The 68,673-nt window shown below is 44.6% G+C and overlaps 7 protein-coding genes across 11 annotated transcripts in view; 4 read left to right on the top strand and 3 right to left on the bottom strand.

The window, feature by feature from the left end:
- hic1 (hypermethylated in cancer 1) overlaps positions 1-4,365 on the bottom strand; it is a 15,078-nt gene extending 10,713 nt beyond the window's left edge. Inside the window, exon 1 of one of the 2 annotated variants that reach the window (XM_076036370.1) lies at positions 4,110-4,365. Coding sequence is in view for 1 of the 2 variants with exons in the window: in XM_076036369.1 (XP_075892484.1) it covers positions 2,361-2,412 (52 nt within the window). In the remaining variant the exon portion in view is untranslated. Of the gene's footprint in view, positions 1-2,360; positions 2,571-4,109 lie in introns of those variants that run through there. The other variant, XM_076036369.1, reaches the window with a different exon arrangement.
- A 9,560-nt stretch (positions 4,366-13,925) lies between these two features.
- Positions 13,926-20,707, bottom strand: tsr1 (TSR1 ribosome maturation factor). Its single transcript, XM_076036367.1, has 15 exons — positions 20,548-20,707; positions 19,856-19,959; positions 19,540-19,768; positions 19,136-19,270; positions 18,570-19,021; positions 18,264-18,408; positions 17,301-17,488; positions 16,154-16,377; positions 15,858-16,017; positions 15,660-15,770; positions 15,435-15,567; positions 14,839-14,955; positions 14,512-14,652; positions 14,341-14,415; positions 13,926-14,246 (listed from the first exon to the last, which is right to left on the bottom strand). The coding sequence occupies exons 1-15, from the start codon at positions 20,663-20,665 to the stop codon at positions 14,068-14,070; spliced, it is 2,511 nt and encodes an 836-aa protein (XP_075892482.1). The 5' UTR covers positions 20,666-20,707; the 3' UTR covers positions 13,926-14,067.
- A 273-nt stretch (positions 20,708-20,980) lies between these two features.
- On the top strand, positions 20,981-35,619 carry taok1a (TAO kinase 1a). 3 transcript variants are annotated; one of them, XM_076036364.1, is made up of 20 exons: positions 20,981-21,937; positions 24,909-25,158; positions 26,142-26,213; positions 26,314-26,415; positions 26,504-26,549; positions 26,654-26,750; positions 26,844-26,957; positions 27,076-27,167; positions 27,328-27,421; positions 27,519-27,600; positions 27,715-27,882; positions 27,988-28,188; positions 28,297-28,425; positions 28,727-28,963; positions 29,053-29,181; positions 29,291-29,494; positions 29,589-29,828; positions 29,985-30,197; positions 30,323-30,505; positions 31,529-35,619. In XM_076036364.1, the coding sequence occupies exons 2-20, from the start codon at positions 25,027-25,029 to the stop codon at positions 32,078-32,080; spliced, it is 3,087 nt and encodes a 1,028-aa protein (XP_075892479.1). In that variant the 5' UTR covers positions 20,981-21,937; positions 24,909-25,026; the 3' UTR covers positions 32,081-35,619. The 3 variants fall into 3 exon arrangements, with proteins under 3 accessions (XP_075892479.1, XP_075892480.1, XP_075892481.1); XM_076036365.1 differs by having other exon boundaries at positions 20,981-21,743; XM_076036366.1 differs by lacking the exon at positions 20,981-21,937 and adding an exon at positions 24,215-24,339.
- A 532-nt stretch (positions 35,620-36,151) lies between these two features.
- On the top strand, positions 36,152-41,062 carry paf1 (PAF1 homolog, Paf1/RNA polymerase II complex component). Its single transcript, XM_076036377.1, has 14 exons — positions 36,152-36,401; positions 37,169-37,201; positions 37,317-37,409; positions 37,496-37,617; positions 37,962-38,028; positions 38,102-38,203; positions 38,309-38,414; positions 38,501-38,569; positions 38,715-38,818; positions 38,917-39,033; positions 39,137-39,265; positions 39,785-39,890; positions 40,038-40,116; positions 40,250-41,062. Exons 1-14 carry the CDS (start codon positions 36,355-36,357, stop codon positions 40,699-40,701), a joined length of 1,626 nt encoding a protein of 541 aa, XP_075892492.1. The 5' UTR covers positions 36,152-36,354; the 3' UTR covers positions 40,702-41,062.
- Positions 41,063-41,310: 248 nt separating this feature from the next.
- gmfg (glia maturation factor, gamma) lies at positions 41,311-43,399 on the bottom strand. The gene is made up of 7 exons (XM_076036386.1): positions 43,238-43,399; positions 42,779-42,872; positions 42,636-42,685; positions 42,472-42,523; positions 42,304-42,384; positions 41,658-41,731; positions 41,311-41,514 (listed from the first exon to the last, which is right to left on the bottom strand). The coding sequence occupies exons 1-7, from the start codon at positions 43,238-43,240 to the stop codon at positions 41,443-41,445; spliced, it is 426 nt and encodes a 141-aa protein (XP_075892501.1). The 5' UTR covers positions 43,241-43,399; the 3' UTR covers positions 41,311-41,442.
- A 2,777-nt stretch (positions 43,400-46,176) lies between these two features.
- On the top strand, positions 46,177-55,276 carry samd4b (sterile alpha motif domain containing 4B). The gene is made up of 12 exons (XM_076036371.1): positions 46,177-46,684; positions 46,880-47,344; positions 47,981-48,223; positions 48,324-48,433; positions 48,718-48,804; positions 49,735-50,008; positions 50,117-50,202; positions 50,436-50,551; positions 50,750-50,948; positions 51,191-51,317; positions 52,165-52,248; positions 52,606-55,276. Exons 1-12 carry the CDS (start codon positions 46,489-46,491, stop codon positions 52,632-52,634), a joined length of 2,016 nt encoding a protein of 671 aa, XP_075892486.1. The 5' UTR covers positions 46,177-46,488; the 3' UTR covers positions 52,635-55,276.
- A 378-nt stretch (positions 55,277-55,654) lies between these two features.
- socs9 (suppressor of cytokine signaling 9) lies at positions 55,655-59,087 on the top strand. Of its 2 annotated transcripts, none has more exons than XM_076036375.1 (2): positions 55,655-55,809; positions 56,941-59,087. In XM_076036375.1, the coding sequence occupies exon 2, from the start codon at positions 57,097-57,099 to the stop codon at positions 58,840-58,842; it is 1,746 nt and encodes a 581-aa protein (XP_075892490.1). In that variant the 5' UTR covers positions 55,655-55,809; positions 56,941-57,096; the 3' UTR covers positions 58,843-59,087. The 2 variants fall into 2 exon arrangements, with proteins under 2 accessions (XP_075892490.1, XP_075892491.1); XM_076036376.1 differs by lacking the exon at positions 55,655-55,809 and adding an exon at positions 56,508-56,615.
- Positions 59,088-68,673: the final 9,586 nt, after the last annotated feature.

Raw genomic sequence — 68,673 nt, forward strand, 5'->3', positions numbered from 1 at the left:
AACATTCAATCTAAAGAGCAGCATTAGAATAACATATAACAAATGCCAACTTCAACTGTGGTGTGATTTTAGACAATTTGTCTGCTATTTAAAAAATTAAAAAGGAAAAAAAATGATTACACTGTGCACCTGCAAGGTTCTGTGCACGTAGCAACTCCAGCTGTTTTGTTTTGTGATAACAACACCCAACACGATAAAGGTCCCCCCCCCCCTCCCCCCCCTCCCGCTGCCATCTCAAACTTGTGATGGGTTACTGGATTAAATATATCTGAGCCCAAAGTTTGTCAGAGCATTTGGTCACCAAACATGAAGTGTGTGCGTGCATGTGCGTGCGTGCGTGCATGTGCGTGCGTGTGCGTCTGTGTGTGTGTGTAAAAGTCTTGCTTGGAGGACAGGGGCGCTTACTGCACCCTGTTAAAACGCCATTTATTTTGAAGACATTTTCAGAGGAGCTGCTGACAGCTGCGCCCCTATTTTATATAGCACATTTTCTCTGTATAATCTTTGAAGGAAGATGTTGCTTTTATCATTTCAAACATGTTTTACATATGCAGGCGACGGTGGTGCATGTTGCGGTTGTCTTTTTTTTTTTTTCTTACTGTTTTGCCAATGTTTTGTCACTTTTTGGGGCCTGTGGCAGAAGACTGAACTTCCTACCTGAACATGAAGCCAAGGTCACGTAAACACAGACATCTGCTTTAAACCTCGGGTTGACACGTTACTTTCTTTGCCCCTAATTTTTGCTTTCCATGCTCATGTCACCCTGTTTATTTTACAACCCATTTGACCATGCTTGCATGAAGGCCACGTCCAATTTACGACCAAACGCCGCAATGTGTTTGGTTTAAATTTACAAGAAGGTATTTTGCGGCAGTGTTGTATTCCTTTCATCCAAGTTTTGATTTACCATTTGCAATATCTTCAAGAGAAGAAAAAAAAACCTACTTTGGTTCAGCCCGTGGGAGACGTGCAAGACGGAGTTTATAAATACGTATCACTTAGAAAAACTACTTCCTGCAGCGCAAATCGAGAAGTTGCACCCAAAGTTGAAGGGGTTTGTCAGAATCGCGCAGAATTTCCTGTGAGGCTGCTGCGATCACGCCTCTAAAAAAAAGGGGGGGAAAGAATTCACCAACTCAAATAAAATAGAATAAAATGATTCGAGGCAACATTTATTGTTACTTTAACGTGACGACAAAGTGCACATCCATATAAGACATATCAGTGTCTTTATAAAATAATCATATTTAATCTGTGCCTATTTTAAAGTAGGAAATAAATGTTTTCTCGGGCTCATTTTAGTTCTATGTCTTCTGAGGATCGATAGATTTTTATTTTTATTTTTAAATTTACTTTATTAAATTGTATTTTATTTTTTTTCAAAACAGAGAATGCACGGTGCTTATAAAGTTCGGGACCGCTGCTGTTCATTTCACAGCAAACCGAACCGTGCGCGAACGGCTTCGTGCGAGCAGCAGCAGCAGCAGCAGCAGCAGTAGAAGCAGCAGAGGCTCATCCTCATCGCTACAACTCCAGTGCGTAATCGCTCCCAGAAGCGGATCTCTGCAGCGCGGCAGCGCGAAAGGTGCATCACACACACACACACACACACACACACACACACACACACACACACACACACACACAGCTGTTTCTTCTTCAGACCTGTCAGCAGCCCTTAGAAACCACGTCTCTTCCTCTCGTGGATTAGAAATCTGTGCACTAAAAATATCCCTCCAGAACTGTGTATATAGCAGGATGCGCTTTCTTTCCCTTTAAGCAACGCCGCACTCACATGACTCCATAAAGAATTTATAGAACCTGTTTCGCTTTAATTTATTACAGGGTAACTGAAGAAGCTGAACTTCCTTTTTTTTTATTTAAAAAAAAAAAAAAAAAGTTCGGTGTTTCCTTTTGCTTTGAGGTTATTTGAAAGTTCAAAATCGCACGTGGAGAAGAACTCGAAAACTTCAAAAGACTCTGAAGACTTTAAATCTGACGAGGAGGAAACGGAAAAGTGTGTCAGACTATCAAACTATTTTTTTTGTTTACGCGTGACATTCGGTCCAAGTGAGCCGTTTCTAACTCACTTTAAAGGGTTTTGCAGTCTGGCAAAACTGATAATTTCAAAATAAACATTTCGTTCCTGTATTTGAAAGTAGGCCTTAATGCTAAAAAAAATAAAATAAAATAAAAAATGTCCAACCTGTACTTTTACGGTCGTATCCCGGATTAAAAAAATAAAATAAAATCAGGCAAATTACAAGCTACTTAAAAATGATCAGAAACAGCGATTAAATAGAAAGCAGCCTTGGTAAGACACAGTTTAAAGCTGCGCGTCCCAGCCTGTTGGCTCTTACCTGCATGCCCGATGTCTTCTGCCATCCGATCTAAGTCTCCCTTAATGATCATCTCAGCAGTCTCCGGGAGTCATATCTGACGTTTCAGCTCTCAACTGCCAGCCTCCAAAAAAACATGCCAGTTTTCCGTGCTCGTCTGCCAGCTCTCTTTTTTTCCTCCCCCTGCTCTATGATTATTAATTGATATGAATTTCTTGTCGCTCCTCCGGTCCGTCCTCCCACCTACTCCCCTCCCCTCTCCCTCTCTTCTCTGTCTCGCTGCCCCTCCTCTGCCCTTCTGTCTCATCCCCTTCTATTTGAAAAAAAAAAAAAAAAAGAAGAGGAAGAAAAAAAAATACGTGCTCAGACCGGCATCAGTTTCCTCCTATTTTTTTTTCTTTTCTCCCTCCTACTAATTTCCTTAGCTATTTTTGAGTCGGACCAATAACGCGCACCGGGATGATAATGGAGCCTCTGTGCGCCTTAAGTGTTTTAGCGCCCCGTGTGATGTCAGTCTATAATAAAACTAAAAGGTAAAACAGAGGGCAAGAACTTCAAGTGACCCCGACTTGAACTTCTCAACACATCGTCTTAAAGGGACATGCAGGCTGGTGGTGCGCGTCGGCGTTTACTGTAAGTGGCACATTAATCGACGAAAATAAAAGAGGGCTCAAATGAGTTTGACTCACGAGGAGAAACAGGAGATACCACTCCTGTGGGGGGAAATGATTTATTTCCTTAAAGAAAGAAAGAAAGAAAGAAAGAAAGAAAGAAAGAAAGAAAGAAAGAAAGAAACATGTCACCCCTGGATAGCAAACTTTTCAATCTGGTGGAGCATCTTTACAGTTCAGTGAAGGTGTATTTTACCTCCCCCTGGGATGTTTGGAGCTATTAAAGGCTGAGTGAGGCAGAAGGGAGGCGGGATAAGCTTCTGTTAGACTTCCAAAACAAAACAAAACAAAACAAACAAAAAAACAACACCTGAGCCGTGAAGCACCTGAGCATGCAGCAGCAGCACTAGTGAGAGTGCTTCAGGGCCTGCTCTTCAGGGTGTTTAAACAACGTGTCAGTCCAGCTCCGGCTTGTCACAGTGACTTCATTTGCGCAATTAAAATGCAAACTGTCTGCCAAATGTGGAGCAGCAACCTGACTTTGACACAAACTTATTTTTAGTTGTTGTTGTTGTTGTTATTCCACAGGTGTCTTTCTTTCTTTTTTTTTTCTTTTTTTTCCACTTACATTTGCAGCCATCTCAATAGCAGTCAGGTATCTTTTTGTTAAAATATTTAGATATGTGTGGTGCAGCTGTCAGCTGTAGTCTGTTGTTGTTGCTGTTGTTGTTGTTGTTGTGGTTGTCAAGCTGTCAAGCTTGTTGTATTCTATGCGTAAACTTAAAAGTTCACGTTTCCTTCCAGAACTTTATTAATCAGCATATTTTAAAAGCGAAGCATACAAAATAACAATAGACAGCTAATTGTGACAATAATAACCTCAAGTATTTTACCTCCAAAGTGTATGTGTCATCTATAAACCATGCCGGTGAGTTCACGATCCGGATCTTTTGAGTTTCCGCAGCCGCGTTCACACACACACACACACACACACACACACACACACACACACACACACACACACACACACACACACACACACACACACCAGGACGCTCGAACGCGCAACCAAAACCTCACTTTAAAAGTCCCACACTCGCCGTGTGACGCGCGCGCGCCCTGATGCCACCCGTACGCGAGCGTCGCCCCTCGGTCTTACCTCGGACTCATGTCTGTTGCCCTGGCCGTGTGTCTGCTCCCCTCCTCGGAGTTCCCTCATCAGGACCTTCACAGGTTTTCACCACCCGCCCCCGGACCCGAAACTCCAGCTTTTCTCTGTCACAACTTCTCCTTCCGCGTAACTTCTCTGCCCCTCTCGTCTCCCCCCCTCCCCGCCACCTCGTCGTTCGCCCTCTGCGTCCGCGCTGAAACCTCTCACGTGTTCAACAAGACAGGCTGACACTTCAAACTGCGCCGAGGTCCGGTCGGACCGAAAACCCGCCACCGCCGGTGGAGACTTTACGCGCACAGCGACACCCAACGGCGAGTCCCGCTGCTTTTTTACCAGGGAGGGCACACGGAGGTTCCGGATGATGTCTGACACACAGCAGCAGTAGTGTTCAGTTGCACGTTGGCGTTAGACAGAAAACACGTTGAACTGGCTCGCCTTTTGCTAAAAGAAAAACAAAAACAAAAACAAAACACAGATACATAAAAAAAAAAAAACAACAACAACAACAACTATATGTATTGTAATTAAATTGTTATGACGATTAATAAAACATCCAGGTTGGAAGAATGTGTTTTAACCGCCAAGGAACACCACGCAATAGAAAAGTTAAAATGTTAATAATTCAAGTGAGCTGTTTATTTATACCATACTGTAATAAACAAGTTTAAAAATGTAAATTAAAAAAAGGAACATTTTTATTTCACCTGCATTAAGTAATTACTGTAATGGAACAACATATTCATGTTTAAGTAGCAATAAGTCAGTTGGAATTCTTAAATTAAAGCTACCTTTTGAAACACAAAAGGACTTCACTCGTTTTACAGTTGTTCACAAGATATTCATGCTGTAATTTTCATTGGTTACATGAAATCGTTTTTATCCTAAGTACCCAATATGAATACGTTTTGCTTTTAATGACTTCCTGGGCTATAGGAAGAGGCCACAGCGCCTGCTATGTAAAACAAACCTTTCACAGTTTGTTTTTTTCTGCTGATACAGAACGCTTTTTTATTCAGAACATACACCGTGACTGGGAAACCCCTTAGAAAAGCTCACAACTGGTTGCCAATAGTTGTCTAAGAAACACATATTTGAACTGTTTTTGGGGCTTCGCAGAGGTCCTTTCAAAAACCATAAGCTGTAATAAAGGCCTATCTGTTTATTTTTTCACTTCTTTCCATAGCCAACTGTTTGAAAGAGTGCAGACTATAATCCACGGGGATAATTATTTTCCCATCTTTGAGGTCATTAATAGACAGCGGATGTGCTCTCTCTCTCTCTCTCTCCCTCTCTCTCTCTCACACACACACACACACACCCCAGTCTGCGGTCAGCCAGTGTTTGTTTTGATCACAACAGCAGCTGACAATCGCATGGAGCATGCAAGGTCTTTTCCTCTTTAAATCACCAGAGTCAAAGTTTTTATTGAACCCGTCCGCACCACCCCGAGTGCCTGGTGCAGTGGAGAAAGGTATTGTCTCTCACTTCCATGTTCCCTCGATGAACTGCTGATAACCTCGGTGACGGAGCTACGGCAGAACGGATAGGTTTGCATCAAGGATGTGGCGTAGGTTTCGATTCATGATCAAAAATAGTTTTTTTCCCCATCCAGCTTTCAACAAATAGTGGCATAACAAGCTGTTTGCCATGTGAGTTCACATGCAGCGCCTGCTCTGCTTTTCTCATATAATTTTATCACACCTTTAGAGAGATCGACGCAGACCTGAAGACAACAACATGTGTGTGTCTCTCGGCCAACGCTCTTGCCTTGTCGGACCCTCCGACCGCAGAGGGTTCAACCGGTGAGCTTGTTTTGTTCAAACGATACGCGAAACGCCCGAAACAGCAGCAGCACCTACTGCCGCAGTACCCAAGGCCTCGGTTTTTCTTTGTATGTCAGCGTGCGGTTGCGCGGAGACGGTATCTCGCGAATCAATCTGCCTACAGGGGCCTGCGCTGGACAATCAACCAGAGCCCTGTCAAAATATAATTTAATCAGCCATAATCTGAAACAGAGAAAACCTGAAATGCTGAACTTTTAATGAACTGTAAAGGCCTCAAAATTGCTGCTTGTAAGCAATGATTCAATTAAAGCTGCGGGAGGACGAGGAACCAATCACAGGCCAGACCAGCCCATCCCAGAGAGCGTGCATGTGTGCTTCCCCTCTAAAAAACCAAGGCCCATTGAGACAAGGACGCAGAGCGAGAGATAAGGCAGCCCGGACAGTAAAATCCCTGAGCAGTCTGCTGTTACCCTCTAAATCACACCGCTTTCCCACCACACCAACACGTGTGAGCGCGCAAGATTTTATATGCAACATATATCTTGCCGGAGCATTTAAGTGCTGGAAATGGAAACACAATGGGGTTGGGAATAGAGTGAGTGGCTGCAGCCAATTCTTTTGGACATCTGCGCGCGGATACGTTGCGGGGTCACCGTGTCTCCGAGGTCTCAAACACCTCGTTTCAATTTAGGTACGCAATCACCTTGTTAGCGCTGCATTTCTCTCTGCCAGCAAAGCGTAATGGAGCACAACCTAAAGGAACCATGCTGCACCCGGTGACACATTTTTTTTTGTCCAGAACTTTAGCGGAGCAGCATTGCAAGCATGCTCATCCCAAAAAATAAATAAATCTCCAAACAGATCATATTTAGCTATTTAGCCCTCTGTTTACAACCTCCTGCATAAATTGTTGGTTTTTATCTTGATCTTGATCTCGATATCAGAGAAAAGAGAGGCATACATGAGGTGCTGCCAACACCTGGCTGTGGGTGTTTCCTTAAGTGAGGCATCTTAGCACTTTGTGACATCACAAAGGCATAATTTCCCTGAATGAGTGTCTTCAGCTAGCATTTTATGAAAGGTGAAGCAAGCAAAAGAGGTAAATGATGAACATTTTTCTAGTTTTCTAGAGACGCCCATTATTGTTAGAAAACACTGGTCCAGTGAGTTTCTCATGCAGGCCGCTTTCACTCTGAATGGAACGGCCGACACCTCGAAACAAGCCGCCTGACTGCCCCACTTTTATTAATGAGTCAAACTTGAGTCACTTTCTTGCTGTCTGTCTTTTTGGGACGCAGCCACACATACTTCCAGATGCTCTTTGGGACAGCCCCAGACACCAACCCCCCAACCCCAACCCCCACACCACCACCACCACCACCACCACCACCACCACCGCCTCCAGATTCCCTTCGCCACCTAAAATTGAATGGTAGGTTCAACATTTACGCACAGACCACTCCTAATTCAATCTAACAAGCAGTTTTGCGACAGTTTCAGAGCCCAGGCGTGGAAGGCTTGTCATTTGAAAGAGCGGAGATGCTGCGAACGTCTCGCTGGCTTCATGCAAGTTTACCCAACTGCTGATGATGTTGGACGATCACCATGATTAAAACCAGATTCAAATACTTTTTTTGCACAAAGGGAAATATTTATGAATGCAAAACACTTTATGGTTTTGGGAACACTCGTAACAATTTTTTTTTTCTTTTTTCTTTCCCAAATATTTTTGGCTGCTTTCGTCATGGCGGTATGAGGTTGTTTTTTCTTTAAGTGCAGGCTGTACTTCAAGCAAGCCACCCAAAGGCCACTAAATAGGCAATTGTAGAGGTGCAAACCCATGGATTTCAAACTATGTTCACATTTTACAGATTGCATGAATGAAGAAAGACTGTGTGGTGTTGCAGGGAGCTCAACAACTAAATCTGATCTTGAGTTGAGATTGTTCCTATTGCAATTATGGTTGTATTTACTGCTTTGGCACAGAAGGCACTATCCAAATTTTTAATCATATCAACTAGTAATAGCTTGAAATTATGAAGCGCTTTTCTAGGTACTTAAGATGTTTAAGCACTGTCAAGTGGGCGGCAGCAGTCGTGTTTCTAACCAAATGACAAACTGTGGCTTTACTGTTCTTCTCTTTGCTCTCGATTTAATCATCAGGATCATTAACATTTGCATAATCATGTTACTAAAAATGATAATTCATGTCCGAAAACATCACTAAAAAGCAAGACAGCACCCAAGAAGGATCGTAACATTGATAAAAATGTGAAAACTAGGGCCTCTGCAGAGCAAAGAGAACATTCTCTGTTGCTATGTTAGCACCAAAATGCCTTGTAACTAATAATTAGGCCTTTTAAAACTGGAGGATTGCATGAAACTGGACCGAAAGGAAAACCTCCTAATCGTATAAAGCGTTTTATTAACAATGAGGCAGAATAATCCAATCATAACCTAGCGTACCAGCCCGCAGTCCGCTTTGTTCTGCCCACTCTTGGGCAAACGCAGCAGTTAAATGGCTTTGTTTGAAAGTGTGTATCCCTGCAAATATGTGTTTGTGTGCAGGACCAGTCCGATCACGGTCTGCGCAGCACATGGCTATCTGATGCTCGGCCCCTTGCTCCCTGCGCTCTCTCCTCATTTGCCTCACACATTGCAGCCGTTACCCTTTTGCCCCCTTGCCGCCGCACCTCCCCCCCCCCCCCCCCCCGACACCCCCTCCTCTCCTCTCTGTCCAACTTCCACCCGCACAAGCGAGGGGAAGAGCGAACCTTTTGTTTTCTGCGTCCGACCTGCCCACCCCGCTTCGGCCTCCACCTCCTCCTCCTCCTCCTCCTCCTCCTCCTACTCCTCTCTCCTTCTCCTCTTCTCCTCCTCTTCACTGACTAAATCTCTTTTCCGGCTCGACTCTGCTGAAAACCATATGGAGTGTGACATCACCGGGGCAGGAAGCAGGGAGAGGGGAATGGCAGAGCACGGGGAGAGATTGGCTTGCCAGGTCTCTGCACGGTGATGTCAGCAGAAAAGCACTCTGGGAGGCCCGTCGGGGCGCCGGGGGGGAGTAGTGGGGCAGGCGGGGGGTGACAGCAGAGCAGGTTGGAAACCATATCCTTTCTTTTTTTGGATTTCACTCCCACCTGGATAATCAGGGGGAGGGTGGAAAGGCAGCTTGCGCCTCGAAGGCAACCTTGATGTGATTTGTTGACGTTTTGGGACGCGGACGGCCTTCCAAGTGTTACACTTGTGCGCAGGTGTAGGCAACACCTTCCTCCGAGGGGAGGGGAGCACGGCGCCAGGCCCCCGCCCCCTCCGCCAAGTCGGAGGGGTTTCGTATTGTCCCCGCGATGCTCCGAGCTCCTACGGATCATCCAGCAGATTCGTCCTTCCAGTCGCTGGCAGTCCCAATCTGCTCGCCAGGCTTTATGTCTGTCAACCTCCCTGCAACCCCCCGCCACCACCTCCCTCCCTCCCTCCCTCCCTTTTGTTCTCTGGGTGAACTCTCCAGCTTTGTTGTGAGATTCTGGGCTCCATACCATCGCTGGCGACCCGTCCAGCTCTCTATCAGCACACAGAGATACACATAAACACACAGTCAGCATCTCTCTCTCCCTCTCTCTCGCTCTCCCTCTGTCCCGCACACAAGCGCACACATGCATGAAAAAATACCCCTTCCCCTCTGATTAATGGCAGAGCTGGGGTGGCTGCCAGGCGAGGAGGGGAAGGGAGGGCAGGAGAGGAGAGCAGAGGAGGAAAGGAGAGAAGAGATGAGGAGAGGGCTGCAGCTGTGGGTTTGGAGTGGATCCCTGCAGCCCCTTTGCTGCCCCCTCTCTCCATCTCCTCTCTGGACTCCTCAAGGGACACACGCCTTGGCCAGGCCCCAGGAAGCGGAGAGTCAGGACCAGGCTAAGGGGGAGAAAAAAGGGGAGGAAGGAAGGATAGCACAAAAGAAAGAGAAAAGCAGACCTAGGCTAATGCAGAAGTATTGTCAACGAGTGCATGAGATGCAAATTTTTGCTCGACTGTTTCCAACTTTTTCTTTTTTTTTTCAAACAGTCCATCAACATTCGATAAAGCTCTTTGGTTTTGCATCATTAAATTTCAGAGTCCCACACACGTGCGGAGAATTAAGCTGCTCTTTGTTTCGCAAAGCCCACGACCTTTCCTTGCAATCGTCTGGTTATCCGGGGGGAAAGTGCAGCCTCAGCCGCAGAGGTCTTCTCTCTCCTGGACTGAGCAGACAACCATTGTAAGTCTGCAGGTGGCACCAGACGCAAAGTGAAGGAAACATCTGTCCAGGAACTGCACCTGTTGGCACAACAGTTTTGCATGACTTGACTTTCAAGACCCTTCACGCCCTAAATCTTTGTGCTCAGAAGTCGTTGCATCTAAAATCAGTCTTTTTTTTTAATTCCAGATAATCTTGAACTCTCACTTTGAATTACTTCTATTTCCTCTGCTTGAATTTCGCAGCGTGTGAGCAGCTTCCCTTATGTCCTCTCAGTTTTACTTTCACAAAAGTACAGTCAACAGTGTACAGTCAACGGTGTTTGTTTCAGTACCTGAGAATTTAGACAAAAATATCTACAATAATACAAGTATAGGTCTATTTAGATTAATATTACTGTGGATATTTTACATTAAAGGCAGATTTCTCTACAAAGATGACCCGAACAACACTCCTCCCTCTGTCAGCAATTAAAACTCTCACTGTCCTTCTAAGCAGCTGATTGCAAGAGGTTCATTCGCCAGGAACAGGAAACTCTGATCACTGAATCACACTGAAAGGGGGGGCTGGGGGGGTGGGGGGGGGCAGTGATTTCATGAGAAGGTCGTTCTTTTCATCTGTGAGTTTACTTTGGGGCTGGCTCTGGTTGCTTCCTGGGGAAGATGATGAATGATGAGAGCAGTAGGAGAAATCACAGAATGTATTGGCACAGACGGACTCGAGAGAACCGTCTCTGGCTGAATGCTTTTTTTCGCTTCACACATGGTTTACTTGCGTCCCTCCGTAATCTTGTCAAAAGCCTTTGCAACAAATCTGAAAGAAATTAACCAGACGAGGAAAATGCTCCTCTTAACTATCAACTGATGATTTTTGGCTGTTTTTGTTTTGTTTTTTTAAGTTTCACTCTGTGCAAAACAAAAAAGATGTTCCAATTGTCTCTTGCTGGTCAATGTACTTCGAAGAAGAATTGTGGATGCCAGCCCTTCATGATGTCACAGAGGGTCCCGATACGTAAATGATTCTGAGCCTGGTGTTGCTTCCACACTTGGTTTTGTCTCCTTCCTATTACGTGAGAAACACAACAAATCATCAGCTAACTATAAACTGAGGGTCAAGCATACTGTCATATTTAGTTCCACTGAGGTTTGTTTTTGGTGACTCGGTGGCGCAGTGGTAAGCGCTGCCGCCTCACAGCAAGAAGGCCTGGGACCTTTCTGTGTGGAGTTTGCATGTTCTCCCTGTGTCTGCGTGGGTTCTCTCCGGGTTCTCCGGCTTCCTCGCACACTTCAAAAACATGCATGTGAGGTCAATTGAACACTCTAAATTGTCTGTAGGTGTGAGTGTGAATGATTGTTTCTCTCTATGTTGCCCTGCGAGGAATTGACGACATGTCCAGGGTGTCACCCTGCCTTTGGGTTTTGTTTTTTTTTCAATATGGTTATAAAATGCAGCCTTCACACCTGACACTTTGAGACACTGCACCTCCTCATTAGATGCAAGATAAACTTATCTGGTCTGAAATTGGGGACTTTTTTTCTGGTTGACTGCCTCAAAGCATACAAGATGTTTGGGTATTCGTGTACGTGCTCAAACCAAACGTGTGACTGGCTGCGCCTGCGATTCGGGGGTGGTGGGGGGGGGGGGCGCGCGGATATTTGGGGGCCTATTATCTCGCTCCTCACCCTCACGACTCTCAGTGTTTTATGGGCTGTGTGTTGCGGCGCGCTGACCTCCTCCTCACCCCGGTGCCACCCAGCCAGTGAAGGATTCAGGCGCACACGGCCCCTGCCAAAACCCCATAGCGCCACATCTGCAATCCATAAACGCCAGCCACTCTCTCTCTCTTTCTCTCTCTCTCTCCCTCTCTCCTTTCTCGTCCCTCGCCCACACTGCCTCAGATTCTCACACTCCTTCGTTTCACTCTCTCTTTATCTCTCCCTCACCCACTTGCTTTTTTTTTTTCATTTTAATTTCGACCCCCTTTTTTTGTACATTCCTTCAGCCCTATCCTCCCCTTTTCTTCACTTCTGGTTTTATTCAGCCCGCAACAGGAGCTTCCCTTATCTGTCACTCCCCTCCTCTGGCTCTTTTTTGCTCCTCTTTCTCTCTCTCTCCAAATCCTAATCCACGTCCAGTGGAAAAAAAAACACCTCAGCCTGCTATGCGTTTGGGGGGCGGGGGGAAGAGCCAACTCAGTGTGGTGGCAGCGTGCTGAGAACCACAGGATTTCAGCCGATCCCAAACAACAGCAAGTGGCCGGCGTCAGCGGCCTCCTCGGCCCCTGCCAGACGCAGCTCTTCTTGTGGGACTCAGCCGCACCACGTCGCACTTGGTCCCTGAGCAGCTCGGCAGCTTATCTGTTTCTAATTGATAGTGTGAGTGGAAAAGTACAGTGCACTGCTATCATATAAAGCCAGCACCACGTTTGTACATCTGTTGCTTAAGAGCACTCCCCATCAAGCGGGTATTGAATTCTCTCTCTTTCTCCCAAGCCCCCTACGACGCCCCCGCCAGTCGTGTTCAACACATCACCGTTTCTGTGCCCTCGCCTTGGAAAAGAAAAGGGAAAAAAATAGCAAAGTGAGAAAAATAAAGTGAGTGTTACCAACTGAACTGTCCAGAGCGCCCAGCCGACACCACTGTGGGCAACAAACTTTTGGACAGTCTTTTTTTGTCTGTCGTGTTACCGTATTCGCATAAAAATGCACAAGTTGAACTTTTGCCCCACTTTGCTTCGTGGATCGTGCACTCCTTCCCGTCTCAAAAGTCTTCACCCCTCTGATTTCCCAGACATATTGGTATGCCTGTGCGGCGCAGTCTCCCTGCACAGCCCACGCATGAATCACATTGCAGCAAAGCGCGCAAAAAGCTGTTCAATGATAGATATTGTAACTCATAATAAACAAGAGTTTTTGAGCAACAGGGCAGCAGCGGGGTCAAGGGACGACGTGATGTGAAGTGCAGAGCACATTGAGGGAGGGGTGAGGAGGAGGTTGGTGGTAGGTCAGGTCAAGTGCACAGTGGAGAAGTGAAGTGGTGAGGTGTGTCAGGCTGTTGCTGACTGAGCCTAGCAAAGCCACAACAAAAAATACCTTGAATTTCTTGTTTATTAATTGCTTTCAAATTCTTGATCTTTGTAGCTAATATTCTTGAAATTCCAAAAATATTTTACAAATAAATTTATGACAGCAGATTATTGCATTTTCTTTTATGTACGGAGGTCATGTATTCTGCTCTGTTCACATCGGTTATCTGATGATCTTTACATGTTCTCTTTGTGGCATCACAATGGCCTAATTTCCTGAACTGCACTTGTTGGCACATTTACTGAAAAATGATGCAAGCTTAAGAAGTGTGTTGATAGACTACATACTGATATGTTGGAACTCATTAGGAACGTGAATTTAACGTAATGTCAGACCATTAAGCCGGTTAGCTGCTTATAGTTAGGTACGTTAGCTCTTTATACACAGCTAGGTTTCAAGCGGGAGAAAACAGCAGGCTCTCTTGTCACGTCTGCCTAAATGCTGAGTGTTGCTAAGGAAATGGGCTGAACAATGTCTGACTAATGCTAAAGACGATTATTCAGCTGCTAGTTTCTGTGGCAACAACCATCGTTAAGTTTAATCATACAGGCAGCCACGGGCGTACGAGCTATTTATTCGTTTGGATGTTTGACCCATTTAAACAAAGTTGAGTTGCTTTTTAAAAGCGGCGGGGAAGTCGCTCAATGATACATTGCTGCCATCTAGTGGCAGAAGGGGACCCGGCAGTAACTTGGACAGCAGAAAAGCAGAGGACACACTTTAATCATTATTAAACAGGAGATCCTTTGGATCTAATCACTTTAATTGAATACACACTAGAACTTGAACGCCGACAGGCTGCTGTAATTGATCTGTCAATACATGATATGTGTCGTCCTTGCACCGAATTATTCCATGTCCAAGTCTTCCATCTCCACCGTGCCTTCTCTCTTGACCCACTGTAAAGGCAGCGGCACATAGGGGTCATACGTCCAGCGAGGATACGCTCTCTTGTACAAATTCATCAGCACTGTGTCTTGAGATGGCAGCTGGTTATCAAATACACATTTCATGTGACCGTGTGTTCCTGGAAAGATATATATATTAGAACACATTAGAAATCAACAGTCGAGGACAGAAACAGGAAAAGGTTTTCTTGCTCTTTTTGTTAATACTCTCACCTAACGCTTCCTTAATGTGGCCTCTGCGACCCCACTTTGTTCGCAACTCTACAGGCTTGAACCACATGATGTCATCTAACATGCAGAGGAAAAAACGGCGTAAAGGTTAAACTTGAAGCCCAGGGAAGGCAGAAAAACAGTCCGAACAAGAGACTTTCTTTCCCCTCTCACCTCTGTTGAAGAACATGTAACGCACAACAGCGGAGCGGCGGTTAATTTTGAAGGGGTGTCCGCTGAGGACAATCCTCTTCAGCACGACACGCCGAGGATCACAGCTGAGCAGGCTGCCTGTGGCCACCAGGTCCTGGATGCCTTGAGTGGCGAGACAACACAGAGTCTTAAATGATGAGAAGGAATTGACATAAGATTGAGAGAGGATTGAAATAATCAAGTAGTTTCCAAGAGAATACATGCACCCTCTAGTTTGAAATCAAAAAGTGGCCAAGCAGCAAGAAATCCACGTTTTAGGAACATGCAGGACTTTTTTTCCCCCCTCACCATCACTCCTTTGCTTGAAGAGCAGGACTCCTGCTGGGGAGAAGGTGATGGGAGCGTACACCGACACCACAGTGGGGGCATCTGGCCTGAGGAAGCGCTCCATTTTATGCTTGTCAGCTAGAGAAAAAAAAAAAGACATAACACGGTCAAAATATATTTCATGGCTATGTCCAGTATTTCAGTCTGGGGATTTGGTTCTGTAGAAATAAACATTTAGCATTTGCATATTTAGCATATTTTGCTTTTGATCAGTAAAATAAATAAATAAATGGCAAAGTCTCTGCAATTAGCAGCTGATAGCATTTAGGTGTTTTCAAGCTACAATTAGGTGCTTAAGAATTTCAAATAAGAGGTGGTGAATGGAAACTAAATGCATCCTGTGATGCTGCTGCATGAAGTGTAGACGGGAAAAGTGATTTCGATAGAAAAACCCAGAAAACTGCCACTAACGGCGTTACCAAATCTGATTGATTTAAGGCGGAATTCTACTGATTAACTGACTCTTAACATGTGGTAATAACAGTTTGCTGTTGAGTTTTAACTCAAAGTTGTTTATAGGACGACTTGTCAGAGGTATTTTTAGCTGTGTCGACAACCTGACGTGTGCTGGGAGAAGATGGGCGAGGCCCGGAAGCGCCGGAAGCCGCAGTGAAACACCAGCTCCTCTTTGGACTTAATGGGCTCTGTGTTGCTGGGATGTCTCCTCACCAGCACGTGCATCACTGACATCTAGACACAGACAAAAAACAAAAAAGCAAACGATGAGGCCGTTAACTGAAGAATGTAAAGACAAAAGAAAACACCCTCGTCAGAAGTCGTACCTTCTGCTCATGAGGCAGGAGAGACACCAGGGTCAAAGGCCTCCCAGACTGCACACTCTCCATCACTGACGAAGGCACGTCGATGATGTGCAGTGTAACATACCAGCCAACCTGGAACAGAACGCTTTGGCTGAGTCACACAGTTCAATACAAGTGTTTTATAACCATCAATCTTTTTTTATTCAAATTTCTTTTAACCATTGCTCCTTCTTCGTCCTCTGCAGCCTCGGTCAGTATGCGACGGCGGGTGCGATCAAAGCTCTGGAACTGGAAGATGCGGGAGTAGTTCAGAGGCAAGTTCTCCATGGGGTCCCACGGCGAGGAGCGGAAACTTTTCAAGCCTCTGTAGCGCTGGAACCTGGACACAACACATGTGAGGGGGTGAAGTGAAGCCTTGACATAGCTGCGGATATTTGTCTTTCTCATCTGCTTTCCATTTGGACCAAATCCACTGCACGTGCACTCTTCCTGCGCTACATTCGACAAAGACTGACCTGATCCTAGCAGCCATATCGAGGGGCGTGTCCACCTCATCGGGAAAGATTTCATTGGCTCGAGCATCGCGGTAGCGCTGAAGGCCTTCTTCCTCCGCGGCTTCATCCATGTGGTTGTCATAGCGCTGATCTGCTCCAGTCCGTTCCGTGGAGCACAACTCTTCCTCCTCCTCCTCCTCCTCCTCCTCTTCCTCCTCCTCTGAGACACAGCACGACCCTGGATCCTGAGCAGAAAGAAGAAATTGCACAAAGCCTTAAAAATAAAAGAATAAATACCAGAGAAATGATCAAAACCAAAACAACTTCCACAAGCTTGTTTAAACACTTTTCTTTCTGACATGAACGTGAGAAAAGGTTGTAGCATTCAAACTTGAGGAATCCCCGGTTTGCCTAGAATTATATGATGCGCTTTTCCCAGGAAGTCTTCATACAGCCTGTTCCAGCCTCTGTTCAGCTTCTCAATATTTGACTTCCATGGGCACTGGCTTCCTCAGAGAACATAAACCATCAAAGAGGACACGTTGCAGTGCTGTGTTAACTGGCAGAGCCACGCATACGGAGGGGAAGCTCTCTGCATGGGGTCGATTCACAACATTTCTAACATCCCCTCTACAATAATAATAATAATCCACAACCATTTGAAGCACTCCTTTCCCCCATTGTTAACTTCTCCGAAAAAGTCATATTCCTGCGTGCGGACGGCGACATCAAACGCATGCTAATAACAATTTTGGATCGTAATGAAGCCGTCGCATACGGAGAGCTTCCCCAGCCTCTTTTCAAGCAGGGCTGGAAATAAATAAATGATCCGCCCCTCCCTTCGTCCAGACAGGAAGTTCTGTTCACAGGACAGGAAGACAGGAGGCTTCTCTCGGGACCGCTGCTCCAAACACTATTGTTGTGGCGAGCAGCCTGGCACTACAAGCCAGAGACAGACAGTGAGAAAACAAACTTGGGGCTCACTGTTGCGAGATGCACCGACTGCGGGTCACGTATGCAGCCGAGCGACCCAGCTGACAAAAAAAAAAAAAGTTTAAAGCAACTTGAATGACTTGTGAATACATCAAGTCGTTTTTCAAATCATCATAATCTTCAGCTGCAACTTTAGCGGGAAAACGGTGACATCAAGAACACTTCAGATGTTGACCTGCGACATGTTGTCCTCGTCCTCGCCCTCCATGGCCTCGTCCAACATGTCGTCATCATCGTCGTCCTCTTCACTGCTCTCTTCATCCGCCTCGCCGTTCTCACCGTCGTCTTCGTCAACAATCCACGTGGCCTGATAGTCTGACGTTCCCTTGGGGACCTTCATCACGCGTTTGTTCTTCCGGGCCTCTGAACAGCAGAGAGGTATCAAAGACACATTTACAGTTGAGTCTGCCAGCACCCTCACTGCATAAATTGAACAATAAGATGTTTTCAATGTGCAGAGCTTTCTTTGTTTTGCAGTTAAGAAGGTTGTTTGTGCCTGAGAAAAACAAAGAGGCAACAAGCTTCTGGTAGTGATGTTTTGCAGGCTGACTATAGTACAGAAAAACCCTGCTGTTCTCTAAAAACAGCTGTGAGCTGCTGGTATCACAGAGACTTGCAACAGAATTCGTTTTTTTTTTAGTTTAGGAGAATGGTGGTGAAAAAGACAGGACGTTCTGTGTTCAGGAGAGAAAATGTTCAGGACAAAGATGAAATTGAAAGGCAGATTATTAAAATGAATAAACTAATAACAATGATCAAAGTATGCACAACAGATGGATATTAATAGGTCAGAGTCTCTTGCCCTTCATGCCCTTCCCTCATACTTTCATCTATTGTATTGTGTAGTTCAGTAACTTTGCCTGGCACCGTCCCATGCCCGTCAATTGTTTCTTGATATTTATTTAATGAATGTTTGTTGCAAGTATGGAATTTACCCACTGGGAAGCTACACACAAATTGCCCCCATTGTAAATAAACAAAGTAGTATCAACTTGACTGAACTGAAAATGCAATCAGTTCCTTTATTTAATATGTTTGGACCTTATATCTGACCAGGTAGCATACACAGCACTTGATCTTCTTCCTGCAATGTGTTTTGTCTCAAGTTGTTCTGACGTGAAAAGTCTTTTTTCTGCACCTTCGGCTTCCAGCAGCTCAGATTCCGTCGGCCACGTTTGCTCCCCGTCCATGGGGTTGATGTCAGCCTCTGCCTGGAGACTCTCCCGAGAGGACGGGTCAGCCTTCATTAACACTCGCACTGGAGCTGCGTCTTCACCTCCGTCCTGTGGGAGACGCAGGAGAACCAGGTCAACGACAATAAGAAAACGTGATACTTAGTTGTGACTACTTGAGTAATGCACTACAGGGAAATTTGTGCAGTCTATAAATCAAAGTCTTTTTTTTTGCATTATAAAAGTACATCAACACGTTTTACATAACCTACCATCATGTCAAAATCGCCTCCCTTGCCTCGCTTTGCTGGTCTTGCTGTTGCGTTGAGAGGCAGAGGGTCTGCAGGAGCGTCAATCTGACTCAGCTGAAAGTCTCCGTGTCCACTGATGTGCACCAGTCTGTCAGCACGCAGGGGACGACCACGGACGTACCCAGAGACACAGAGCGTGCCCAGGCCACTGGCTCCACCGCTGGCCCCCTCACCCGCACTGTTGGGCGTGAACGTGACATGCTGTGCCAAAAGGTGGGGGCGTCTGGAGCGAAAGCCGAGTTTTCTCTGCCTCTGGCTGCCCAGGTGTCTGAGGAGAAGAGTGCCGTCCTGCTCCGAATCCAGGGGGAAGAGACGGGCATCGGGAAAGCGGTTCTCAGTGATCTTAGACAGCGCTCTCCTGGCATCCACCCTCTTTTTCACAGGAAGGTCAGTCACACCCTGACACACAAGGGCTACGATTTGAAGACAGAGACGGAGGCAAAACAAAAACAGAGAGTATATAACAACTTAACATGGTACTTAAAAACAACCAACCAATCTGCTTGAGATGTATGTTTTACACCCACCATGACTGGGCAGGCCCTGCGCAAAGAGGCAGGAGAGACAGTAGTCGCCGTAACTGTCCCAACCTTCAGTGGTGTCCAGAACAAAAACAAGACTGTCTGCAATCTTTGCCACATCCAGGAGGGAGTGCAGGTCAGCTGTAGAAAAAAGAAACCATCAGGGACAAGTCAAACAAGACCAGATGAAAAATAATGCTGATGATGCAGATAAATTGCCACAAATGTGCATCAGATGACCATCTGAAGGACTTTTCCAATATCAAAATCAATTTCTTGACCGATTCTTTCTTTTAAGAGAAAATATAAAATAAAATAGTGGAGAATTGGGTCTTGACTTTGCGACTGACTGACTGACTGAGAACCCATGCTGTTCATACAAGAATTTGACTGATAATTTCATCACATACCGCTGCTTTGGCTTAGAAAGATGAACCGTTGTTTAAAGTGAGGCAGAATAAGTCCAAAACTGTCGTCGACGCCGCTGACACATCGATCCTGATGCACGATGCCACCGGCGCCCTCTCCACGCAGCAGTTTGGTGACAGCAGCGACATCGACTCCCGCATGAAGGGACACCATGACGACTACGTGAGGAGGACCGTCCCTGGTGCCAAGACGTCTTTTCTCTGTCAGGACCTAATGAGGGCAAAAGACAGGAAAATTCCTTAAAGACTAATTGGAGAATCGTATTAAGAAGCATCTTCATTTGAAAGTGAAAATTACCATGTCTTTCTTATTTCTTCGCAGCTGGTTGGCTTTGTGCCTGCGGTCCATCTTGTTCTGCTCCCTCCTCTGTTTTTTGGTGAGGGTTATCACTGATACTCGGCCTAAGAAACAGTTCAACACAGAATGTTAACATACACTTCAGATGCAAAGTTTGAAAGATTGATTTGGAGCTGTTAACTTTTCACAATGGTTGTCTGCACAAATAGTGCTCTAACTCAATAACTCAGTGTTCTTACAGAGTCTCACACAATTATGTCTATTTTGTAGTTAATTATGCCAAGGTCTGTAGCAATAACTCCTCTTTATAGGTACATCTGATTACAATTATTTAACAGCTGTTCTCAGACGAGACAGTGCGTCACGTGATGATAATAATGCATTCACGTCAAATCGTATAATATAAGTCCTAGGAATAATAATAGTTTCCATTTGGGGTCTAGGTGTCCTGATTGATTCCCAACGTAATAAATGGTAATAAAGCAGGTGAAGGAACACATAGAATACATCATTTCTACACTTGAGTTTACAATCAGAGGTAAGACTTTGCAAAGGGAAGTCACAAGACAACTACACAGCAACTGTCAAGCAACATTATAATTCCATTATACTCTCAACACGTGTATTAGAGCCACACACCTCAGAGACTTTGTATCGACAGAAGCAATTCTGCAGCACTTTGTTGGACTTACCTTTGTTTTCTCTCTCAACTTCGCCTTTCGTCCTGTGCTTGCCATGCTTGTGGACTTTATTCTTCTGTTTAAATGCGCCGGCTCTGTGGCCTTGTTGTTTTTCCACATTCGCAGCCATTTTTTGACCATGTGGTAGAGACAGGCGATTGACTTCCTCTTTGCGCTGACGTCATAATAAAGGCGTGTCTTTAGACTTCCCGTCGAGTCGTCCTCTTCAAAATAAAAGCATATATTATGGTTCTGACACGCGGACATGAAAGATTTACTTTTAACAACACCTTGCGGCACCTCTTACAGCTTCCCCATGTTTGACGCTTTGTTCAAACATTAGTCTAGAAAACCAGGACCTGGTTTGTATTGGAAACGCTAGGACATAAGCCAGACAAATCATACATTTTATCCACACAAGAGTTGAGGTTGCGTCGTTTTATCAGGCAAAGTTGCCCTACGAGGTGTTAAAGCGCCACCTAGTGACAAATTTGTTAGCCCTCCCCCAAAAGAAATCTGTCAGGAATTTAAGCAGACTTCACAGCTATGTGTGATCGAGATTATCATGGAGAAGGAGCCAGCGAATGCTGTTGTTCCAACTTCTAAAAGTAACTCGTGTTGGTATTTAAACTCATTTTTGAATTATGTAATTAATTACATAAATTTATGTCGACCAATCGAATTCGCAGGAATTATAACAAGAAATGTCCCTCCCAAACAAAATCAATTAAATTCCCGACTTTTTACTTCTTCCTTGTCCACATAACGATAGTGTTTTATTTATTTTACCACGTAACTGAATAAATACATTTTGTAGATTTAATTGCTGCAAAGCGCTAATACTTGTTTAATCTCCGCCTCTTGATGTTTTTTGGGTCACAGAGAGTTTAGTGAAACTGCACCATGCAGGGCGGAACTGCTCCTCTCGTCTATGTCGAAAGAAGACCAACAGGCAGGCACAGCCACTGCTAAACTGCACGACTGAGTTTTTAAAGCATGCCCATGCCCTGCTCCTAGTCAGAATTTCAACTACTGCGACGCCGTCGAGAAGCTCGTTTCTGGCCGATTTGGGGACGTGTTCAAACTTCCCTCAAATTCTCCACAACGTATTTTCACGAAGGGAGGCGGCGGTTGAGCACTCGGCAGCCATCTTTGGATCAGCCTGGGAGTGGGGAATCGACTCTTCTGGCACCCCAGTTACTTCGAGGGTGGGGATTTCTCCTATAATCATTTCGTAAATGTTTAGGTTTTAATCGACTGACAGCGTTCGGAACCACGAGAAGTCGGCACACAGAGTCAGTGCGGCGGGCATGAAACGCGGAGAATATTTCTACGAGCTCAAAGTGTTTTGAAACGCACGACACTCTGTTACAGTGCTGAAAAGCTGGCCTGTCAAGAGAGGGTGAGTTTCTGCTCTCTAAGCTAAGCTAACTTAGCAAACACTACATAGGTTGGCTTCGCACTAGGATGGTTTCTGTGAAACATTTGCGCGAAAATCTATGTCATTCGTGTGGGTGTTCGGTTGCTCGGCGAACACCTCTCGAATATTGCCGGGGTGTTTTTCTTAATCATATGACACGTAACTTGCCTCCCGCTAACGCTAAAGTTTGGTGTGTGCAGCTAACGTTACAGCCAGTGCTACATGTCAGACTTTGCCAGTTTCGCTGTACTCGTGTGACAACCAAAGCGGTATTTAGGAAAGTGGCAACTTGTATAAAACCACTTGCCCCAACCGCCTTGTGGTAAAACTCATGTAGGTACTACCGAGGTAGCTACGGATAACTTGCGTTGTAACGCAGGACTCGTGGTTCGGATGCCAATGGCAGTGAAAACCTTGTTGATTTCACTCAAGGCAGTGACAGTGAGTGAATTTCAAAGTGCTACTTTATTCCGACTATCAAAATTCTAGCCAGATACAAGTGGCATTTCGTTAATGTTGTGTTTTGTCCCCAAGGGCCAAAGCTTTCTCAATTTTTTTTTAGTTTTTTTTCCCCTCATACATGTGTTGTAAAGATAAAGCGAGGAAAAACATGTGGCTGTCACTGATAATAGCTGTCTGATGTGCTTGAGATTGGCTTTTAAAAGAGAAAGGCTGACTGTTCAACTAATTAACTAATTTAAGGGAACATCTGAGAAATTAGTTGTGACTCCCACCTAAAATTTGACTTTTGACTTTTGAACACTTATTCAAAAGGTCAGCTAAACTGAGTCTGCAATTCTAGTGTGTCTGAAGCATACCATTTTTGTTAAGCCGAGTCAGACAGATAATCACTCCTCAAAAAGTGCTCACCAGGGCCTTCTCCCACCTCCCTATAGCTGTGCTAACAGGAAATGCTGAGAAACGCGCCGCAGTGAGGACATACATCGGGAATTTCAGCCCTCCAGCTTTGTTGTCCTGTCCTGCTGCATTCTTGTGTGTGTGTGTCTGTGTGCGCCCGCGTGCGTGCGCGCGTGTGTGCTCTATGAAAAGCAAAGGTGTTTTTCTGAAGGGTATCACTGCTCATCACTCCCTGTTGTGCTCACGTGTCCACAGTAGAAATTTTGCCCATCACGAGATAAGACAACGAGGCTCATTCATGACCAACAATGTAGTAAAGGACAATAGCAATAAAGAGGCACAGTCCGACATGGTAATGAGGCTTTATTTCAGAGCTGTGGCTGCATCAGTGGCGGTGGTGGTGAGCTGTTTAGTGTTCTTGTGAGACAAAAGATGTCTGCTTGAAACTGGGGGCCGTTTCTGCCAGGCCAGTAAAGAAGTCTTGTGACTCCAGTATAGCGTCAGCTCTGCATCTGATCATCTGAGCTGCATGGACCCAGTTAATTTTCCTCAGTGATCTTGTAGTCTACATCTGTATGGCAGCAGCACAGCCAAAGTATTCACCATACAGTCTGAGGGAAATATGTTTGATCACTTGGGGTGTCTGTCACATCACCAGACAAATGTTTAGTGACGGCAGTTGCTTTCAGCGGATACTAGCTCAGTTTTTCTCGAATGCTCGTTTTTTTTCCCCCCTTGATGAGCATCACAATTTTTGTTTTATTTATGTTTTTTATGGCCCACATTGGAATGTTGTAGTTAGACTTGGGTGGGAGATTCGGATGGCATGATAACCTGAAGCAAAAAGTTTGCTTTTTCATGTTATTGTGATTGGATCTTAAAAACATGTGAGATTTTGAAATAGGTTTTTAAACAACTTTCTCTTACTTGTGAGCAAAACACAACACATTCAGTCAGCTTTTATGTTCAGTTGTAAAATAATGATGTTTGTTTGCTCTGCACCCAACTTCAGGGATATCTGGAATGGAATAGGATGATAGAAAGTATGATTTAGAAACCAGAACTATCAACCTTAATGCAATGAAAACAGGTATCAGTCCATGATGACACTGTTGACAAGTATTGTATTCACCTTGTATCCAAAGCAGTTAGGTAACCAAAAAGATGGGCCCCAGTGTTATAGAATGAACAGAATAGAATGCCCTTTATTGTCTACAGTGTACACAGAGATTAGAGAACTGTAAGATATCTAGGATGTTAAAACAACTAATGATAGTCTTCAGTAGAATTGATTTTAGAGGATCTACAGGCCTACAAATGCCGCTATATGTTTTCTTAACTGCAGAGTTGCAGTTTGATGGGCTCCACTGTCAAGTCTTGTTTTACCCGGGCTGTGCTGGATAGCTGTAGTTGTTTTTTTTGTTGTTGTTTTTTTTGTTTTGAAGAAAACAATAGAAATTCTATAACGCACGACTGGTGTGTTATGATTTTGAAGATGGACCCTGAACATTTATACACAATGTTTGGTATGTTTGAGAACATGTGTTTAGCGACTGCTTACAGGTTTAACAAGTAGTCCCATCACTGGAATGCTTTGTCTCAGTTTAGGCGACTATCTCACAGTGAACTGCTGTGTTGTTACCTCGGCCCCTTTGTTCAGTCTGGACATTTTCAGCTGCGCCCTCATCGCATCTCTCTACACACCAGTCACTTAAATTGTGGAAGATGTTAGGCTGTCTGGACACAGCCGTCCTTATTCATCAATATTGGTTCTGTTTCTATGGAAACCTGAGACAGATTTTTTTTTTTGTGCCTCGTCTGGATTTTGTGCTAGCCATTCTTGAGATATGTGGCTGATGTCATAGATCTGTCCCTGCTTTGCATTTTTCTTGCTGAGGGTAATAGTCCCTGGTATAACATGCGGGGACTTGTTTGATTTCTTTTGCTAGATGTTGAGTTTATGACACACAAACATTGCTGCATTTTTATTTCTTTTTTAAAGGAGACAATAACAGGTTTCTGAACTTAATTCTTTTGCCTTCACCCAAATTGCGAGAATACAGAATCTTATCAGTCTTTCTTCTTGTCTTTGCAGCTCTGAACACATATGAGACCTTCGTCCTGCAGATGAGCCTTTGGTGGGGGCTTGCAAGTCGCTGTCGCAGACCCAGATAGTTCCTGGCGGCAGCGGCATTGCCCCCACGCTCCCCATTATGCCCAACAGCAGTCGGGCAGGGAGTCTGAAAGACCCCGAAGTTGCCGATCTCTTCTTCAAGGAGGACCCAGAAAAGCTCTTTTCAGATCTTCGTGAGATTGGACATGGCAGCTTTGGCGCTGTATATTTTGTAAGTATTTGAATCGGTGGTCAACTTCTGTAGATGGATTAAAGTACAAGCTTGTTTATCTTGTTCTATTTGAGTATGGTCGATGTGCTGGCATAGATCGTTGTGTCAATAATGAATCAAGTGAGGTGTTAAGCACGCTTAATTAATAGGAACCACTTGATTTTGTGTTTTTATGAAGAACTCTCTTGAGATTTTGTAATGTTCCGCTTAATCGGTTCAAACACGGTCCAAAAATGGAGCAGTGTGAATGTGCTTCAGCCTGTCACATTTGTTACATAATGACTCAAGCGCCGTAGCCTGGGGGACTCAATGAGTGATATTGAGAAATCCTTGAGTTTTTCTTTCTCAACCAAACAACATTGCGTTCCTCAAAGACCTTTAGGTCTTTCTGTATATTGCAGAATAATTCTGAGAATCTTGTCTATACAAACTTCTTCTCAGTGTTCTTTCAGTGTCCATACTTAAATTTAAGTGGTGTGATTCAAAGCCTGTGTTTGATTCATGTCATACATTTTCAGTTTAAAGGTCTCATTTTATGCAAAATTAACGTAACTAATGTACTCTTAATAGTAATGTGACTCCAGTAAGTCAGTGGACAACCCCCTCCCTTCACATCCTTGACCAGCTCCCTCGTTAGAAAGCAAAACCTAAAATATGTAGTTTTAGTAATCAGCTCTTTATGATGTCACAAGAAGCTCTGTAGTAGGTGGTCATTCTGCCCTCTGAGACCACCACACCACTGCCATGTTTTTGCAGGAAGGCTGAATATGCTGCTTTTATGAAGTGTGAGAGATTTGTTTTTATTCACTTAATGTTATGCGGTGGCCGGAAAGGTCTCTAGAGTAAAAAAATAAAGAGATACAGCATTATTTTTGGCTTTATGCCTCAGGAGCATAGTAAACAAACAAGCATCAGTCCAACACGTGTTGTGTTTTGAGGTAGAGTTTATAGTCTTACAGATGCACAATGTCCATCTCAATCAGGCACAGGATGTGCGGACAAATGAGGTGGTGGCCATCAAGAAGATGTCTTACAGCGGAAAGCAGTCCACAGAGGTACGACTGGCATTTGGTTACCTGGTTATATTGCCGCATTTATTCCCAAATGTTGATTTTTCTGCTTGCTAATAAACCTCTCAAATTCTTTTTTTCGCAGAAGTGGCAAGACATCATCAAGGAGGTGAAATTCCTGCAGAGAATACAGCACCCCAACAGCATCGAGTACAAAGGATGTTTCCTGAGGGAGCACACTGCCTGGGTAGGATCGCACATTAGAGCATCCGCAACTTGTTATTAAAAAGAGGAGACAATCCATTCACACAAAAATCTGCTTCATTTTATTGCAGCTGGTGATGGAGTATTGTCTCGGCTCTGCGTCAGATTTGTTGGAAGGTAAATTTAAAGCCCACACCGTCACCCCTTTCCCTTTTCATGTTGATCCTCATCACCACCTCACGCATGACTGACATCTCTGTGTCTGACTCGGTCCCCTGCAGTGCACAAGAAGCCTCTGCAAGAGGTGGAAATAGCTGCAATTACCCACGGTGCTCTTCAAGGGCTGGCTTACCTTCATTCCCACAAGATGATTCACCGGTGGGTGTTTGTCGAGATCGGAGCAGGTCGTCGAGTGTTTGCTCGCTCTACCCGTACGGTGCTGTAATCCTCTTCTGATGTGTTTTTTGACAGAGACATCAAGGCAGGAAACGTCCTGCTCACTGAGCCAGGGCAGGTGAAACTGGCAGATTTTGGCTCTGCCTCCATCGCCTGTCCTGCCAACTCCTTCGTCGGGACTCCATATTGGTACACCACAAATACATTTATCCTGAAGATTCTTCAGATAATTGCATGTTGGGTTGTACTCCAGTGACACCTTTTTTTTTTCTTTTTTTTTGTACTTGGAATGGTTGTGTTGTTTTAGGATGGCCCCAGAAGTAATTTTAGCCATGGATGAGGGTCAGTATGATGGCAAGGTGGACATATGGTCTTTGGGAATAACCTGCATCGAATTAGGTACAGTCGCTTTTGTTTTATTTGAGAACTATTATTTCAATGTCTTTTTTCCTCCATGATCTTACGCTTATCTGAGAGCTTGTCTGGTTTTTCCTCCGAATTCAACTAAATCTTGCTATTCTCTCTATTCTTTGCAAAACATGGACTCCTTGACTTGTAGCTGAGAGGAAGCCTCCTCTGTTCAACATGAATGCAATGAGTGCCTTATACCACATAGCACAGAATGAGAGCCCTATGCTGCAGTCGAGTGAATGGTGGGTTCTCAAATAAATCAGCAAGGTCTGGTGCGTTGATTCTTGATGGTACAAAATGCAAGAAAAAATAACTTTTTATCTTTTTGTCCCTCAAAAGGACGGATTATTTCCGGAACTTTGTAGATTCTTGCCTTCAGAAAATTCCTCAGGATAGGCCGAACTCTGAGGAGCTCTTGAAGGTAACAGTCAAAAAAAAACCTAGAAAGTAGAATGTACACTCTTTTTTTTTTTACCTAAGTCGGAGCTTTAAAATTCTAATGACTCGAGACGTCTTTCTTGTGTGCTTTCCCCAGCATGCCTTTGTCCAGCGTGAGCGACCGGAGTCGGTTCTTATTGACCTGATAAACCGGACGAAAGACGCAGTGCGCGAGCTTGACAACTTGCAGTATCGCAAAATGAAGAAGATCTTGTTTCAGGAAGCTCACAACGGACCATCGACAGAGGTGCAAGACGAAGAGGAGGTCCGTCACGCTGCTCCACCGACTACACCTCGTTTATCTTTGCCTTCATCAGCACTGTGTCACTGTTGCAGCCTTGTAACCGTTCGTCTCTCTCTTTCTTTCAAGGAGCCAGATCACATTGTGAGTCGGACGGGTACGGTCAACAGTGTGGGAAGCAACCAATCCACGCCCAGCATGTCAATCAGCGCTAGTTCCCAGAGCAGCTCCGTGAACAGCCTCACAGACGCAGGTGACGACAAGAGTGAGGTCGACATCGAAGGAGACCACACAGTCATGTCCAACAGCTCTGTGATACACCTGAAACCGGTAGGAGCACGTCTCCTCTTATAGGTTTACAACAGAAATTGGAAAAAGATTATTTTTATTCTGTACATTAAACTCTACTTTCTTCTGTTTTTTTGATGACTTTTCCAGGAGGAACAAGCTTATAATCAGGAGTCAGAATCTCACACCCGGCCAAACGAGCCTCAGCCTCAACCTGCACAGACCCCACGGCCGAGACGCAACCGCGAGCACTTTGCCACCATACGCACAGCCTCAGTGGTAATAACACAGTTGCTACACTGTAGATCATAAAGTTCAGTTGAATCCCTTCGAGAATTTTTCCACATCAGGCCTCTGCTTTTTCTTAAGGGGGAAAATAAAAACAATTGACGTTTGGTCCGGGGTAAAATTTAAGACGAGCAAGATGTGACTTGAACGCAGTCAAGAGCAGACTATCATTCATTCTTCTGCACTTTCGCTTAATATATATGATTTGCTCGAAAATATTTCCTCTCAAAAACCTTTTCTTTCCCTCCGCCGTAATATTAAGTGGCTCCGCATCTTGTATTTTATTTTCCAGCTCACTCGCCAGATGAAAGAGCACGAGCAGGATTCCGAGCTGAGGGAGCAAATTCTGGGCTACAAGCGCATGCGGCGGCAGCACCAGAAGCAACTGATGGCTCTTGAAAACAAGCTGAAGGCTGAGATGGATGAGCACCGGCTCCGGCTGGACAAGGAGCTGGAGCACCAAAGGAATAACTTTGCCCAGGAGATGGAGAAATTAATCAAGAAGCACCAGGCATCCATGGAGAAAGATGTTAGTGTCCATCAGTTTTATGCACCAGCTGATCTAAATGGTTCTCTTTTATTCTGAACGAGCTAAATTAATTTCCGACCTCCCGGCAGGCAAAAACATTTAGCAATGATGAGAAGAAGTTCCAGCAACACATCCAGAGTCAGCAGAAGAAAGAACTCAACAGTTTCCTCGAGTCTCAGAAGCGAGAGTACAAACTTCGCAAGGAGCAACTGAAAGAAGTAAAGATGCTGATTTTCTTTCCGCAGTGTAGAGACCAAACTTCTGTTGGAGTCTTCCTCTTTTTTAAAAAAAAATATTATTTACCTATGCAATCTGTCTTCCCTTCAGGAGTTAAATGAAAATCAGTCAACGCCCAAGAAGGAAAAGCAAGAGTGGCTGTCGAAGCAGAAGGAGAACTTCCAGCACTACCAGGCGGAGGAGGAGGCCAACCTGCAGCGCAGACAGAGGCAGTACCTGGAGCTGGAGTGTCGCAGGTTCAAGCGGAGGATCTTGATCGCTCGCCACAATATTGAGCAGGACTTAGTGCGGGAGGTCGGTTCCGCTCTTCCTCCTTGGATCATACTGCTGATTGTTTTAGTTTTTTTTTCTTTGATGCCTGAATTTATTTGTCTCTCCCTTTTCGCAGGAGCTTAACAAGCGTCAAACCCAGAAGGACTTGGAGCACGCCATGCTGCTCCGCCACCACGAGTCCATGCAGGAGCTGGAGTTCCGCCAGCTCAACACCATCCAGAAGACCAGGGCCGAGCTCATCCGTCTGCAGCACCAGACGGAGCTCACCAACCAGCAGGAGTACAACAAGAGGAGGGAGCGGGAACTCAGGCGCAAACACGCCATGGAGGTCCGCCAGCAACCCAAGAGTCTGAAAGTAAGCAATCGACTTGTGAGACTCGAGGCTGCTTTTACTCAAAATATGCCTCTGCGTGACAATTGTATGTCTGCCCAAGTCAAAAATTCTATTTATTCTTCCACGTGTCATGCGTTTGTCCCTCTGTAACGATTTCTACTCATTGATTGTCTCCAGTCCAAAGAGCTGCAGATCAAGAAGCAATTCCAGGACACCTGTAAGATCCAGACCAGGCAGTACAAGGCCCTGAGGAACCACCTGCTGGAGACCACACCAAAGTCGGAGCACAAGGCGGTCCTCAAGCGGCTCAAGCAGGAGCAGCATCGCAAGCTGGCCATCTTGGCGGAGCAGTACGACCACTCCATCAACGAGATGCTCTCCACTCAGGCGGTGAGTCGGGCGATTCCAAAGAGAGAGAATACGACCGTAGAGTCACTGAGTGGAAAGAAAAAGTAGATTACGTCCGTTCAGATACAGTATTTGATACTCAACCCTGATCTTCTGGCCTCCTGTAGCTACGTCTGGATGAGACTCAAGAGGCTCAGGATCAAGCCCTACGAATCCAACTGCAGCAGGAGCTGGAGCTCCTGAACGCCTACCAGAGCAAGATCAAGATGCAGACGGACGCTCAGCATGAGCGCGAGAGGAAGGACCTGGAGCAGAGGGTGTCGCTCAGGAGAGCCCTGCTGGAACAGAAGGTTTGTCCACCTCAGCAAGTCATTTGCCTCGTTTGCGCTGAAGTAAAATCCATGGTTGTTTTATAAGAACTGGATACCGGACTGGCAATATGGCAGTGCCGATTTTCCCAGTGGCCACTCGAGGTACTGCAGCAAAAGATCCCATGAGCCCAAAAAGCATTTTTCCCATAGACCGCAGTACAAAAAATAAACGCCTTTCAAACGGCTGACAGGACGACCGTGACCTGAGACCCGATTCATTGCAAATCTTTCTATTGTAGATTTTTCACTTATGGTCTTTTAGTAAAATTATCATAAAGACCAGAAAATCACCAGACAGGAGTTTATTCCCAGCGTGATGCCACAACATCGTACGTGCTGCTATGCCTCTGCTCGTTCTGATTGGCTGCATCCTGATGTGTCTGTAAGCGATGTTCTCCAGATTCTTTCTGATTGGCCGAAGTAGATCATGTGAGTTACAGAGGCATGATGGGAAGTGACAATACTGCGAATGCTCTTATGGGCCCATTAATGCAGAAGCCAAAAACTTTTTCGGCACATGCGCTGGGTGAGCAATTTCATTGAAGTGAATGGGCCGCCATCTTGGAGTCTGGGGGCTTGAGTAAACCTAAAGGGTCCAGTGTGTAGAGGTTTTAAGGAAGCCTGCCCGACAGCGTGTTTTTATATTTAGGTCACTGTCGGGCAGACTTCCTTAAATACAGAGCTTCCTTAAAAAATGGCAGTGCAAGATGGCAGCTAACTAGGAGCAAGACGCTTGTCTATGTCTATTCTTTTCATACCAAATTAACTTTAGAGCCCAAATTAACTATATTGTACTGCGAGCGTACTCTTTTCTTAATGTATTCATAGGCAGTATGTTAAGCTTATACCAATATGAAAATCGTAAATCAAGCCAAATTTTACACACAGGACCTTTAATATTGTACTGTTCAATATGACACCCACACTTCAGGACTGACTTGTTGCAGAGGTCGTCCTCGCCCTGCACCACCTCCTCTGACATTGTATTTCTTCCCTCTGTAGATCGAGGAGGAGATGATGTCCCTGCAGAACGAGCACTTGCAGCGAATCCAGAGCCTGCTGGAGCGCCAGGCCCGCGAGGTGGAAGCCTTCGGCTCGGAGAGCATGCGCCTGGGCTTCAGCAACATGGTGCTATCCAACATCTCCCCGGAGGCCCTGAGCAACAGCTTCCCCGGCGCCACGGCCGGTTGGAGCCACCACCTTCAGCAGCAGCAGCAGCAGCCGCAGCACCCGTCACCGGGGGGCGCTCAGGGGCCGTACCGGGGCAGCGGCAGCATGGGTGCCGGGTCCAGCCACCAAGGCGGCCACCAGCACTACCACTCCAGCCCGGGGGCCACGCCCCTGCACCCGGGCTGGGGCCAGAGCGTGCAGGGCGACGGGGCCCAGCTGCCGTGGGGCCACCCGGCGGCCGTGTCCCGCATGAGCGGAGGTTTACAGAACAGCCCGCAGTCCATGGGACGGACACCCCCGGGTGGGCGCAGCGAGCCGGGCATGAGCAGGAGCACAAGCGTCACCTCGCAGATATCCAACGGGTCACACCTCTCCTACACATAGGTAGATCGATCCTCGGTCGGCCCCAGAGTGCGAGAGAATCCGCCGAGCTCCGGCCTGCGTCTGGCGCAGACGCCCGGCCTCAGCTTCTCCTGTGTACAGATGTGGAAGAGTGATGACTTAAATGTTGCTCAGGTCAAAAGGGCTAGAAGAGACTTAGCCCTTCCTCACAGCAGTTTATTGGCACACAGTCAGATCCTTAAGTTTATGTTACAAAAAGCAATTTTTGCGTGTCAATGCCTAATACTACCATTTGTTTTTATTTACAGCTCTCTTCCTAGATATTAAGAAAAAAAATCTATATATATATATATATGTTTTGTGCTTTCCACAGCCATTGCTCTCATTTTGCACACGAAACACTGTTGAAAAGCTGTTGACATGTGTTAAATATGTCCTTAGAAATGTGGTATCAAACAATCACAGTTAACTCTATAGTTCCTACTCCGGTGCCTACATCCTTTGCTACTTACACACTGGTGGACTTACAGACGGTGGTTCAAAAAAAAAGAAAAGAAAAAAAAAGAGGCTTGACTGACTTAGAGTTGCTTCGCTGTCGTGATTCCAGCCTGCTGTAATGGTCATTTAAAAACAACAACAACAAAAACAACAGATGCTCTCTTGTTCTGAGTTGTTTACTTTGAATTTTTGTAGTCATCCGCCAATATAAAACTTTCCAAATTTTCAAGCCAAATAAAGCAGTCAAACACGCTGAATCTTCAGCACTACTCCAGTGCCTTTTGACCTGATTCTAGAAATCAGTCTCAGATGTTTATAGAGTAATATTTTGGCTTTCAAACATCAGCGTATGTTTGGTGCCAGTGTATGTTAAGCTCTGACTGCTCCCAAGTACTTGTCATACATTTTTGTATGGAATCACCTTAAACCCTGGTGAAACGTTGAATCCTGTGTGTGTGTGTGTGTGTGTGTGTGTGTGTGTGTGTGTGTGTGTGTGTGTGTGTGTGTGTGTGTGTGTGTGTGTGTGTGTGTGTGTGTGTGTGTGTTGTGTGTGTGTGTGTGTGTGTGTGTGTGTTTGCGCGCGTTGGCACGAGAGCGATGGTACTTGCACGTCCTGGGGTGCACGTGATTGATAGGAGGACTTTGCGAGTCGGAAACAGGAGAATCATCTGCCTTCAAAACAATCCTGTTATTGATCTGTTGTCTTTTATTATTAGTGCCTTTTTAAAAAAAAAAAAAAAAAAAAGAAGAAACTGCTGCCTTTTCAATGCACTTTATTCAAATTTTTTACTTGTTTATTTCATAGAGTGGCTGGTGAGCATTTCGTTGGTACATGTGTAGTTTGGAGGACAACCCATGAGCCTCCCACCCTTCATTCTTTTGAGCATCTTCTCAAGGAGTTGACACCCAAGTGGTTTGGAAAATACAGTGTCGTTCTAGCATCCGCATATTTACTCTTATACTTGAGCTCTGTTTGTGCTTGTGCCAAATTGATGATTGAAGTTAATTGGACGTGAGAGTGCAGCAGCCTGGTCACCAGGACACTTTTCGACCTGAATCGACGTGTAGATAAATTGAAATTTATTGCCATGACCATGACAGCAGGCTTGGTGCTACCTAGACAACCACACCACTGTTTGGAAATGTTTGGGCCCAGTTGTGAAACACTACAAATCCCAAAAGTGTTTTTTTTTTTTTTTTTTGTCTTTGGTTGTTTTGTTTTGTTTTTCCTTTTTGGAATGTTGCACCATCTAATCAGGAGACCAGGAGAACAAGGGGCAATTTCAATTGAGCACATGGCCACATGATTGTATTGCAGCGTGCGCGTGTCAAAGACTCTGAGTCGACGTGCACTCTGGAGAGACAGCCAAATACAAGTTAAGCATGGCATCAAGCACTTGAGGTTTCCTTTGATCGCTCTTGCAGACCCTCTGCTCACGCCCTGATCTTCTGGTCTGTGGTTGAGATACGGGAGAAGTCGGCGCCCCTTTAAAGTCTTATTAACCAAACCAGTTCGGCGCACGCAATTGTAAAACACTTTTCGAGGCTTTTTTTTTTTTTTTTTTTTTTTTTTAAAGAGTAAACAAGCCGAGAGTCAAGGATATTGTACAGACTCCCCTCCCCCTTCTGAATCACAAAGCTGGAGTTAAATGTTCATATGTGTATATTTTATTGAAGAAAAAACATTTAAAGACTTAACTGCATTTTAAGAAAATAATTTTAAAAGCAAACTTTATTTAACTTACGGACCACACTGATATTTGCAAACCTTTCACTGGAAAGTGTTGGAATTTTTTTTTTTTTTTTTTTTTGGCGCGTGCGTGTGTGCGAGTGCGCGTGGACTTTGCTCATTGAAACATACTTTTGGTTTTTGCGTACGCAGCCAGAATGCCATATAGATGTATTTGCCTTCATCGCTTGTGAATGCCAATTATGTGGTAAGCCAGGCATCCCTTCAGCATCATGGCTGCAGAGATCATTTTCCCCCCCTAACAATCCTCCCCGTCCCCGTTCCACTCTGGTGTATCGCCACTTTTTCTTCTTTTTTTTTCTGAAGCTGGCTCTTTCTAAATGTCAAACTGTGATATTTGTAACACATTTGAGGACACAAGATGCTGGGATTGTTTTCATAAATAGGGCGGGATTGAATTTTTCCACGTGTACATAATCCTACCTAGAGTATGCATTATATCAAGGTAAAATGGGTCGTTTCTCACACCATTTTTCCCCCCTTTTACATCGACTGACTATTGCCAGCTACTGTTACACACAGCAAGTTATATTCATTTCTTTTCGCAGTCGTGGATGTGCGGTAAAGAATACGGGAATGTATTGATCATGATTGAAATGGAACCACAAGTCACACCGAGGTCAAGACTTTAAATGTTAGTCCGGTCAAACCAGATGTACATGCCAATCCTTAAGTTTGTGTGCACAACCTCTTGTTCACCTTCATGTCAGTGGATTGTGTGATTTACTTTCAATCATTTTCAGTCGCGTGACCTTTACGCCAACTTGGAAATGCTCTTCACTTTAATGTCATGTTTTTGTCCTACTGACTGAGGGCCTGTGGGAGACAGAGTGTGACCTGGCAACAGAATAAACATGACCATGTTTCTGGCCGCACTTTGCCACAGCTGATTTGCAATGCCCAGATGCCACTGCATAGTCACAGCTCCTTTGTTTAACCTATCATTGGGCAGACAGCAGGAAATGTAGGAAAACCTATTTAAAAGAGAAAGTTGGTTCTGTTTAAGCTGCAAAAGTAGGAAGAATAGAAACGAAGACATGGTGACAAAGTGTGAAAAAGGTTGGGTTTCTTTGAGGATGCCAGTATTCTTGTTTGGCACGTTACCACTACAGCTCCATAACCTGTATTAAACTGTATAGACGGTGGAACATGTTATTGAATGCCTGAGAGACTAAGATGATGGCAGAATACTAAAAGTGGATTTAAAGTGTGTAAAAAGGTCAAAACAGAATAATAGGATCAAATTACTATTTTGTTTGTATTATATTTACCATTGTGTTGGAAGAGGGATATTGAACAGAAATCAGCTGTAATAAAGTAATTTTAGTATAAACCCTGGTGTTTGTGTGTCTCATTGGGTTCCCTGTAGTGTTGCACTGTTCTATTACGTCATTTGTGAAAATATTTTTCCACAAATGTTTTTGTTTGTTTGTGTCGATTACTGGAAAAAGTAAAAAGTTGAAAAGGCTAAATAGAACACCTCCACCCCTGGACATGGAGCTGATTCTGTAATGTAAAGCTTTTGTGTTTAGTTCAAAAATAAATTAACGTTTTTATTTTCTGGTCGACAAAGTTGATTTACAATAGTTAGGAGCAAACCTTACTATAAGGAAACCTAGTTTTCCATCTTGTCTGGTGTTTCAACATTTATTTTCTGTTTTGGTACCTCGACCTACGGTTAGCTAACTGCAGCTAAACCGGAACTAGCTGGCAACATGTCGGACAGCACTGCTCAAAAGTGAAAGAAAAATAGGGAGAATAGTTTTGATAAAAGTTTACTTTGTGTGGACTTGTTGCTATCAGAATACTTCACATGCCAGGCCACTAGGTGGCGCTCAAAGTATCGGACACGTCATTCTGAGTCCAAACTTCCGATTCACTACCGGGTTATCGTGCGGTTCAGCCCAGGCCAAAATAAAGGCATAACACATTCTTGATCTTGGAGTGGAACGTTGCCCTCTTCCACAAGACGGGGAACTTTATTTTTCACTTATTGTAACCTTTTTTTTTTTTTTTGTAAAAGCAAAACAAGTTTTCTCTCTGCTGCTGCGAGCCATTTCCTTCAAATATGGCTCCGACAATACAGTCACAAGCTCAACGGGAAGACGGCCACAGGTAACGCCAGTTAATATTTTAACAGCAATTTTACTAACCAGACAGATATTTTACATGGCGTGTTTTATGGCAACATTTTGATTTCATATTAAATCAAACACGATTTTTAAAAGAAGCCTCTCGTGCTGAGCAAAATTTTAGCCTACGGTGCTTGTTCCATGAGCTAGCGACAATATCCACGCGCGAACAAAACGTCACTGTCGCGAATTAACACATTAAAATCGCTTTGCTGCAAAACCTGACAAACAGATGTCGATACACTTGATGCATTACATTACTTGATGTGTTACAGCAATGCTAAAGGTCACGGTGCCCATATCGGATTAAGTGCTTTCAATGTTTACTTGTCTCTGTAGCGGTAGCTTGTCTGTTAGCCTTCGCGCAACACCCTCTTATATTATGGTTGCATTGTGCTTCCGTGTACAAAAGCAATATGTTTTGTGGCCTCGCGTGTTACTTGGACCGTAGCTCTAATTGTCATTAAACCGCCGTGCTTTAATGATGTGTACAATGTTTAAAATGAGTTGTTTTTCTGAAGTAGATTGTGATACATGATACCACTACAACTAAGAAGTTGGGTAAACTTGGTGCTGTGACGTCCATAAGCTGTAGAACTGTTTTTCTTCGCTTCTTTTTAAAGTGTACACTAGCCCACGAAGTCACTTTTAGCAAGTGATCTTTGCATGACTGTTTTGCACAAGTCACTGTTGTGTTGTTCTGAAAGCCTATGTGAGAGCATTACGTTTAACGCCTGTTTTCTCTTACAGCAGGCCGTCCTCACATCGAACTGTTCCAGAAAGGTAAGTACAAGTATCATGTGCAGCTATTCTAAGATCTTTGCCAATTAACCATGAACTTCTGTCAAAGTAATGTGGAAAATGTCAAACAAGTATGTGTCTTGTGTTACCATAACAGGTCAGGGGTCGTGTGTCGGGTGAAATACTGCAACAGTCTACCGGACATCCCTTTTGACCCGAAATTCATCACATATCCATTTGATCAGCACAGGTAAATGTCATGATCGTCTTTTCGGCATATAAACCTAAACTTCTATGGGTGAGCCTGACATTGTTTTTTTTCTCTTATTGCGGCAGATTTGTACAGTATAAAGCCACCTCTCTGGAAAAGCAACACAAACATGAGCTCCTGACTGAGCCAGACCTTGGAGTTACAATTGATCTCATCAATCCAGACACCTACCGCATCGACCCTAGCAGTAAGATGGAACCTCTTACAGTTTGCATTTTAATATTTTCATTTTAATCAAGTAAAAATTATGAAATAATAATAGTGTTGCTTAATAAATGTAATCCATTCAGGGTAGAATTTTTGTTTTTGGATAATTTCAAGTTTGAGTGTATATTCTGTAAACTAGCTCAAAGGTTCTGTTTAAGGTCACATGGGCCTAAATGGATCAACATTTGATTGCACTTCACTAGAACTGCACATAATCTAAGCTCTGGGGTTTTATCTTGCATTAAAACCAGGACATGGACAGTTTGAAGTATTTACCGTGTCTAACTGAAGGTGTTTGTACCAATCAACTTTTCAATTTGCCAGTATTGTTGGATCCCGCTGATGAAAAACTGTTGGAAGAAGACATCCAGGCTCCATCCAGCTCAAAGAGGTATGACTACCCATTGGTCAGCTTGTGTTGTATCCATGTGCCTCTTGTTTTTAAACATCTGCTTGTATTAAAGGTCACAGCAGCATGCCAAGGTGGTCCCATGGATGAGAAAGACGGAGTATATCTCAACAGAGTTTAACCGATACGGGGTTTCCAATGAGAAAGTGGAGGTCAAGTAAGTCTTGCCAAAGCACTACTTCCTCAACTTGAATTTTATTGATTACATATAAATTGTGCTGTTTGCCATTCTAAGTATGACTGAGATGCTTTTTCTGTTTAGGATCGGTGTTTCTGTCAAACAGCAGTTTACAGAGGAAGAAATCTACAAAGACAGAGACAGCCAGATCTCTGCAATTGAGAAGACGTTTGAGGATGCTCAGAAATCAGTAAGTGGGCTGATAACTCGGAACGCTCATCACTCAATGTCATCAGTGAATACCGATCTGTGTATTAACCTCTGGCTTGTCTTTAGATCACACAGCACTACAGTAAACCCAGAGTTACTCCGGTGGAGATTCTCCCTGTGTTCCCTGACTTCAAGGTGAGATTTCATTTAGCTTCAAAACATTTATTAATGCACACATCACACATCTTAAAGTAATAGTTGAATGCAGTGGGGACACTTGCATTTGTTTTGAGTTTAAATGTGGGTATTAATCCTGTTTTGTTGTTGTTTTTCCTCCCAGATGTGGATCAACCCGTGTGCACAGGTCATCTTTGACTCTGATCCTGCACCTAAAGACTTATCAGCACCGGCTGGAGTAGAAATGATGTCCCAGGCCATGATCAGGTTTCTATGCTGTAGCCTTCGCAACGCTTACTCCTCAACCAAGCATAGAAAATGATGTGTTAAAACACAAATTGACCGTTTCTTTCTCTTCATAACAGGGGTATGATGGATGAGGAAGGAAATCAGTTTGTGGCCTACTTCCTGCCCAACGAAGATACACTTCGCAAGCGCAAGAGAGACTGCGATGAGGGAATGGATTACATGCCAGAAGAAGTGTAATTAAGAAAAATCCACTACACCTACTGTTAATGTCATGCCTTGTGTTGAATGCTCTTTGCAAGAAGGCAATAATTACTAATTTTGGTTGTTTAATTTAAGGTATGACTACAAGATTGCCAGGGAGTATAACTGGAACGTGAAGAACAAAGCCAGCAAGGGTTATGAGGAGAACTACTTCTTCATCTTCAGAGATGGAGATGGCGTTTACTACAATGAACTTGAGACAAGGTAAGTCATTATTTAGAGTTGGGTTGTTGTTTAAAAGTAAAGTTGTATCCGGAGCATGTGACAGCATCAGAGCAGCCGTGTTTTTCACTGAGCGCGGTGCAGCTTTTCAAAATGAATCAGAGCGAACAAGCCGCTTTGGTGCCAGTCATCAAGTCAAAGCAATTTGCTTAAAAGTTTAGCTGTTTGAGTCTAGCCGCTTGAATCGAAGCTCCCATTAACTGGGAGCAGATAAAATAATCTCATTAGGAAGGTTGCAGAAGAATCGAGCGTGTTTAATTAGTTACTCGGGAAAAAGAAAAACACTTAATGTGTTTTGCTGCCTGCTGAGCAGACGGAGGGAGGAGCGAAGCGCAAATAACATAGAAATTCTGCCCGCTCCGCTCGGCTCACACGCTCTCGTCATTTCACACATGGTGTTTTGCAACACTAGAAATCTTGCCGTCAACATGTGACAGACAAAAGTAGCATCATTGCAACCACGATTTCATGGAAACTGCGACTTTCTTTTGCATCCCGCAGAGTGCGTCTGAGCAAGAGGAGAGCCAAGGCTGGAACTCAGTCCACCACAAACGCAGTGCTGGTGTGTAAGCACAGAGACATGAACGAGAAAGAGCTTGAAGCTCAGGTGAGTGCACTTTTTTTTTCTTTCTCGCTCTTATGCCACATTAATTTATTATCGCGCTGTTACTGTAAAGCTATCTGGTTTTTAAAGTGTAAAGTTTTGAATCACGGCAAGTTTGAGTGACTGATACACTTCCTGTTTGGTCCTCAGGAAGCACGTAAGGCTCAGCTTGAGAACCATGAGCCAGAGGATGAAGAGGAGGACATGGACAAGGATGCTCAAGATTCTGGTCAGTTTACGTTATAACCACGGCAGTGGCTTTTGCTATTTTTTTTTTAAACCTAATATATCTCTGTAAAATGAGTTTCCTACTTCATATTTATTATTATGAATGATTTTTGATCGGCCTGTTGCTCCCTCAGGTGATGATAAAGACAAAGGCAGCGGCAGCGAGGCCGAGAATTCTGGCAGCGAGTCCGAGCGTGAGGACGACGAGCAGGAGCAACGGGCAGAGGAGGAGCAGGAGGAGCAGGAGGAGCAGGAGGAGGAGGACAAAGGGAAGAGGAGGAAGGCCAGCGGCAGCGAAAGCGAGAGCGGAGGAGAGGAGAGGACCAGGGAAATGCGGGACGAGGAGGAGATCTTCGGCAGCGGTGACGACAGCGACGACGACGACGACAACGACGACAACGAGGCCAAGAACTCGGGCCGCAGCAGTGGCGAGGAGGGCAGCGGCAGCGAGGACGAGCGAGGCAGCAGGAGCCGCAGCGCCTCTCCGGCACACAGCGACCGCAGCAGCAATCACTCGGAGAGAGCCAGGAGCGCGAGTGGAAGCGACAGGGCCTCCGACTCGAGCGACGCCAGCGACAGTGAATAAGCTCAGCGGCCTCGGACGGGAAGACGGCGGCCTCCTGGTTTCCCTCTGTGTTCTGCTGCGTTGTTGCTGTGTCACTAGACACAGGGACTGTACTTTCTCTATGGTTGCAGATATCCACTGCACAGATGCTTACTGCTTTTTTTTCTTCCGAGGGACACTTGTCTTGAGGCATTTTTAGATTTAATAAGTGCACCACTAGCTGTTTGTATCTGATTACTTTGTTCTTGTCAGACATTCACAATTATGTACTATTGTCTTTCCTCAGTACACCCTCCACGTGGATAATAAAATACAGGTGATTTTCTTTTTATTTAGAAAACTTTGTAGTAGTTTTTTTCCCTCTGAGGAAATGAAGTTTAAAGTCAGTATAATTTTATTGTACACACAACACTGCCTCTGCTCAATTTCCTTAGTTCAAATTTATGCTTAAAGTAATTGCAGATTGGTAGGTTTCCATTTCAACAGCAAGCTAACCAAAATATTGTGGTGACTCTGTTGGTTTGAGTGTGAGTGTTTGTGGCCCTGCAACAAACTAGCAAGTTGTCTGTGCCCCAAGACAGTTGCAGTTGGCTGCCGCAACCCTGAGTACAGATAACAGAAGATGGATGGTTGGAAGTGTCAAATGAGTTTTAATTGCATTAATATGCTAAAAAAAAAAAAAAAAAAGCGTAGATACAAAACCCCAAACAATCCATTATTACAAACCTCAGACAATGCCCTGAAATTTAAGGAAAAGCAACGTCAACGGAAAAATGACAGCTGTTTCTTCAGCCATTCCTCGGTCAGGTCCTCTGCATTCCTGGTCTCGAAGACCTTGCAAAAGTAAACTCACATTTAAATGTTGACAAACATAAATAAACATGAACATTAGCAGCTCATTCTACATTATTAATCAGAAATGCAATGTTTTGTTTGTTTTTGTGATTACACTCGTCCGTCGGATATGTGACTGGTACCTTTGAGATCTCTGTCGCCTGGACTGTGCAGTTCTTGCTGCCAGCGTACATCATCTGCTGCTCCGGTTTGCATCCTGTTGAAAGGAAATGAATCATTTTCCTCAGGCGTTTTGTATCTTTGACTTTTTAAAATTGCACCTCTGCACCGTCCATCCAACAATAAACTCTACAAACCAGATTTAGGAAATTGGGCATATAAATGAACTTTGGAGTTAAATCTTTCTTGCCATCTTCATAATGTTGATTGGCGCACCTGACGACCACATATGGGCTTTGCTCAGTTTCTCGCAGTTGTCATGGGCTCATCAGTGAATTTGTTATGGGATTAAATGGGTTGAAAGTTCTTTGTTTTTTTTCTCTACATTGTTATTCTTAGGCTTTTTTGTACTGTAAACCCAAAAGAGCATCAGGAAAATGACAACAAAAAAAACTATGCCTCGAAACATTTCATGCAGAGAATAATAAGACTGAAAATGCAGATACCATTAACTCATAAAAATATTTTAAATGTAAAAGTCAGCATGAGGGAATTTTCTGGATAATACTCTGGTTCAAATTAGATACTGTTTTGAAAAACAGAGGGAAAAAAATATAATATTTGATGTATTAGTTTTGAATTTTTATGGTCTGCTGTTTAGCATCTTACCCGATGGACTGCAGAATATGAAACACAGGGGATAGGACACCCTTCCATCATCGTGTACATATTTGTAGCTGTAGACGATGAATGTGCACAACTGTCAAGGAAGTTCACTGATGAAATGCAACCGTGTGAGAGGGTATTGCAAACACTCATGTCACATTCTGTCAGGATATCTGGGTTGTTGTTCAGGAAGTTCATCTCTCAAGTCATCCAGTGAGATGTCCTACAACACAGAGTCGGGAGGGGGGGGGGAAGTCATTTTGACAGGGAGTCAAACACTAAACGAGCAAAACAGAATTGTAACCAATCCAAAAAAAAGCTCATTCGCACTTTACCTCGAATTCCTCGTCAACGATGACCAACTGTTTCGCCATGTCTATTTTCACTTTAGAGTAAATACAAAAATGGCTATCATTGATACTGACATCCAATTTTGACATTATAATGCCGTTTGTGAAATTTGAAATGTGATTCTTACGTATGATGGCTGCATTGCTTTTCCCCGCAAATCTGAACTTTTTCAGTTTTTCTGTCAGGTCTGTGTCCAGTTCACACACACGGAGAGTGCCTGACTGTAAGAAACGATTGAAACAATAATAGTGAGTAAAAAAGAAAAAAAGAAAATATCGTGTCAGTCGGAGAGTCTTGAGAAAGTGCCTGAATGTGTCCGGGGAAAAAGTAGATTGTTGAGAAACACACACACACACACACACACACACACACACACACACACACACACACTGAAACCAAAAATCTGACATGTCCGCCCGACTTTGTGCCTGCTGCAACGTGCAAGAGACAGGTTTCCTGTTTGACTGAAGCATGACAGCTATGCAAGAAGAATACACTCGCAAAAATCACTTGAGTCCACAGCACGATACCATACAATAACATCAGTTCTCCCCCCAACAGCCATACTTTGAATGATGTCACCAACCATATTTGCGTCCTTTTGTCTTCAGGGTGGTATCGGCTCTGTGGAGAAGCGCTGTTTGACAGCTACTCTATGTCAAGCTTCTTGGTGAAAATGGCAGCGAAATCGCAAACAGAGGGAGCGCCTCTTCTTCCTGTTTTCCTGTCACTTTTAACATACGAGAAAGGTGCCAGTGTGTGTCGCTGCAACTGTCTTTTTTTTATGTCGCGCTTAAAAACGACTTAAAAGCCTTTTTCCTGTGACTTAAAATATATATATATATATAAAAAAGTGGAAAAATTAAATATATTTGCCAACAATTTCCAAACGTGTTCTTTGGCGAACACGTATCAAAGCTTGCGACCGTAAAATAGTCCAATGAGGACCCTCCGTTTTAAATGATATAGCTATTGTTTCGTATTTCAAATCGGAAAGTCTATCTCATATAAAGGTCATATGTTAACATTTTGTATGTATTTTGCCGACAAATATAGTCATAGTTTAATATCATATACACGATATTATAACACAATATTTAACAGTTTCTTAAGCCACTCAAGAAATTCTTTGCAAAAGGCCACAATGCATACATATTGAAAACAACAAATCTTTAATTTTCGTTTTTGTTCCTCTTTTCTGTTTTAGTCCTAAAGAAGAAAAACAAACCTGTTGTGTTTTCAATTTTTATAAAATTTTCATTTCCCAGCCTGCGGGTGGAACAAAAGGTACGTCCAATTCAAACGTATGACGTTTCACGCACGTCTTACGTCAACTCAAAATCGAAGTAGATTTCTCCAGGCGTACACTCGCTATTTTCTGTATTGTAATAAACGTTTTGTACATAACTTCTTCAACGTGGTCTGCTTGGAATCAAGTCACCTTGCCGCTGTAAAGGAATACGCCAAAGGAATACCTTGTACGGGATCGAAATCTACGCTTCTTTCAGCTAAGCTAACATTATTGCATCTATTAGCCAAACTTGCTACCTAAGAAGCTAAGTGCTAGTATTGCAGTTAGCCATCCCTAACCCACCGTCGAGCTGGCTATCTGTTAGCATTGTAGCCTAGCTCACTAACATCTGACAACTGGCAAAGGTAAACAACAAAGCCTAGCAGTCTGTTCATTTAAAGTTGTAATTCGCGTAGCTGTAAGCAGCCATCTAGCTAACCTGCTGTCGATTGTAATTGCGGCTGTGCCTCCCTGTTAGCACCGCTAAGATAGAAGTAGGCTTCGAAACACAGAAAAGATCTATTTAACATTGTTATCCTCATAAATAATCGAGATTGCTAAATTGTAATCATTACATAAAACAAGCACTGTTGGTCATTCATTGTTATGATGCAATGAAACTTTATGAAGCTGTTGCGTTGACTGGTTTACAGCTTCGGTATGTGTTACGGTCTAAAATTGCGACATCTGATGGTCAAGCATTTTGTGTCGTATCTTCATCTGTGGGTCTATGTGATTTTTTTTTGGCACCACAATATAATTTTTATTATCTAAATTTAAATCTTAGTAGCCTGTCACCTTTTAAAGAGATGCAGGTAGACAAAGAGTTGAAGACCAGGGCGACCCAAAAGTGCCGCCCTTGTTCTTGGTCACGATAATAGGAGGTTTCGAAATAGTCTTGTGCAAATGTTTTGTATGGAGAGTTATAAATCATTTTCTGTTTGAAGCCCAGCTTCTTCTGAAGATCATCAGTTGTCTTCGAAGTTGGGGACCACAGTTTGTGAAACACACATTATTTTTTTTTTACTAGCACTTTGAGTTTTCACATATTGTTCCACTTTTCCCTATAGTTTTCTCACCATGAAATTAATTTAAATGTAGTTGTGGCGGTCTGGTGTAATTAAGAAAAAAAAATTGCTGAGTCCGACTTTATCATTTTCAAGAAACGGTTTAACTGTTGTCCTGATTGTAAGACACATTGTGTCTCAAGAGTTTGATCGCTCTTTCACAAATACTGTAAATGTTTTCACAAACTCTAAAGCAAGTAGGAGACAGAGGTTAGTCATTATGGAGCGTTTCAAGTTTCCCACATTTCAAGTAGGAGGTGCAAATTTCAGGGCTTTGCTTTCGAGCAGTTACCTTTCTTTCCCCTTGAACAGATGCAGAAATAAAATCTGAAAAGGGGGAAAACTCTGCGGTCCATGACAACAATACCACAAATGATTTCCTATGTGTGTTGCACTTCACAATGTTGCTCCAATTAATTGTTTTTTGGGGAAAAAGACCAATTTACTGTTATTGCTGTATCATTACTCATGAGACACTCCTGACACCTGAGATTTGAGCATTTGGAAAACTTTTTGTCTGGCATTTTGTAAGTGACTGGATCGTCCGTCAGGCAACTCTTTAACTCTTCATATTTCTTTCTTTAAAGAAATAGTCAAATAAGTGTCATTATCTTTTTCCAGAAGAGATTTGCACAATTAATTTTAATATATATGTATATATATATGTATATATATATATATATATATATATATATATATATATATATGTATATGTATATGTATATATATATATATATATATATATATATATACACATATATATATATATATATATATATGTATATACATATGTATATACATATGTATATATATATATATATATATACATATGTATATACATATGTATATATATATATATATATGTATATACATATGTATATATATATATATTTTAGGGCTATCATTCAATGTGCCTTTTCTTCTTGTAAACTGAGGTTTCCTCTCATTAAAACACATGAGCATCGTCTTCGTTCTGCAGCTTGCTTTTTAGCTTCAGGCCTTGAGGAGCACGTGTCTAAATGTAAACAGGGGTGTCTAACATCATAGCGCTCTGCGATAAGAATAGGCAGATTGATTCCAACATTCTGCTCATGTGTGCAACACCACTGTGTGTTTCGTGTCGTCTCAGTTTTGCCTAATTAAAGGTGTTTCCTGTTTGTCTGTTGATTTTGACAGGACGCCGATGTGACGTGATCCTGAACATGCCAGATTGAGAAGATCTTCTCCTCCTCCTCGTGACACTACCGACTGCAGTTGACGCACACTTTGAACAGTCCTTCATAAGGCACAGCCCACCTGTCTGCAACCCCTTCTGCACCTGAACCATGTGAGGGCCCCTCGGTCCAGTCTGAGGGGATCCCAGGACTGCCACCAATCAAATCCCGCTGTGCGGTGTAAGACTCGTCTCTTCCGCGTCTTCAAGCGCGCCCTCTTCTCTCCGTCGCTGCTTCCTCGTTCTCCTTGCGAGGGAGACGCGCCATGATGTTCCGAGACCAGGTTGGCATCCTGACGGAATGGTTCAAGAGCTGGAACGAATGCGAACAGACGGTGGCGCTGTTGTCCCTCTTGAAGAGGGTGTCCCGCACCCAGGCTCGCTTCTTGCACATCTGCCTGGAACACTGGCTGGCAGACTGCACGGAGATCCACATATTGGAAGCAGAGGCCAACAATGCAGGTAACTGAGCACAGCTTATTTATTCTGTAACCTATTTTCATTTTCATTTTTCATTTTGGACCCCAGTAGATCAGCCTTTAAAGATTAATTAGACACAACTATACAGCTCCACATCGCAACGTGTTAAAGAAAATCTTCAAAAGAAATGTCTTGTTTAAAATGTTTGTTATGTTTTTGCTCTCTCTCGGTGATCAGCGATTGTCAGCCAGTGGCACCAGGAGCCAAAGGAGAAGGTCGTGTCCTTGCTGCTCTCCCACCTGCCGCTGCTGCAGCCGCGCAACAGCGAGGCCAAATGCGAGTACATGAAGCTGCTGCAGAAAGTGTTAAGTCACACCATTGAGAGTAGCCTGTTCGTGGAGGAGAGCAGACAGCTGCTCTCCTACGCCCTCATCCACCCTGCCACCACGCTGGATGACCGCACCTCGCTGGCCATGTGGCTCAACCACCTGGAGGAGCACCTCTCCAGTGGCTACGCCCCCCGGGTCCCATCCAGCCCCTACAACCCGCACCAGGGCTCCGATGAATGGCCCAGCTCCGCCGAGGCGCTGGACCCAGGAAACGCCTGGCACGACAAGTCATCCAGCACGTCTCCGGCAGGCCAGAACGGACACATGCCCTTCCTGAGCGGCATGTCCTCTCCCATCAACAGCAGTAACGCAGGTAATTGGTTCAGTTCAATACTTGTGTATTGTTGCCAGTTGCTGTCGCTATCCCTATCCGTCCCCAATCTGCACCCTTTTGCCCCTCACTTACATCCCCTTACTACGCTTTTTCTCACTCCGTATCCCTCCCTCAGTCTGGTCATGGCCAGAATATCACTCATCCATAAAAATGTAATAAAACCACTCAACAGGTAGTTCCAGAACCGACCTGTGGGATTCGCACCCTCGGGTCCAAAGCTCTACCTTTGAGAATTAAATATGTCAGCCATCATAAAAAACATTCAGACACATTTCTGCTGGTCGTTATGGCCGGACAGGACAAGGGCGAAGAGAGAGAGAGAGACAAAAAAATGATCATTCATTTGGTAATTGGTTCAGTTAGTAGTGATTATGGTGGAGTTAAATGGTCAATCTTTATTTTTTCGCTGCAAAGGAAACATAGCTTATTAAGTAAAGGATATTTTTATCTATGTAATAGTCAGTCATGACATCACCTTTACTGAAGCCCAGGCAGCTCGCTATTTTCAATACGGCACTATTGAGCCATGCAGTAGATTCATGTTCTTTTTCTGTGCGCTTGTCATCGTTTTAATAATTCAGTTTGTCGTTTATCTCCTTGTCCCGCCCGTGCCAGGTCTGGGCGGACAGATGCAGCTCAGTGGGCTGAAGAAGTCCATGGCCGCCATCCCCTGCAGCCCCCAGGCCTGCGGCTCTGACTGGGTGAGCCCCGACGACGCAGTGGGGCGGCAGAACTTTGCCTCGGCCGATCACGCGCCGCTGTCGCCTCAGAGCAGCGTGGCGTCGTCGGGCAGCGAGCAGACGGAAGACCAGGGCTCCGCTCGCAACACCTTCCAGGAGGACGGCAGCGGCATGAAAGGTCGGACGCTGCGAGGCTCTTTGACGTTCTGCCGGAGCGAAAGTTCCAGAGTGTAACGCTTTCCTGTTTTTTTCCCTCCCTCTGTGATTATTTGTCGTAGATGTTCCTGCGTGGTTGAAAAGTCTCCGCCTCCACAAATACGCATCGCTTTTCTCCCAGATGACCTACGAGGAGATGATGATTCTTACAGAGCAGCATTTGGAGTCACAGGTTTATTGAACCCCCCTCCCTCCTTTCATATACCGCTGCTATGCTTTCATTTTGTCTCCCTTCACCCTTATTATCATTGGTAATCATTATTTCCCTGAAACCTGATGATACATCAACCCTCAATGGGGCATGAAATTAAGCAACACACCCCCACAGCTGTATCAAGGCATCCGCACATACAAATTGTACAATTTTGCCTCCTTGCCGACGACATAAACGGAGATTGGGTTTATTCTCGGGTATTTACCATGAAGTAAAGCCATTGTCTTCTCGTGTCATTCCAGAATGTCACCAAAGGGGCGCGGCATAAGATCGCCCTGAGCATTCAGAAGCTTCGGGAGAGACAGAGCGTCCTCAAGTCCTTAGAAAAGGTAATTCACACCGGACGGTGGTGGCGTCCGTTTCCGTGCTGTGAAAGAAACAGCATTTCGTCCTGACGACCAATGCCTGAACACTAACTCATCGTAGATTAGTGGAGAAATTGCTTGATAGTTATCACCTCTCAACAGTTGCTGTTGCTGTGAATGTCTTCTTTTGTTTGTGCGGAGCCACAGCAGGGCTCCTCAGGATGATCTGTCTTCTATTCTACTATTTCAACAGGACATATTTGCCTTCCTCGAGGCTTTTATGATGATCCTTGATCTTCCTCTCTGCTCTTACTAACTTGGAAGAAAGCTGAAATGAAAATGTGTTCTGCCAGCTTCACAACTAACTTTGTGCATTAATTTAATTTAAAAAAAAATACATGTATGTATGATATTGAATAAGCACCACTATTTGATTTTCATTAACAATCATGGATTGATGATCACATGTGATCTGAGCTTTTTGAATATTTTCTTGATCATTTTGACATCTATATGCAGATTCTGCCACTTGTTGTCAGTCAGTGCATTACCCCAGTACTGAGTCAGCTTTGTGATAAGCAAAATAACAACTCGGCATGTTTGGAGAAATTTAATTGGCTGTTTCTAAAGTTGTGCAGTACACAGTTGTAGAGGTACAAATAGATGCATCAAGCCCATAAACTAAAGACAAGACCAGCAGTGTTAGATTGACAAAGCCAAAGTTTAACCTTAAAACAGTATCTTTATATAATATTTTTATCCTGTAAAACTGTTCTTAATTGGTATGTTGTTTCTAAAATGTATTGTTTGCTTCCATGTTATTTAAATTCTGTCTCTAATTTGCTTTTTTAAATTTATTAAGCCTGCACATTTTCAGCTGTGCCTCTATTTCTCCTGACTTTAGACTCGAAGCAAACCACAGTATGCGACACTGACGCTGTCATTTCACTGCAGGATATTTTGGAAGGGGGAAATCTGCGAAATGCCCTTCAGGAGCTGCAGCAGATCATCATCACGCCTATAAAAGCCTACAGTCCTCCCTCTGCAGCTCAGACTTTGCAGGACAGAGCTGCTTCCCCTGCAGAGGCCACAAAAACGGGAGCGGACAAAGACTCAGCCTCAGAGGGCTTCCAGACACACAACCCGCCTCCCTGTGATGGAGACTCTCCAGCCACGCCCATTTCTGAAGGTGACATCCCTGGACAGTTCACCCGCGTCATGGGTAAAGGTGAGAGTAAAATGCTGAAAGCGTGAAACAGTTTTTGCTAAAACTAACGGACAAGAAGAGCACATCAGTGTCTGTAATAAATGTGATATTTTTCTTCCTGCGTTCCAGTGTGCACACAGCTGCTTGTGTCAAGGCCGGACGAGGAGAATATCAACTGTTACCTTCAGCTCATTGAGAAGTGTCTGGCACATGAGGTGTGAACACGGACACATTTCCTTTGATAGAAATAAATATCAGTCTGTCCTGTTTCAAACACCGACGATCAATGACTTACGGCATAAAATACGTTTAAAAAGCAAGTAGATGCTTTTCAACCGTAACGTTGAGTCTTTAAATAAACCATTCTCACCCTTTACTGCAAGGTTCAAAATTGAATTAGAATATCATGAAATGCAGATCATTGAAAATCTTCTTCTTCTCCTGTCAGGCCTTTTCAGAGACTCACAAGAAAAGGCTGGCCTCCTGGAATCAGCAGGTCCTGAAACTGCTCCGCCTGGTCCCTCGGAAAGCTATGCTGGACATGCCTGTGTATCGACAGAAAGGGTGAGAGTCTGCGACTCTGCCTTTGATCTTTCATTGCCACATCAGATCGATGTTCATCTTTCCCTTTCTCTTCATTTATTGTCTCTTATCTGTTCCTTAACTTTGAAAAGTCCTTGTTGGCGGTTGAACGTGAAGTTATCTCTCTTCCGCTTCATTTGTTTTTCACACTTTTTTTTTTTTTGTCTTCTTTCTGTCCAGCTGGACCTATGGGTCCAACTCCCTCCCCACAGCCGGATCTGTGAGTGGAGGTGTGGCACGGCGGGGCCAGAGACAGTTTCAGATGCCCCCTCGCGGGCTCCCAGCCGGCCGAATGGGACTTCTGAGTCCCAGCGGGATCGGAGGAGCGTCTCCACGCCACACACTCACCAGCCCTGCACTGGCTGCCCAGGGCAGACAGGTCAGTTCCCCCGAGCACAGGGCTTAAAATCAGCTGTCGAACATCGTTTTCATCGCGTCCCTGTGCCGTTCATATTTTTGACTTTGTTTTACGGTGTAACGGTAGAAGTCACAGGGGTGCGTTGATGGTATCGGAGCAGGAAGAGATTATGTTTGCCATCTTGAATGCACACGAAGGAAACAGTGGTAACCTGCCAGTGTGAGTTGCATTTGCATGATAAGAATCTGTGTTTGCTGCAATAGAACCTTTGGTTTTCCAACCCTGGAGGCAGTAACAGCATGCCAAGTCAAAGTCGCAGCTCTGTGCAGCGGACACACTCCCTCCCTGTCCACACGTCTCCACAAACCATGCTCATGTTCCAGCAGCAAGGTACTGAATGTTCAAACACACCAAAAGTGTTTTTTTATTACTATACTTATTATTATTATTGTGATTTATGAACATGCACTTGCCTCTTTGTTACCTCTGTCATTGTCTGCTTGTTTATTTACATATGCTTTATATGTAACCAGATATTCTAGTCTCTTCTTTGCTTACTTTGCCAGGGGGCAATTTTTAAATTTTAGTTAAAACATGATTCATCTTCAGCATAAAGAATAAAAAGAGTCTGGGGTAATTTAAGACGACAGCGCAGTAGCAAGTGTCAGAACACAATCTGTGACCTTCCTGCACGCACTGCCGCCACATACGTAACCTTTTGGTTGCCTGGCTGTCCTCACCACATGTCAAACAGACATTGACTCTACAAATGGTGCCCTGGTCATTCTCTCTGGGGTTTTTTTACCGTCTTTCTGAGGCCTCTAAAAAATTACTCTTCTTTGTAAATTAGAAGTTCAGAATTTCCACAGATGCATGAAGTCTGAAATCGTATTATATTGTTTCCATGTCAACAGCTTTGGGCTCCAGCTGTTTCTTGTTATTTGTTCAAAATTATATAAAAGAGGCAAAATGTGGACATTTCATTGTATAAATACATCAGACTAAATCTGCAGCTCAGGCTTTAAACTAAATAAATGCCCTGTAATTATTTGCGTAATTATTTTATTTTGCATTCAATATGCTTAACTTCCCCCTCCCATTTAATATATTTCCGGTCAGATCGAGTCAAGGTTTTTTTTAACCATCTATTTCACTAATTTAGAATTAAAACATCTACTTAATATCATCATGCAACCAAACAGTCCTCAGATTAAAAGTCTTTTTACTCCCCCCCCAGAATGCCAATTTCCAGGTGCTGACCTGGAAATTAACCCCACGCTGGAGTCACTGTGCCTCAGTATGACAGAGCATGCCTTAGGGGGTAAGTGTCCTCCACAATCCCTGACTAAACAGGTCGCAGACTGGCAAAAATCCCACCACCGTTGACCTTGTTGGATCAAAATGCTGCTCTAGCTGTTTAAAAAAAATGTTTTACTAGTCTCCTACTGACTGAGATTAAAAATACGTTATTGGAAGTCATTTTTCTGTAACATGTCTTTGATATGAAGCTCGACTTCTGTTTGTTTTCTTGAGGGTAATATTGCTATGTTTGTCTGGCGGTGGTTCAGCACTGCACTTAATTGACAGGATTTGCACAGTAGATCCAATGTTCTATAGTTGTAAGGAAGGGAGGTTTAATTCTCTAAATGTCTTAAAACTTGCATTTGTCTCATCTCAGATGGAACAGACCGAACGTCAACAATATGAAAAAAAGAAGAGAGAACACACACACACACACACATCAGCTGACGCCTGTTCAGTTCTTCATCACCCAGCACAAAGATACGGATGCTCAAGAAAACCAGGCAAAGCAGTCACTACAGAATGGCAAAGGAAACTGTGTATATGTCCTCTAATATTTTTGTACTTTATTATATACATCTAAGTTTATTAAAAAATGGAATACAGATGATAATAACTATATTGCAGGACACAGGAAAAAAAAAGTGGCAAACTGCTTCATGTCACCTGCAGGACTGTGACATGATGTGCAGAGGTTCAGTTTGCTGTGAGTTTAAAGAGAGACAGTGGATTGGTGCTCTACTAAATGGGTAATAGCCCATGAGTTACTCCTCTTTTTCCTCCTGCCTCAGAACAAGGCTTCCTTCCAAGAACACACGCTGACAGCATCGGACCCTGGGAACACACCATTGGTAGATTCAGATTATCAGGCAGAATTAAAGCACTTTTACGACATTACGTCTGATAGTTGCCACTTCGGAGCAATTGACTCCCATACGGCATGGTTCTGATTGGGAATGGATACCAATACGTGACCTAGCCACCCTAAATTGTTCTTGAAACAGGGCTAGTAAGGGCTTGTGTTGGTTGAAGCTTACAGAGCATCCTTAGGTCCTTTTTTTTTTTTTATTGTGACTTGTGTGGGAGGAGGGGGGGAAGGACTAAGGAAGAGCTAGTTCAACCTGAGGTGCACATTGTATTCTGATTGCTTTTTACTGAACACGACAGATAGAAGTGACTGTCCTCTTCTGACTGTCTACAAAGCCAAAGAGCAGGGGTTGTGAGATTGTTCGTTTGAGAAGGATATTTGTAGTCAATTGCAACTCGATGGTGAAATATATGGAGGAAAAAAAAAAGAATATCAGAAAAACCCCACGAACAGTAGTTCAAAGAATTTATGCCAGCTGCAATTTGTCTCTGCTATTTTACGCCCTGCTTCGTAAATGATGATGAATCTCATTTTGTGCCGAGGAATCCCCGCAAGGGTGAATAAGGGCTGGCGAGGTTCGCACCGTGTGAGAAACAGATCTGGTGCCGGTTTGAGGAAAGTGTTTTGAGAGACGAGAGCGTTTTCAATTTGCGCCCAAGAAACCAAAATGCGTGCGAGGAAACCAAATGAAATCAATCTGAAACCTCCGGCTTTCGCCTCACCCAACCTAAATAGCTCTGGAAAAAACTAATGGCGATCCTGTCATCAGGGCTCCGGAGCGCAGCGCCTCACCTTTACAGTGCCCTCCTCACATGGCCAACGTGATGATTTGATGAATCATACTTTTCAAGGTGCTCGTCGATGTCCATATGAATTATTTTTTGTGTGTCTCTCTCAGTGTGTTTCTGTCTCGGAAACCCTTAACCGTTTCACGTGATATCAGTGTTGACTCAAAACCTGTTTTTTGAAGGCTCTGTCCTTGGATGTGGCAGAGCAGAGGTGCATGTCTGTGTAATATGGTCTTAACTTTTGCATCGCTTTTTGGTTGCATTGTAAGGCAGGGATAACCATTCACTTTTTTTTTATTATTATTATTATTATTGTTTTCAGCAGAGCCACAGGAAGGCCTGTCGAGTAAAGATGGTCAACTTCAGATAACTTTTCAAATTGTATTTTTTATTCTCCCTTGATATTAATAAGTTGTGCTTATTTTCTGTAATCGCATGTTTTGCCACACTAATTCTGCACTGTCATAGTTAGAGGACGTTGTGGTCGATTAGTCGACGGTGAGGGCGGAAATCTTGCAACTCATGTTGTACGCTTGCATCGCCCACGTCACTGTTTACTTCTGAGATAATGCCCTGATCATGTCATCATCGCCATTGTCTTGACATGCAACTCATTAACTGACGCCTTCTCACACTCGAACAGGCTGGGTGAAATAGGGAACAGAATTCTTCCACACTCTGTACGAGGCAATTGGTCTGGGGGTGGGGGGGGTTATGCCTGTGGGATGAGCAGAGCGAATTACTTTTATGGCCTCGTGATTTCGACTCTTATTTGTCAGGAACTGTATGTGGTGCCTAAATTGTACAGCCCCTCTATCTCGCAGTGGTGTGAAGCAGCATTTTGGTCATTGATTTCTTCAGAGCAGGCTCTTGGATGGATCTGACTTATGCGGGCAAATAACTTCTGTGAGTTAAACAAAAAAAAAAAGAAAAGAAAAAGACAGAAAAATTGCTGGCACCTTAAAGACTCGGCTATGGTATTTTTAACTATTTAGTATAATGTCTCTCAGTTGTGTTTTGTTAATGGCTCAGATCACCCGCACAGCCTCTTGTTCGCTCATCCTCAGTTGTCACTGAAAGGAGGGAAGAGTTGCGGTGGGTGCTGCGTGGCGACGGTTGCACCGGGGGGACGACGATACTTATCTGAGCCGCAGTTAATGTGACGATCGGTAAACACTAAGAACAGGCCAAGGAATATGTTTACTCCATGTTTACATTCCACAGTTGCATGAAATTATGGGGGGTAAATACGGGCACTTCATGATAGCTGCATTTTGTATTTTCACAAACCAAGCATCCACTAGAAGGTACAAAGCCTGTGCCTGTGGGGACTAACCAAGTGATCCCATGATCTGTAGTTTGCCCTGGCAGGCTTAATTATAAAAAGAAAAGAATAAATGAAAACACTGGGGCTTGCTCTGGTCTTCTTTGCATGTATTTGTCTTGTACACTTTCTATTTAATTCTGATAACTCCCCTGACAATTTTTTGAGTATTTTATGAACATTTTACATCCCAGAAGTACTCTCTACTTTTTTTTACTGTCACTCAATAAATTGTGAATGATCTGAAATACAGTACTTGTCGGGTCATTGACAGTTCAAATAAAGAGGTTCACTTCTTTCAACTTCATCAGTGCTCTGTGTTTGCTTCGAGAGACGGGGTTCCCTGACCACTACATATCGTTGTTTGTATATTTTATGATAAATTCCACAGCGTTGTAAATAAAACATGGGTTTGCGATAAGGCATTTCTAAAATTAGTTTTCGTATCACTTCCGGGTTGCACGGTATGAGCAGCTCATTTTGACCACAGCTCGGTAGTTAGCCGAGCGGCTGACCTAGCCGCCTTTTGTCATCGTCACTAGTTTGTATAAGAAGAAATAGAACCTTTGGCGGTACCCAAACCCGAGAACAACTTGTAAGGTATGTTGACATCTTGTGTCGTGTCCGTTTGGTGTAGAAACATCTCACCATAAACACAACCAGAGCCTTTTGAAGACTTTAAACAGTCTTGAAAAAATAGTCGCCAGCTAGCTGCACTGTTAGCCTCGTCTGTTCCGAACAGCTGTTTGCTAACGAATGCTAACAACTTTAGCTTTCTGGTTAATGGCACTGTTAACGATTGCTGCTTTATAGTCTAATGATGTTGCCAATATTCTTAAGTTGAACGCGATAGTTCGCCTTTCTGCACTTCATGTAACAGAAGCTAATTGTTGACAAATACCTAAAATATTGAAAACTTTCTTTGACGACAGCGCACTTATTCCGTGACATGGGTTGATGTACTGTTGAGGGCAGAGGTCTTTCCCCAGGGTAGAGCAAAGGCGATTCCGTCTTAAGATGACATCTACTTTTGTCTCGAAAAATGCATCGAACTTCCTTTGTTGTGGATGAAGTGAGTGCTAACTTGATTCAGCAAGTTGCGAGAAATTAGAAAACCTGTTTTGTCATCAAGTTGACGTTGATTCGCCGTCAGCGTCATTTTTTTTTTAAACCGCAGTAACTGTCCACTCGGCTACCTTGGACACGTTACTTATCTGTGACTCTTTACTGTCTTTCACAAAGTAAAAAGAGTCGTCACCCCCCCCCCCCCCCCCCCCCGCCCCCCAACCCCCTCTCTCCAACGGAGCACATTGTTCAATTGTCAATGGTAGTAACAAAAAATATAAATATATTATCGCACTTCATTTCGGATTATTGTGTCTCAGAGGTTCAGAGGCCTGTCGTGAGTATGTGACGGATAATTCAAAAAATATTTCTAATTTCTAACTATTTCTATTTAGTTTCAGCGGGGCTAAAAGTCAAAATGGGGAATTTATATTAAGACAGGAAGTTTTTTTGCACTATGCCTCAAGACACCGAAACACTTGCGTCTTCCTCTTTCACTTCCCTTTAACTGTGTTTATGACTTTCATAAAAGTAACATTTGAAGCTGCTTATTTTTAAGGAGCTAAGCTTATATACTAGGAAACGGCGCACGACTCAAGCAAAGTGCCATTATAATACCGTTTGTCTTAACTCGTGAGTGTGCAACCAAACTCTTTTGTATTGCAGGTCTGCATTAAGCGGCCACGATGACCGGGCAAATATAACGCGCAGCCGCGAGAGATGTTAGCGGGAAACCCGCCAAACTTCAGCGCAAGTCACGAGTCGTCGCCTGACCACGGGGAGTGGCGCCGCCGGTGCCGTTTGACCACGTAATCCGTCACCATGTCATTACCAAAGGAGTCAGGAGACAGGGGTAAAGATCGGGACCGAGGCGCCCGTCCCAAGGTCAGGCAGAGCCGCTCCGAGGAGAGGCGCGACGCCGGCGGCGGGCGAAAGGGCGGACGGGGCAAGAAAAAGGGGCTATCTTCGCACGCACCCGCAGCCGAGCGGCCCGTCAGCGATGGCTTCGAGTACGGCGAGTTGTTGAGCGACCAAGAGTCAAGGGACCAGTCTTCGTCCTCCGCTTTGAAGGACAATTGGAGGTGGCAAGGGTTGGACGCCACCACCCTGTCGTCATCATCATCTTCGTCGTCGTCGTCGTCGAGACAGGAGAGGGCAACGGCCAGGCCGGGACTCGCACCTGTTAGCTCTTCTTCGGACTTGTCCGCGGTCAGTGAGACTGACAGCCGCTGGTCGAACAGCAGCCGCACCCTGCGGCAGAAGATCCAGGATGCGATGGGCCAGTGTTTCCCCATAAAAACGCACACCGTGGCGGCGGCGGCGGCAGCAACATCCCAGAGCGTTCCCTCAGCCGCCTGCGCGTCCTCAAGGCGCAAGATCCACCTGAGCGAGCTGATGCTGGACGACTGTCCATTCCCCGTCGGATCCGAGCTGGCGCAGAAGTGGTATCTCATCAAGCAGCACACGGCCCCCATCACCCAGCCGCCGGTGGTGGACGCCGCCTCTGCCGCCACCGCGGTCGTGTGCAGCGCCCCCGGCTCGGCCATGCCGACCGTGGTGGAGGACGTAGACGACAGGCTGCGTGAGCGCCGCCGCATCAGCATCGAGCAGGGAGTGGAGCCGCCGCCCAATGCTGAGATCCACACGTTCGAGGTGACGGCCCAGATAAACCCCCTGTACAAGCACGGGCCCAAGCTGGCACACGGCATGAACGAGTTGGCCGGGGTGGAGCGAGCCTCAGCCCAGCATCACAACCACCAGCAGCAGCAGCAGCAGCAGCAGCAGCAGCAGCAACAGCAGCAGCAACAGCAGCAGCAGCAACAGCAGCAGCAGCAGCTCCTCCTCCAGACGCAGCAGCAGCAGCACCAGCTCGTCCTCCAGAGGTGTCTGGACACCCTGGACGAGGTGGTGGCGTCCGCCTCCGTCAGCATGTGCGACGCCAACTCGGACCCCCTGGTCGACCCGGAGGCCAACAGCAGCGCGGCCCCCCGAGCCGCGATCCCGCCGGCTGAAGCCGTCAAGCCGCACGACGGCTACCGCATTCACACCCAGATCGACTACATCCACTGCTTGGTGCCCGACCTGCTGCAGATCACCAACCTGCCGTGCTACTGGGGCGTGATGGACCGCTACGAGGCCGAGAAGCTCCTGGAGGGCAAGCCCGAGGGCACCTTCCTCCTGCGCGACTCGGCCCAGGAGGACTACCTCTTCTCCGTCAGCTTCCGCCGCTACGGACGCTCGCTGCACGCGCGCATCGAGCAGTGGAACCACAACTTCAGCTTCGACGTGCACGACCCCAGCGTCTTCCACGCGCCCACCGTGACGGGCCTGCTGGAGCACTACAAGGACCCCAACTCCTGCATGTTCTTCGAGCCCCTGCTGTCCAACCCCATCCACCGCACGCAGCCCTTCTCGCTGCAGCACATCTGCAGGGCCACCATCAGCAGCTGCACCACCTACGACGGCATCAATGTGCTCCCCATTCCAAACGCTTTGAAAAAGCACCTGAAAGAGTACCACTATAAGCAGCGAGTGCGAGTACGGAGAATGGACACCTGGTGGGAATGAAGGATGAACTTTTTTTTTTGTATGGATTTGAGTTAAAAACTACTAAATGCTTTTTAAAAGCAGGTCCGCCCAAACGCGGCTCTCGTTCACTCCGTCTGCCTACTACTGCACTGTACTGTAATTTTATTTCTGCTGTACACATCTTAACAATTGTACTAAATCACACTGCTGAGACGATATGTAATAATCATACTGATATTGTACACTCAAATCTCTTTCTGCTCAATTAAACCGACTTATTTAAATGATGTGTGGTTTCTCATGAACGGCTTCAACACGCGTGCGACTAAATCGGTGTATTTATCTGGCGTGAAGACATATGCCCAAATCTGTATTGACATGATTGTAATAATTGTTCATCACTCACACGCTGTCAAGTTTAAATTAGCTTTCCCTTCATTCATACTGATATATATATATATATATATATATATATATATATATATATATATATATATATATATATATACCTCATTAATCACTTGCTCATTCCCAAATACGACAGTTGAACACAAATTTTTCACCAAAGTAAATATTGATTTGATACATGCTGTACGTTTCTAATATAGTATAATGGTTCATGTTCATCTACATTTTTGTTTATACATAATTTCACATGCATGAGTGTATTGGGGCTGTTAAAGGAATTAATAAATGCAAAAAGATTCTGTAAAATAAACTCAAGAGTTGCAGAAGGCACCTAATCAGTAAACTAGATATCCTCACTATCCACTAAATCAAAGCAAAACATATGAACATCAAAATCAAAGCAAAACATACAAAGGAAGAGCATGCATAATGTTTTTAACAATTATTATCTCTGAGGTGACACAACATACATGTGTACAACCTGACCCAAGTCCACAGAAACACAGTTTTACTGAAGTTGGACGCCGCCAGGTGCGGCAGCTGCTCCTTAACCAGGCTCTGGGATGGCGGCTGCACCAATCTGATCACAGCTTGGAGGGAAATCCACCAATAGCAGGCTGACAACCCCACTGCCAAGCAAGCAGTTCATCGTCACTGGGACTTGGCAGCCATGAACAATGTGTCAAAGGAAGCGCTTCGTCCAGCAAGCACGCAAGCGTCGCCATCGATTAACATGTAAGTGATGTGAATCTGTCCTGTCAATTTGATTTAGGATGTTTAACTTTCTCTCATGTTGGGAAACTTTATGCTGGGTTTATGTTCAGTTGACAAACTTACTGCAAACTGGTGTAAGTGACGTGTTTCAAACAGTGATGCAAATGAAGATTCTTTCACTTCTATATAGGTTGCAAACAATTATGAGACAGTGTCACGTCAAGTAAGGCAGCCAGCCATGTTAATGTGATACCCTAGCAGTAAGTTTGGGAAAAAAAAGAGAGAGAGGCTTGGGTTAAACGGCAATCAAAATGTGAGAAAAATGCGACCATCTTAAAGAGTCATCTGGTTTTTCTGCTGATGGACAGAAAAGGGTTTTGTAAAATAGCCTGCGCTTGCATTTTTGACTACCCCATTTAAAGGAGTAATGACGTTCATGGACACAAAATGGACTTTTTTTTTTTCTCCCCTCCTTCGTACACACATCTTCTTTTTCTGCAGTTTTAATACTCCTATAGATATTTAAAAGCAGACAAGCTTAAATGAGGACTGCGGCGGTTCTGCATCCAACAGCTGTATTTGTCTTCTGTTGTTTAGCACCGACCGTCGGCACCTCATCCCTGTGAGGCATCTCCCTAGAGATCAACCAACACGCATGCAGCCAGTTGCAGTTGTCTTCATTAATCTTCGAGTGCAGCCTCGGAAGCACGAGCAGCAGGTGAAGCAGCTGCATCGTCAAATACAGATTAACATGATGAAGCTCGGCCGCTAATGAATCATGTTTGTTATAATGGTTCTTTTATTTTATCATTTAGTTGCTATAGACCTCCTCGCTTTAAGCCCCGTGATGGATGTCTTTCATATTAACTGTTATCTTATAGGTTCCATTGTAAAGCCATTTTCATATTGTGATGTCGTATCCTCGACTCACATGGAGCTGCTTCGCATGACTGATTGTCCTCAGAAATGTACAGATCTTAGGAACAACAACTCTGTTTTAGCTTCTTGAAGAGTAGAACAAACCTAGGAAATAACTCGGGACCCTATGTGACATCCCAAAGGGCTGATTTCCGGAGCCATGCGTCTCAAGTAAATGATGGACTTCTCCAATTTCTGTCTCACTGACACGGAAAGCTATTTTTCATCACTAGAAAGAACATGGGTGGGAACGTTGCCTGATGTGGCGTCTGCCAATTCTGTATGCTAAATTTATATCATTTATAGAAAGGCCTCCTGTAGGATTGGCTTTATTTATGTTAAAGCAACTGTCGGAGAAACCTGGAGTCTCCCTTGTGATTTTATATTATTTTTAGACAGGGGGGAGGGAGGGAGGGGGGAAGGGAGAGAGCAAATTTGCTAAAATGAATAGATATCTAATGGCACAGTCACAGGGTGAATAAACATGGCACAAAATCAACAGGCGCAGAAGGAAAAAAACGCTCCGGCCAGGCAGATTTCCGCTCAGCTGATTATTTACGTCTTATCCAAAGATTAATTGCAATATGTACCTGTGTGATGGAGTCATTTACTGCCCTGTGTGAATACAGCTAATTAGTGAAAGCGTGGAAAATGGCTCCGAGATCGTCCTCTGGACCACTGCGAGCGAGGCTGTTTTCTCCTTGAGACGGCCGACTGGATATGCAGAATGCAAATCACCCGTGACAAGCAGTCACTCGCTAATGAAGCTGCTATAATTTGAATCGCACTTCCGAGGCGGCGCCAAAGTCTGCATTTAGAATGCAAAGTGGGGACCTTTAGCCTCTGTCGCGCTCATTAAGTCGCTTTTTAAAATCTCGAGTCGCAACTCCTTAATTCTCCGGTCTTTCTTTTTTTTTGTTACGAGTGTTTCTTTTGTACACACACACACGCTGGGACTTTGTCGGTTCCCGGTGGAGTCGCGTGCTAGTTTTTCCATTCTGGCCGAGCGGCAGAGCAGTGATGGAGCAAGAAATGTTTCATGACGGGTGGCCAAGAGTGGGATCACGACTCAGATAGAGGTGGAAACAGGTATCTGAAATGTCGACATGACTTTTCCTATTATTATTTCTAATTGTTTCTGTAGTTTGAAGTCATAAAATGCTTTCACTGCGACCTTACAACAGTCAGCCTGTCACCATTCCCATGAATTAGAGGACAGCAAATCTCCACCAATTATATTATCGATAGTAAACCTACATCAGCTTCTTCCTACGGTTCTCAGGTCTGGGTTACGTTAAAGTTCTTTAAGGGTCTTGAACAAAATTCAGGTCAATCATCAAGTCAGAAATACATGCAAAACGATGAATCAATCAACAAAGATGATTTGACATGCTGTAGTGTGTGTGTGTGTCACTTCCCCACCTGCGACGCCCCTCTGTGGGGTGCTCACAGCCACCACTGACCCCCACCTAGCTCCGCCCCTGCTGCAGACAGACTTTCGCGCTGCTGTTCCGCACTCTGCACACCAGGGGGCTGTAAAGAGCTTCAGTGCGTTTCGCTCCGCCAGCTCGCGGGCCGGTGTGCGTGCGTGCTTCCTTCATTCCGTGTGTGCGTGTGGCGTGTTGAATATGGCTGCTGCTGCAGCTGGCACACAGTGGCGCTCATCTTGCAGGTATTACCTCTCCCTGGGGGCAGGGGAAAAAAAGAAGTCTTCTCCGTGCCGGGATCATCCGGTCCGGAGGGACAGCACGCTCAGCCGAGGAGAAAGCTGATTGGCTACACATTCTTAGTATGTTTGTGTCTGTTGGACTTGCTTTTTTCCTCTCTCCCCTCTCTGAGGTTTTTCCTCCGAGTCTAATCTTTACAGTGGAGCGTCAGTGGGGTGCAGAATAATCCCGGGATGTTTAGAACACCTGGGGACAATTACTCTGCCAAATAATCTTCCTTAATCTCACAAATTCCCTAAAAGGCGGCCTCGCCTTGCTCCCCACTTGGCTTATCTTGGGAACGATTTAACGGGATCTTTTCTGTGCTCTCCGGGCCCACTGCGCCCCCCCCCCCCAAAAAAAAAAACCCACGACGATAACAAAAATCGTAGGGCGTGAGATCCTCTGTGTATCAGGCCATTAATCCGGAGGGGAGCGAATCCAACTGATTTCAAATTTGTGTGAGGAGCACGCAGCCAGTCAGCCAGCCAGCCAGCCAGCCAGCCAGCCAGCCAGCCGGCGATTCTTCTTATCCAGCCAAAAGAGAAGTAATTTGTTTTCCGTGACAGAGGGGGAATGCCGCATCTGTGACAGAGGGAGTTATTTATGGTCGGTGAGCGGATGCAGCTGTATCTCAACCTTGAGCGCGATAGCGGCATCCTCGTCCGTTCCGAGTGAAGCCTTCTTAAAGTGGGCGCCCCCTCCCGTGTCAAAGCCAGGGGGAAGCGCTTGCTAAATTCTGAGAAGTTGTCGCCCTCCTCCAGCTCTGCGACGTTAAGCATTGATCTTTGATTTCCGGGGAGCGAGCAATCTCTCCTTCCCTCCCGCTGTGAAAAAATAACAATGCAAAATTAAATCTGGAAGCATCGCAGCAGCCTGCAGGAAGTCGCGTCGGGTGTTTACAGAGAAAAGGCCTCTGCATTCTCATTTGAACCCGCGTGTGCACCCCTCTCGTCCCCCGCCCGCCCACTCCCCCCATCAGGTTGTTGATGGAGTAATGGGGGTGTCAGGCGTGCTACAAACCAAGCCGCTGGAAGCAACGCAGATTGATGGCGCTGGCACGCCGGGTTGTGCGCAACAGCCCGTATCATCAGCCTCAGAACCTCCGAGTCTTCGCCGGCGTCTCGGCAATATATGTCGCGGACAAGCGCCCTCGCACAAACTCGTCACGTTCGCCGCCGGCGCCGCCCTGCCGCCGCACTGCCGCCCCGCCGCCGCCACCGCTGCCGCCGCCGTTCGATATCAAAAACGTGGCGACGCCGCTTGCGCGGAGCCGCGGCATCTCATTCGCAATTACATACGCGGGTTGCTGTTTTTGTTTTGAGAAGCACTGTCGTTTCCGATAAGGCCTCTGCACGGGGCCGACCAGATATGGAACGTGCACAATTGCGTGAATGATGTTCTCTTGCTTTCCGTGCGAAGACCAACAGTGCATTGAGATTAGCAGCAGCAGCAGCAGCAGCAGCAGCAGTATTGATTGATTGATTCATTTTTTATTTCGAATAGCTTCTGTGCACATCAACAAAACAATTTATACAGAATATCAAAAGCGACAGTGTGTCGTCGGTTGCTTCTCAAAATAAGAATGTTTTGGTGGTCATGTCGAGGTGTTGTCTGTTTGTTTGTTAGCGTCTTCAGTACTGTAACATCATTCACAGATTGGATTTGTTTAACGAGCAGACTAACACCAAGGCCGAGCCCGACACCTCAACAATTAGCACTCCCAGAAAGCGAGTCAGACCACAACTTTCTCATGCAAATCAGCCGCTCTGACTCCAGCACAAGAAAATGGGCGATATTGTACTATTTTTTTTTTTTTTTTTTTTAACTCTGTAATTTAAATAGACCTGCCATTGCTCTATTAAACAGTGACAGGATTCCAGCGTAGCCTTGTCGGAAAGCCATTTTGGGAGTCTTCTAAAGAAACGACCCTCGTGTGGCTTTATTTTACATTTCACTTATCCACAGCTTCATCCCATTAGGCGAAGCAACAGACTGCATGAATTTGACATTAACCGTAAATATTCACATCACCGTGGCAGGGTTGTTGAAATGTAAGAAGAAAAAAAAAAAAAACTCCATCATTTATATTCATTTTCTCTTGAGAATAACAGAGTTAGACTCGTTACCATGGACAGATTTTCGTGACGCTTTGCATCAGTAACTTGTTCCTTCTTTTCGACGTGAAAACAGCACAAGGAACTTTTGTTCTTGTGCTCTCAAATGGGCTCCAAATCGCACCAACGACACTCCTGCAATCCTGCAATTGATTTGGACGTTTTACACCAAATGTGCACCGAAACAAAGGCAAGCTGTCTTCTTTAATTAGTACTTTGATTGCTACTTGCTCCTATGGGGATAATGCGTTTCTTCTGGTGCCATGCCATGTAGGGAAAGTGTTGTTTTGGTTTTTTTTTTTCTAATTACGGCAATTCCTAATGCAGTAAACCATAACAAATCTGACAGCTCCCATGCAAAATGCCATCACTAAAAGCATACCAGATAATCGTAATATGTTGAGGTTGCTTCAAAATTCAATCAAGTGATGTTATTTTCATTTTGCCACAAATCATCTTCATGGCTGCGAGCAAATGGGCTCTAAATTTGTTGCTTGTTTATTGCTGTGCTTATTCCCTTGTTTATCTCTCAGCCCAACCACATTTAACCAGGAAAATGTCAAATATGATAGAAAGTGACCTTAACTCCTCTTCACTCCCATGTTGAACGAAAGTGCAAAACAAACTTCCCGGACCAGAATGGAGAAGTCAGCATTGTGTGTTTCAAGGCTCATTTTGTTGCAACATACAAACGTACAAGTGGTAATAAAAAGAAAAAAAGAAAAATAGATGATGAAAACATAATTTGTATAATGATTCCCAAAGAAATTAAACAGATGAAATGTTAAACCGTTGCTTGAGTGTGCCAAGATTATTGTGGTCATTTTTTTTTTTACTATCGTTACTGAATCTTTGACACGTCACTTTTTGATTTGATCTAATTCCTGCGTTTGTTTTCGAAGGCTGCCAAATCTGAATGTTGTGATAAAGCTAATGAGCAGACAGAGGAAGGAGAAGAGGAAAACACAGACCACAACATTTATCTTTCTTTTCACTCTCACGATAAAAGGATGCCGACTGATGGTGGACTGGCGGCTCGGCTGCCTGGACCCGGACTGTTCCGTCTGAGGGAGGATGTCAGAAGGGATCTAGCTGGCTCGAGTCTATTCATGTATAATGGACTGGATTTTCGGGTTAAAGCCGTAGAGTCTCGCATCAAAACGGGATTCACACGGTGGAATAAATCAACATGATGCTCAGCAGGCCCAGATTCTCTTGACCCCTCCCTGCTACTGGCTTGAACAAAGTCAAAGACATTTTTGGATTTGTTGACTCATCGTGCTTTGCGGCGCCGCTCGGAGCACATTGCGGCAAAACATTTTTTTTTTCCCTCATTGTGGCCGCTTTACGGACAGCGTTGACTGTAATTCAGTCGATTGTGGATGTTAATTAGATGTAGTCTGCTGTACATCTGCCGTTTCCTTGGGCTGTGTGCGCTTAACTGCATTACTTTAGCCTCCCGTTTTTATGCGATTATGCGATGGAAGGAACAAAATACATAAGACGCAACCAAATAAGGCACAAAATTGGGCTCGCTCGCGCCGAGAGCTGAGCTGACAGCCAAAAAGCCCCGATGCAGTCTACAAGGGTTGATGTTTAAAAAAAAAAAAAAGTAAAAAAACCAAAATAAAACCCATTCATCTCTGCTGCTCACGGCTGTCTCACAAGGCGGATGTAAACGTCAGCAGTGCTTTTAAATGTAGATTGCCTAATGTGTCAGCCCATTCAGCCCATGTGGTAGCCCCAGGCGCGCTTATTACCACAAAGCAGGCACCATTCTGTTAGCCACCTCATCATGAGTGATGCATGGGAGACACGTCTCGGGGAATGAGCATGACCAACAACCGGGAAGAATGCAGCGTCTAATAAAGAAACGGCTACTAAAGCAAATGTTGCACAGTGTGTGTGTGTTTTTCTTTTTTCTTTTTTTTTTTTTTAACCGAAGACAAACATCCAGCGCGTCTCCTTGTTTCCTCCTGGTGAGACGTCCATCAGTAGCTCTGTAGTTTTGACATCACACGGCATAAATGAGTTGTGTAATGTAATGCCGGATGCGTTTTTTTTTTTTAACACTAACTAACCGCAGCCATTGTTAGATTTAAAATGTTCTATTTTTTTTAAAGACCTGTCGTCACAGGGCTGGGATTAAATTTTACTCCAACAACCATTTGAGGATATTTTTATTTATGCCGGGATTGTAACACCAGGGGATAAGCTTAAGCGTCTTTCGACAAACCATTCTGGGCTTAAATTCCAGGAAAGAAGCAGATTTGTCACCAATCGGACTCTGCAGTTAAAATAATATAACGAGATAACCGCACGCAGGGAGGATGTGCAGGCTTCCTCAAGTCGTCTATGTAAACGACTGCGTCCCTCATTTCATCCCTTCATGTGTGACGTCAGACTGTTGCTACACGGACGCTCTATCCTGCCATTTTTTCCCCCCTTCTCCTTCCCAATTCCTGCCTGTAATCAAACAGCTGCTGTGACATCGGAAACCTGCGTGGGCTCTTGTTCAACACGAGGAAGTGACCAGGAATCAATGATGGAATCTGTAGAACTGCACCCATATGGAGGATTTACAATGCCTTTGAAATCAATGTTCCTTTCTTTTCGATTTGCATTCCTTAGCGTGGCAGCTGCTTTTCGACGCATGGAAAGAGAAATTTAATCGTTGATATTCAAACGTGAAGGAGTCGCACGCAGCAATACTGCGTTGCGTTACAGCACTTGAGCATTTCTGTCCAATTACAGCCGTCGCTATTTAATTCAGTTCTTTTCTGTTTTATTCATATTGCTCATTTGACAAAGGTAAACTACCAAAGTGCCTTTCAGAGAAGAAGATAAACAAAAAAAAATGAATGTGCAGACTAAAACTATTTAAATTAGCCGTACAGAAAATTTGTTTGTACAGAACCAGCAGCACCACGATAGTCAGAGAAGAAAGTGGCATCACATGTCCTCTGTGCGTGTGTGTGTGTGTACGTGTGTGTTATCAGTTGTTTCATCTGCAAGATGATGATGGTCGGGTGGGGTTCTGACCGCCATGCCCTTGTGTGATCAGTAAAGGTTCAGTGGCTGCTGCACCGGAGGCTGCTGGAGATGTGCCTGTGTTGTGGTTTTGTTGTGGTGCATGAGACAATGCTGCATCTCGCAATGGAATGATATTGCATTGCATTTCACTGCTCGAAGTGAAAAGTCTGGTGCAAAGAAAGAGGCGCGCCTTTAACGATGCTTTAACACTCTGCTGCTCATCTTTTCTTTTTTTTCTGCCACCCCCCATCCCCATCCAGGAGAGGCTGCTTGTTTGACCTTAGTGTTCTGGCTGGAGCGTTAACATGGATTCACTCAGACAGGATGGTGCTAAGCCATTCGCAGCTTTAAAAAGCAACTATGAAATTTTAAAGTCCGTCTCGTGGCAGGCTGGGAGCCGGCAAAGGGAACAGCAGACAAAGCTGTGGGCGTTTGCTTTTCCCTTTGAATAAGTGCAAAATGAAATAATTGTTACCATTAACGTAACGAAAGAAAGAAATCATGGCATTCAGCCAGTTTGCTGTGGTCAAGTGATTAACGGAGAGAAAATAAAGTTCGCGGAGCAAACGGGGAGAAGGCAGAGCATCAATGGAACAAATGAGACGATGGCTGCGCTTAATGCATTCAGAGGAGAAACTAAAGAGCAGAGTGAAGCGGCTATTGAAGGCCATTAACCTCGCACAGGCAGACGGTTTCACGGGCGGTGTGGGGGAGGGGGGCTCTGTGGGAAGCATGTTTAGCATCCTATTTGCTTAATCTTGGCAACGCATGTTGATCAATACGGCAGAAAAGTCGTAGCGCACGCTTCACAGAGAAAGGCCTCTCTTTCATTTATGTTTCATGAGCCTATTGCAATTCCGTATAGCTGTTAATTGCAAGCTGGCGCTGGAGTTCACATGAGTCCGCTAAACTTCCTGTTTGACGGACGTATTGTGCATTACCCGACGTGACGCGACTTCCCTGTTATTGTATCT

The sequence above is a fragment of the Nelusetta ayraudi genome, unplaced genomic scaffold, assembly GCF_046127955.1.
Source record: "Nelusetta ayraudi isolate G7.1 ecotype Tasmania unplaced genomic scaffold, CSIRO-AGI_Nayr_v1 ptg000048l, whole genome shotgun sequence".
NCBI lineage: Eukaryota > Metazoa > Chordata > Actinopteri > Tetraodontiformes > Monacanthidae > Nelusetta > Nelusetta ayraudi.

Excerpts from the sequence above, each read along its gene's own strand:
- tsr1 (XM_076036367.1), bottom strand. The coding sequence starts at position 20,665 with ATGGCTGCGAATGTGGAAAAACAACAAGGCCACAGAGCCGGCGCATTT. Across the intron at positions 19,271-19,539 it reads CTTTCTAAGCCAAAGCAGCG|CTGACCTGCACTCCCTCCTG; the intron begins GTATGTGATGAA and ends TTTTTTCTACAG. Across the intron at positions 17,489-18,263 it reads TGAGCTGCTGGAAGCCGAAG|AGGCCCGGAAGAACAAACGC; the intron begins GTGCAGAAAAAA and ends TCTGCTGTTCAG.
- taok1a (XM_076036364.1), top strand. The coding sequence starts at position 25,027 with ATGCCCAACAGCAGTCGGGCAGGGAGTCTGAAAGACCCCGAAGTTGCC. Across the intron at positions 28,189-28,296 it reads CTGTGATACACCTGAAACCG|GAGGAACAAGCTTATAATCA; the intron begins GTAGGAGCACGT and ends TGACTTTTCCAG. Across the intron at positions 29,495-29,588 it reads AGCAGGACTTAGTGCGGGAG|GAGCTTAACAAGCGTCAAAC; the intron begins GTCGGTTCCGCT and ends CCCTTTTCGCAG.
- paf1 (XM_076036377.1), top strand. The coding sequence starts at position 36,355 with ATGGCTCCGACAATACAGTCACAAGCTCAACGGGAAGACGGCCACAG. Across the intron at positions 38,570-38,714 it reads CTGTGTTCCCTGACTTCAAG|ATGTGGATCAACCCGTGTGC; the intron begins GTGAGATTTCAT and ends TTTTCCTCCCAG. Across the intron at positions 38,819-38,916 it reads ATGTCCCAGGCCATGATCAG|GGGTATGATGGATGAGGAAG; the intron begins GTTTCTATGCTG and ends TCTTCATAACAG.
- gmfg (XM_076036386.1), bottom strand. Across the intron at positions 42,385-42,471 it reads TCCTGAACAACAACCCAGAT|TCATCGTCTACAGCTACAAA; the intron begins ATCCTGACAGAA and ends AGTTGTGCACAT. Across the intron at positions 41,515-41,657 it reads AGGCGACAGAGATCTCAAAG|GTCTTCGAGACCAGGAATGC; the intron begins GTACCAGTCACA and ends TACTTTTGCAAG.
- samd4b (XM_076036371.1), top strand. The coding sequence starts at position 46,489 with ATGATGTTCCGAGACCAGGTTGGCATCCTGACGGAATGGTTCAAGAGC. Across the intron at positions 46,685-46,879 it reads AGCAGAGGCCAACAATGCAG|CGATTGTCAGCCAGTGGCAC; the intron begins GTAACTGAGCAC and ends CTCGGTGATCAG. Across the intron at positions 48,224-48,323 it reads GGACGGCAGCGGCATGAAAG|ATGTTCCTGCGTGGTTGAAA; the intron begins GTCGGACGCTGC and ends TATTTGTCGTAG.
- socs9 (XM_076036375.1), top strand. The coding sequence starts at position 57,097 with ATGTCATTACCAAAGGAGTCAGGAGACAGGGGTAAAGATCGGGACCGA.